The sequence below is a fragment of the Lontra canadensis genome, unplaced genomic scaffold (assembly GCF_010015895.1).
Source record: "Lontra canadensis isolate GAN:19392208 unplaced genomic scaffold, GSC_riverotter_1.0 scaffold216, whole genome shotgun sequence".
Lineage (NCBI taxonomy): Eukaryota > Metazoa > Chordata > Mammalia > Carnivora > Mustelidae > Lontra > Lontra canadensis.
In genome coordinates, this window is record NW_022631210.1 from 22,942 (window position 1) to 95,030 (window position 72,089).

At 36.9% G+C, this 72,089-nt stretch overlaps 1 protein-coding gene across 3 annotated transcripts; it reads right to left on the bottom strand.

Annotated features, from left to right (window-relative positions):
• Window positions 1-14,288: 14,288 nt before the first annotated feature.
• On the bottom strand, window positions 14,289-58,316 carry NBDY (negative regulator of P-body association). Of its 3 annotated transcripts, none has more exons than XM_032848964.1 (3): window positions 57,929-58,316; window positions 56,088-56,207; window positions 14,289-14,390 (listed from the first exon to the last, which is right to left on the bottom strand). In XM_032848964.1, the coding sequence occupies exon 1, from the start codon at window positions 58,162-58,164 to the stop codon at window positions 57,958-57,960; it is 207 nt and encodes a 68-aa protein (XP_032704855.1). In that variant the 5' UTR covers window positions 58,165-58,316; the 3' UTR covers window positions 14,289-14,390; window positions 56,088-56,207; window positions 57,929-57,957. The 3 variants fall into 3 exon arrangements, with proteins under 3 accessions (XP_032704855.1, XP_032704857.1, XP_032704856.1); XM_032848966.1 differs by lacking the exon at window positions 14,289-14,390 and adding an exon at window positions 38,745-38,763; XM_032848965.1 differs by lacking the exon at window positions 14,289-14,390 and adding an exon at window positions 55,089-55,448.
• Between the last annotated feature and the right edge of the window lie 13,773 nt (window positions 58,317-72,089).

The window sequence follows — 72,089 nt, forward strand, 5'->3', positions numbered from 1 at the left end:
TGGGGCAACCTGGGTGGGATAACTGAAGATTGGGTAGGTGGTGGGAGCTGTCTTGGAGGGATGACTGTGGCTACTATGAGCTAAGGCTTCAGGCCTCACCAAGGCAGCCAGCTGGTTAGATTGCCTGTTCCTGTCTGCATTATCAAGGTGGAGGGGGTGCATAAACAATGGCACTCACCAGCCCCTCCAATACAGCATTGTTCCCACAGTGTTTCTAGGGTTGTTTTCTTTATATGTTAGTTGTTCTTTTATCTGTCTATCTATATATTTATTTTTAAAGATTTTATTTATTTGACAGAGAGAGACATAGCAAGAGAGGGGAACATAAGCAGGGCAAGTGTGAGAGGGAGAAGCAGACTTCCCACCAAGCAGGGAGCCCGATACCCTGGGATCATGACCTGAGCCGAAGGCAGATGCTTAATGACTGACCCACCCAGGCGCCCCACTTGTTCTTTTAAATCACAGTTTTTTGGTGAAAGATGGTTTGGTCAAGGAATCTGGGGAATCATTATTAAAACATCAGGCCAGTGAGGGTGCCCAGATTCTGTTTTTATCTTTGCTATCAAGGTGGAGGAGGAGCATTTTCAGTAGTACTCATCAGCCACTCTCATTCCAGAGAGCATTCTGCAGGTCCCCCAGCATTTTGCAGGTACTGAAGGGCTTCAACTTTTAAATTCTAGTTGCTCTTTTAAACCACAGTTTGTTTGTTTGTTCTTCCCCTGTGACCTAGGGTAGAGAATCTGCTCCAAGCTTGTCAGTGTTATACCTCCAAGGTATAACTGCTGTTCACAGAATTGGGGACAGGGTTCTCATAGTTTCCTTGTGTCTGTCTCTCCTGTCATCATCTATGTAGTCCCTCTATCCTTTGTTGTGGAGAAGCTGTTCAGTTAGCCTGCAATTCTTCTGGAGGAATTGATCTATATGTAGGTGATTTGGTCTATCTGTGGAGATGAATGAGTTCAGGGTCTTCTTATGTTGTATTCTTGGATCCTGCCCTAAATTTTATCTTCTTATAAAGACTAACGTATTTTAACACTTCTTTTAAAGTTTTTATTTAAATTCAAGTTAGTTAACTAATAGTGTAGTATTAGTTTCCGGTAATACAATACAGTGATTCAATACTTCCATACAACACCTGGTGTTCATCACAAGTACAATCCTTTATCCTCAACACCTTTCTATCTAACCCATCCCGACTTGAAACCATCAGTTTGTAATCTATAGTCAAGGGTCTATTTCTTCATTTGCCTATCTCCTTTTTTCCCCTTTGTTTCTTGAATTCCGCATATGAGTGGAATCATATGGTATATGTCTTTATCTGACTCACTTATGTCACTTGCCATAATACTCTAGGTCTCCATAGCATTGCAAATAGCAAGATTCCATTCATTTTTATGGCTGAATAATATTCTACTCTATATACATATATACCATTTCTTTTATTATGATGATGATGATATTATGTTAGTCACCATAAAATACATCATTGGTTTTGATGTAATGTTTCATGATTCATTATTTGCATATAACACCCAGTGCCCTCCTTGGCACCCATCACTGGGCCAATCCATCCTCCCACCCTCACCCCTTCTAAAGTCCCCAGTTTGTTTCCTGGAGTCCACAGTCTCTCATGGTTTGTCTCCTCCTCTGATTCCTCACTCCTTCATTTTTCCCTTCCTTCCCCTAATGTCCTCCATGCTATTCCTTATGTTCCACAAATAAATGAAACCATATAATTGACTCTCTCTGCTTGATTTATTTCCCTTAGAATAATCTCCTCCAGTTCCATCCATGTTAATACAAAAGTTGGGTATTCATCCTTTCTGATGGCTGAGTAATATTCCATTGTATATATATGGACCATATCTTTATCCATTCATCTGTTGAAGATAAGTTTGTTTATTGTGGCCATTGCTGCTATGAACATTGGGGTGCATGTGGCCCTTCTTTTCACTGTATCTGTATCTTTGGGGTAAATACCCAGTAGTGTATTTGCTAGGTCATAGGGTAGCTCTATTTTTAACTTTTTGAGGAATCTCCACACTGTTTTCCAAAATAGTTGCACCAACTTGCATTCCCACCAATAGTGTAAGAGTGTTCCCCTTTCTCCACAACCTCTCCAACATTTGTTGTCTCTTGCTTGTCAATTTTTGCCATTCTAACTGGTGTAAGGTGGTATCTCAATGTGGTTTGGATTTGAATTTCCCTGATGGCTAATGATGATGAACTTTTTTCATGTGTCTGTTAGCCATTTGTATGTCTTCATTGGTGAAGTGTCTGTTCACGTCTTCTGGCCAGTTTTTGACTTGATTATTTGCTTTTTTGGGTGTTGAGTTTGAGGAGTTCTTTATAGATCTTGGATATCAGCCCTTTGTAGTGTCATTTGCAAATATTTTCTCCCATTCTGTGGGTTGCCTCTTTGTTTTGTTGACTGCTTCCTTTGCTGTGCAGAAGCTTTTGATCTTGATGACGTCCCAAAAGTTCATTTTTGCTTTGTTTCTCTTGCCTTTGGAGATGTGTTTTGAAAGAATTTGCTCTGGCTAATGTCAAAGAGATTACTGCCCATGTTCTCTAGGAAATTATTGCATTCCTGTCTCACATTGAGGTCTTTCCTCAATTTTGAGTTTATCTTTGTGTGTGGTGTAAGAGAAGGGTCAAGTTTCATTCTTCTGTATATACCACATCTTTATCTATCCATAAGTCAATGGACACTTGAGATATTTCCATAATTTGGCTATTGTAGATAATGCTTCTATAAACATCATGGTACATGTATCCATTTGAATTAGTATTTTTGTGTTTTGTTTTGGTTTTTTTGGGGGGTAAATACCAAGTAATGCCATTGCTGGAACATAGGGCATTGATATTTGTAACTCTCTGAGGAAATGCCATACTATTTTCCACAGTGGCTGCACCAGCTTGAATTCCCAACAAGAGTGCAAGATGGTTGCCCTTTCTCCACATCCTTTCCAAAACCTGTTGTTTCTTGTGTTGCTAATTTTAGCCATTCTGACTGGTGTGAGGTGATATCTCATTGTAGCTTTGATTTGTATTTCTCTGATGATGAGTAATGTTAAGCATCTTTTCATGTGTCTGTTGGTTATCTCTATGTCTTCTTTGGAAAAAAGTACTGCTGAGGTCTTCTGCCAATATTTTAATATGGATTATGCATTTTTTGGGATGTTGACTTGTATAATTCCTTTACATATTTTGGATACTAATGTTTTATCAGCTATGTCATTTGCAAATATCTTCTCCCATTCTGAATGTTGCCTTTAGTTTTGTTGATTGTCTACTTCGCTATACAGAAGCTTCCTATTTTAATGAAATCCCAATAGTTTATTTTTGTTTTTGTTTCCCTTACTTCAGGACACAATTTAAGATGTTTCTATTGCCAATGACAAAGAGGTTACTGCCTGTTTTCTTCTCTAAGATTTTAAGTTTTTTTGGTCTCACACTTAGGTATTTCATCCAGTTTGAATTTACGTTTGTGTATAATGTAACAAAGTGGTCCACTTTCATTATTTTGCATGTTGTGGTCCAGTTTTCCCAAAACCAATTTTTGAAGAGACTGTCTTTTGTCCATTGGATAGTCTTTTCTGCTTTGTCAAAGATTAACTGACCATATACTTATAGGTTCAATTCTTGGACTTCTGTACTGTTCCACTGATCTACATGTCTGTATTTGTGCAAGTACCATACTGTTTTGATCAGTATACCTTCGTAAGAGAACTTGTAGTCTGGAACTGTGATGCCTCCATGTTTGCCTTTTTTGTTGTTGTTTCTGTTGTTTGTTTGTTTTTTCTTTTTTCTTTTTCAAGGTTGCTTTGGCTATTGAGGGTTTCTTGGTGGTTCCATACAATTTTTGATTTTTTTCTAACTCTGTGAAAAATTCTGTTGGTATTTTGATAAAGCTTGCATTAAATATGTAGATTGCTTTGTGTAAACGTTTTAAAAATATTTGTTCTTCTAATCCATGAGAATGAATGACTTTCTTCTTCTTCGTGTCATCTTCAATTTTTTTTTCATCAGTTTTAGTTTTCAGAATAAAGGCCCTTCACCTATTTGGTTATGTATATGCCTACATGTCTCATTGTTTTCGGTGATTTTTAAGTGGGATTGATCCTTGATTTCTTTTTCTGCTGCTTCATTAGTGGTGTATAAAAATGAAAAAGATTTTTGTATGTTGATTTTATGTCCTGCAACTTCAATAAATTAATTTATCACTTCTAGCAGTTTTTTGGTAGAGTGTTGGGTCTTCTATATAGTGTATCATGTCATCTACAAATAGTGAAAGTTTTACTTCCTTATCATATTGTATTTTTTTTTTTTGTCTGATTACTGTGGCAAGGACTTCCAATGCTATGTTAAATAACAATGGTGAGGCTGAACATCCCGGTCTTGTTTCTGCACAAAGAGGAAAAACTCTCAGTTTTTCCCTGTAGAGGATATTAGCTATGGGTCTCTTGTATATGGCTTTTATGATGTTGAGCTATATTCCCTCTGTCCCTACTTTATGGACAGCTTTTATCATGAATGGGTGTTGTACTTTGTGAATGAGTTTTCTGTACTTTGTGAATGAATGTTTCTTCTGTTGGAAGGATCGTATGGTTTTTGTTCTTTCTTTTGTTCATATGATGTATCACCATGATTGATTTTTGAACGCTGAAACACTCTTGCAGCCTAGGAATAAATGCCACTAGATCATGATGATGATTCTGTTAATATGCTGTTGGATTCGATCAACTAGTAATTTGTTGAGAATTTTTGCATCCATGTTCATCAAGCGTACCGGCCTATATAGTTCTCTTTTTTAGTTGAGTCTGTCTGGTTTTATTATAAGGGTAATGCTGGCCTCACAGAATTAAATTAGGTTATACTTCCATTTCTATTTTTTTTGCAATAGTTTTAGAAATATAGATATTAACTCCTCTTTTAATGTTTTCTTGAATTCACCTGTGAAGCCATCTGGTCCTTGACTTTGTTTCTCGGGAGATTTTCTTTGCTGGTTATCAGTCGGTTCAAGTTTTCTATTTCCTCCTGTTTCAGTTCTAGTAGCTTACATGTTTCTAAGAATTTATCCATTTCTTCCATGTTGTCCAATTTGTTGGCATATAGTTTTTCATCATATTATCTTATAACTGTATATATTTCTGTAATGTTGCTTGTTATTTCTCCTCTCTCATTTATGATTTTATTTTGGGTCCTTTATCTTTTCTTTTTGATAAGTCTGGCTGGAGGGTTATCAATTTTATTTATTTTTTCAAAGGATCACATTCTGAATCTATTGATCTGTTCTGAGGGTTTTTTTGTTTATTTGTTTGCTTGGTTTCTGTATCATTTTTTTCTCCCTTAATCTTTATTATTTCTATTCTTCTGCTGGCTTTAGGCTTCATTTGTTGTTCTTTTTCTAACTCCTTTAGGTATAAAGTTAGGTAGTTTATTTGAGATTTTTCGTGCTTCTTGATGTAGGCCTGTATTACAATATACTTTCCTCTTATGACTGCTTTAGCTACATTCCAATTATTTTGGACCATTGTGTTTCATTTTCATTTATTTCCTTGTATTTATTTACTGGTTGACCCATTCACTGTTTCATAGAATGCTGTTTAACTCCATGCATTTTTGGTATTTCTAAATTTTTTTTTTCTTGTGGTTGACTTCAAGTTTCATAGCATTATGGTCAGAAGATATGCACGGTTTGATCTCAATCTTTTTGTACTTTTTGAGGTGTGATCTGTGACCTAATATGAGATTGAGTGTGGAGCATATCCCATGTGCACTTGACAAGAATGCATATTTTGCAGTTTTGGGATAGAATGATCTGAATATATCTGTTAAGTCCCTCTGGTCCAGTGCATCATTCAAAGCCACTGTTTCCATGTTGATTTTCTGTTTAGATGATCCACTCACTGATTAATGTGGACTTTTATTGTTGCTTAATATTAGTACATTATTATTAATGAGTTCCATCATGTTTATTATTAACTATATTATATATTTGGATGTTCCTATGTTGGGTACATAAATATTTACAATTGTTATATCTTGTTAGATAGTTTCCTTTATTATGATATAGTAGTCTTCTTCATGTATTACAGTTTTTGGTTTAAAATATAAGTACTGTTAACCCCACCTTCTTTTTTTTTTTAAAGATTTTATTTATTTGTTTGACAGAGAGAGAGAGAACACAAGTAAGTAGAGCAGCAGGCAGAGGGAGAGAGAGAAGCAGGCTCTGCTGAGCAGGGTGCCCAATGCGGGGCTCGATCCCAGGACCCTGGAATCATGACCTGAGCTGAAGGCAGCCGCTTAACCAACTGAGCCACCCAGGTGCCCCTTAACCCCACTTTCTTTTGAGGTCTATGATAAATGTTTCTCTATCTCACTTTCTTTCTTTCCTTTTTTTTTTTAAGATTTATTTATTTATTTATTTGACAAACAGAGATCACAAGTAGGCAGAAAGGCAGGCAGAGAGAGAGAGAGGGAAGCAGGCTCTCCGCTGAGCAGAGAGTCCGATGTGGGACTCGATCCCAGGACCCTGAGATCATGACCTGAGCCAAAGACAGTGGCTTAACCCACTGAGCCACCCAGGTGCCCCTTAACCCCACTTTCTTTTGAGGTCTATGATAAATGTTTCTCTATCTCACTTTCAATCTGTGAGTAAATCTGCTATTTCTTTATTGATCTGTCTACATATTCTACCCATAATTAAAAGTGGAGTATTTCTCCCCTTAGTTTTCTCCTCTCCTAAGGCATATCCTTCCATCTCTGCACTTGATCTCACCTCCCTCAAACCATTAATTATAACCACTTTTTCCTGTCCCTTCAGCTTCCTATTTGACATTCCCATAAATATTTTAATATTCTTAAGTCTTTTCCTTCAAAATAAAGTTTGATTTAACCTTATATTCCCTTCATTATAAATCTCTCTCCTTCTTCCTATGTAACATAGCTCAGTTTCTTAAAAACAGTCTGTACTCTCTTTGACCACCTCCCCACTCTCCTTCCAGCACTCAAACCACTACATTTTTTTTTAATTTCTTACATGCCAAATCAAGGACCTTCTCTGACAGATTCAATGACTGTTCTCTCCCTTCCATTCCCAACACCAATGGACACTTTAAAGTCTTTTACAAAAACAAAAACCTGCTGACACTGTTCATTACCTCCTCTTGAGATACTCTTTTCCCTTAGTAACCTAGGGCACTTTTTTTTTTTTTTTTAAGGACGCTTCATGTCCTGTACTCCTTACTTACATCTTTGGTTATACAGTTTCATTTTCAGGATCCTCTACAGTTTTTTCAAAATTCTTGGGATTTCATTTTCTCCAGGTCTTGTTAATATATATGTGCTACATTTTATTTTGCAGTGAGGGCAAATGTTCATGGACTTTCTAACCTTTGTGACTCAGGAGTTGTTGAAGCCTTCAGAATTCCATTTTCATTGTCTTGTCTCACAGAATACACTCCTCATGACTTCAGCTCCTATTTATGTAATCTGAATTCCCATCTATATGCTGGTAATATCCAAATCTGCATCCCTTATCTATAATTTTGACATTCTAAAGAACATCTACACTTAAATGTTCCACAGGAATCTCAGATTAATCATGGCTGAAAATGAAATGTACCTCTTCAACTTTCTTGAGTGTCTCCCACTTATAATGTATGTTTAATTCAAATCTTCCTTAGAAGATGATTCTGTCTCTAGCACTAGAGTGTGTAGTCTTCAATGGCAGGTGCATAGTTTAGTACTCTGTGTGCCTGATACACAGACGTTCTCAGTAAGTGCTGGTTGAATAGAACTGACTTAGTTTCAAATTAACATCTTTTTTTTTCCTAGAAATTTTTAAGGATCTCTTCCCTCTACAGTTTCTTCAAAATTCTTGAGATTTCATTTTTTCTTGTTCTTGTTAATATATATGTGTAACAACATTTTATTTTGCAATGAGGGCACCCATCCAAATGTTCATAGACTTTTCTAATTTTTGTGACTCAGGAGTGGTTGACGCCTTGCCTCATTCTTGGAACATCCTCTCATAGGCTTTCAGAATCTCTTTCCTCATAGACAACATTAGAATGCACCAAAGTTCTAAGGTTTTTATAAAAACCTGCCTGACCAAAGAACACATACTCTGTGATTCCATGTATATAAAGTTGAAGCACAGGGAAAACTAATAGATGGCGAGAGAAGTCAGAATAATGGTTACTTCTTCTTTTTTTCTTTTTTAAGATTTTATGTATTTATTTGACAGAGATCACAAGTAGGCAGAGAGGCAGGCAGACAGTGAGAGGGAAGCAGGCTCCCTGCTGAGCAGAGAGCCCCATGCGGGGCTCAATCCCAGGACCCTGGGATCATGACCTGAACTGAAGGCAGAGGCGTTAACACATTGAGCCACCCAGGTGCCCCATAATGGTTACTTCTTAAGGGTACTGACTTGGAAATGGTACAAATGAACCTTCTGGGTTACTGAAATGTTCTATATTTTGATCTAGGTGGTGGTTACATGAACATATAAATATGGGTATAAAATTACCAGAGCTATATACTTAAGAATTATATGCTTTACTATGTGTTATATATCAATTAATAAGCAATACAAAAGAAACAAACCTATGAACTTCTGTTGCATATTTTATTTTTTACATTCCTAATCAACAAGATAGAAAGATGCTATACTGAGATTTCAATATGTATCAATGTGCATCTACCAAGCCTGTATATGATATGTACAATAATATATAAATACCAGGCAGAGAAATAGCAAAGAGGAAGTAATTGCCTCTAGGAACAAAGAACAGGAAATAAAAGAAAATTTTGTTAAGGTTAAGACAACTGAGCAGGACTTTGAAAAATGAAGTTCATGAGGTAAAGGGTATAAAGATATTAGAGGAAAACAAATGTGCAAACAAATGGGAGACAAACATAGTAGGTACAAGGAAACCCTGGTGAAACATAAAATATAAGAAAAGGATTATATAAATTCGGGGTAGGGTATAGGGATTAGCAGTAAGAGACAAGTTTGAGTAAGAGACATGCCACAGAGAATGTTTTAGGTCACACTAAGACTTTATAATTGGAAATAGAAAGTCATTAAAGGGTTTTAAGTAGAAAAAAATATGGTTAGATATTTATTCTAGAAACTGTACCAAAAGTCAGCACGCAGTAGTGGAGGTAGCAGATTTAGTTAGATTATTATCGTTATCAGGAGAAATGGTAAGGGTCTAAACTAGGGTATTGGAATGGAGTTTAAGAAATGGAAAAGAAGACAAATTCATGAGATATTCTGAAGGAATGATCATTACGATTTTGCATATTAAAAAGTGGAGGTAAAAAAGGAGAAATATGACATTATGCCCTAGTCATTTACCTTGGGAATATTAGTACCAAAAAGAATAAGAAAGAGGTTTATGGTGTTGCGGTGGAGTAATGAAGAGTTCAGTTTTGGCTGTATTCAGTTTGAGGTGCTGATAAGGCATCCACAAAGAAAAAAATCAGCAGGCAGTTGGCTTCATGAGTCTGAAGCCTGGCATAAGGACTTGTGTTGGCAGTACAGATTTGGGAATCATCTGCATATGTATGTTTAATTAGATCCAAGGCATGAGTGAGACTGCCAAGCAGAATTGAGAATTCAAACAGGGAGCTTTAGGAATCACCAAATCTAAAGATCCAGGCAGAGGAGTACTCAGAAAAAGAGTCAGAAATGAAGCCCAGATATGTAAGAGAACTGAAGAAGAAGGATGTCATAGAAAGGAAAAGAGGAGAGAATTTTAAATATTACAGAGTCATGATAAAAGCTAAAAACTATTCACTAAATCTGGCAATCAGAGCTATGGTAACCTCTACCATAAAGCATAATGCATAGCCATTCTAACAAGTTCCTGCATCTCTACATGAAAATGTTCAGCATTTTTGCCCATTCCTATCTTCTTTTCTCTAAGCTAGTGTTTCTCAAGTCTATCTGGCCCTGTCTCTTAAATATTTTAAAACCTATTTTACTATGCTGAAATAAAATACACATAATGCCAAAAATATGATACATATAACATGAAAGAGAAATAAAGGAAGTAGTTTATGATGAATCAAAATGCATTTCAACATGGAAATGCTGGGGCATGACAAAACTAAAAGATATGTAGACAAGTATACAGAGAATGCTTGTAAATGTGATAGCTACGAATGCTGACTGGTACAGGTCTGTTATTACTATTATTTCAAATAACCAAGAGCAGTATTTTTGTAGATAAAATGATTTTCCAAAATGATGAACATTCTTGGTAACATTCTGAACAAAACAAAGTAAGGTTGTATGTTGATTTACATGGTAGATGCATTCCTGGAGAAGTCTGTGTACTAAAACTTTCTTCTTTGTATATAAAATGAAGTTTGATTCAAGGCTTAGATCAATACAAGCAGGTTTTCTATCTATATAGACAACCAATGGGATAATCAAAAGCTATAGGAGACATAGAAAAATTATTTTTTTTCTGTGAAGCCTATCCTGACACAAAACCCTGTTCATAATAGGCAAGGAAGTTCTCCAGTCATTAAGATGGAGAACCTCTCACAAACTTTCAAACCATCTCCTTGGGTTTATACTACCATCATTGACAGCCACTACTTTATTCTCATGCAAAAAGAAGACAAGACTTTCCTTAGTATTGCATCCCTGTTTAATAACTGGGTTATTTATTTTCTTTCTCAGTTATTAGGAATTTTCTTTTCTCCTAGAACATCAATCTCTCTCTCCTTTCTTGTTAGTGTTTTCCAATAAACTTTCTCAAGTTTCTGCCATTTTTAATATCCTCCCTTGGTACTTAATCCTCTTACAATTATTATCCATTTTCTTATATCATTCAATTTGTATATTTCCTCCTTATCTACACATCTCTGGGTGATCTATATTGGCTTCAATTTGACACCTTCTAGTCATTCTTTTTTTTAAAGATTTTAAAAATTTATTTGTTTGACAGAGAAAGACACAGCGAAAGAGGGGACATAAGCAGGAGGAGTGGAAGAGAGAGAAGCAGGCTACCTTGATCCTAGGACCCTGGGATCATGACCCGAGCCAAAGGCAGATACTTAACGACTGAGCCACCCAGACAACCCCCTTCTAGTCATTTTTCAACCCACTGCAGTCTTGCTTCTGTTCTAACACTGAAACTATTCATGCTAAATTCACTAATGAACTTAATTCACAAATTAATGGATGTTTTTCTCATTGAACTAAACTTATTGAACCCTCTAGTATCTATAATGCTGCTGTTCACTACATTTTTCTTAAAACTGGGCATCAAACACTTCTGGGTTCTCTCTTCATCCTATTTTTCTAAATTTTTTTTTTCTAGATAATTCTTAAATGTTGGTGGTCCTCAGAATTTCCTCCTCATAACTTTTCCCTATATATGTCTTCTTGTAGATTATTTAATTTAGTCCCCTGGTTCAACTATCACTTTTACATGATGGCTTCTAAACGTATTTATCTGGTTGAAACCTTTCTTGCAATCTCAAAACTTTACTAAAAGTTTTTCTAGTAAACTTTACTAAAACTTTACTAAAAGTGTTGAAAACCTGCTCCTTCTCTTGTATTCTATATCTATATTAGTGATCTCACTTAATACTCATGCCAGATACTTGAGTCATTCTCTATTATTCTGTTCCCATTGGCCTCCATCCCATCTGTGACAGTCTTTTATAAGTAAACTTGGCTAGACTAGATACCCCAGTTATTCAATCAAGCACTCATCTAGCTGCTGCTGTAAAGCCATTTGGTAGATGTAATTAATGTCTGTGATATCACTTAAGTAAAGGAAATTATCCCATATATTGTGGCAGAACTAATTCAATCAGCTGATAGGTCTTAAGAGCAGAATGAGGCTTCCCTGAAGAAACTTTATCTCTGAACACTAGCTTCAGGCCATGCTGAAAAGTTTCAGTCTGCATTCCTGAGAGACTGCTCTATGTATTTCAGACTCGCCTAGTCAGTCCCTGCAATCACATAAGGCAATTCCTTGAAACATTTTTTTTTATTAATAAATTTTATTTTTTTTAAACATATAATATATTTTTATCCCCAGGGGTACAGGTCTGTGAATCGCCAGGTTTACACATTTCACAGCACTCACCATAGCACATACCCTCCCCAATGTCCATAACCCCACCCCCCCTCCCAACCCCCCTCCCCCCATCAACCCTCAGTTTGTTTTGTGAGATTAAGAGTCACTTATGGTTTGTCTCCCTCCCAATCCCATCTTGTTTCATTTATTCTTCTCCTACCCCCTTAACCCCCCATGTTGCATCTCCTCTCCCTCATATCAGGGAGATCATATGATAATTGTCTTTCTCCGATTACTTCGCTAAGCATGATACCCTCTAGTTCCATCCACGTCGTCGCAAATGGCAAGATTTCATTTCTTTTGATGGCTGCATAGTATTCCATTGTGTATATATACCACATCTTCTTTATCCATTCGTCTGTTGAAACATTTTTAATATCTATCTCTTACTCGTTCTGTTTCTCTAGTTGATCCCTGGTTGATTATATCAACTAATCAGTAATATTTCCTTAAACTTTCTCAAATCCATTCCTTTGTGATCCATCCCAACTATGACTGACTGACTTCAGGCTTTCATCATTACTTGTCAAGATTATTACAAAAACATCTTAAATGGTCTTCTTACCCCAAACACCTTCTACACCATTTTCCATAGGCTCACTAGTATAATCTATATAAAACATGAATGTGAATATACTACCCACCTTAAAAAAAATCTTCAATGACTTTCCATTTCCTAGATTTATTTCAAACCTACCTAGCATGGCACACAAGGTTCAAGCTCCAACTTGCTGATCTAGCTTCATCTCTCTGATCTAGGAAAATCATATGATGTGTAGATCTGCCCACCAACCATCTTCATCCTTCAACAAGAAGAGGCTGAATGATGACTACCCAAAGGTAAGCAGAATGATGACTACCCAAAAATGGCCACACCCTAATTCCCAGAACCTACAACTACTATGTTCCTTACATAAAAAAAAAAAGAACTTTGATGATGTGACTAAGAAAAGGGACTTGAGGGGCACCTGGGTGGCTCAGTGGGTTAAACCTCTGCCTTTGGCTCAGGTCATGATCCCAGGGTCCTGGGATCATGCCCCACATCAGGCTCTCTCCTCAGCGGGGAGCCTGCTTCTCCCTCTCTCTCTCTGCCTCTCTGCCTACTTGTGATTTCTCTCTGTCAAATAAATAAATAAAATGTTAAAAAAGAAAAGAAAAGGGACTTGAGATGGGGGAGATTATTCTGGATTACCTGGCTGCACACACAGTAACAGCATAATTCCTTAAAAGCAGAGGATTTTTTTCCCCAGCTGAGTCAGAGAGAGATGTAAAGACAAAAAGAAAAGAGAAAAGAAAATGAAATGAAAACTCACAGGTACATATCCAAAGGTAGTGAAAACAGAATACTGAAGGGACAGCTGCACTCCAGTGTTCACTGCAGCATTATTCATCATAGCCAAGATACAGAAATAACAAGTGTCAATCAATAGTCAAAAGGCTAAAGAAGATATAATACATACATTCACACATAAATACACATACATATAAATATTTAGTCATGAGAAAGAAGGAAACTTTGCTATTTTGACAATGTGGATGAACCTTGAGGCATTATGCTAAGTGAAATAAGCCAGACAAAGACAAATACTGCATGATGTGTCATTTATATATGGAATCTAAAAAAAAAAAAAAAGTCAAACTCCTAGAAACAAAAATTATAAAAGTAGTTGCCAGGGATTGGGAACTGGGGGAAATAGGAAGAGGTGGGTCAAAGGGTACAACCTTTGAACTATAAGATGAACAAGGTCTGAAGATTTAATGTAAAACATGATGATTATAGTTGATAACAATGTACTGTATAATTGAAATTTGCTAAGAGAGTAGAACTTAAATGTTCTCACCAAAAAGACCCAATAAATATATGGGAGGTGATGGGTGTCTTAATTAACAAGATGATGGAAATCTTTTCAAAATGTATATGTATACCAAATCACCATAAAGTACAATTTAAATATCTTATAATTTTATTTGTCAATTAAACACCAATAAAGATGAAAAAAATTGTGAGATGAGGATTAAAAACCCCATCAATACCCATCCTTATTAGAGGGTGTAGGGTACATACATTCCATATGTAGAAAAATCTTTGCATCTATTATCCATGAGGACACTACTTATTTATTTCATTTATTTATTTTCATGAGAATAATTTTATATACTTTGCAGTTGAGGATAATAGAAAAATTTTTTCTTTCACCTTTTTGCAGGTCAAGTGTGATGGTGTCATGGCTGACTTTGGTAGCTTAGAGGAGATGACGCATCAATTTGGGACCTCTGTCAAAATTAAAATTGTAATGGGTTCATTTTAATATATCATTACATGCACATAGCTTTTTAAAAAATTTATTTCTGTCACTTAATAGTCATAACCTATAAATCAACTGTGACAGGTATTCATTACCCTCATTTATAGAAGTGAAAACTGGACTCAAAAGTTCAATGACTTGCCTCAGGTATTATAATCAGAAAATGAAGAAATCATATTTGAACCCAGATTCTGTGATTTCCGAAAAAATTGTCTTTTAACAACATAAAAATGCCTTTGTTCCCTATTTTTTCTCTCAAAACTGAGTCATATAACCATCATTTTTAAAAGAAAAATAACTTCACATTCTTTTAGTGTGTATATATATATATACATAGTGTATATATAGTGTGTGTATACATATAGTGCAAATATATATATACATATGTGTATATATATATATATATATTTGTGCAATGTTTTTCAAACATATACATACATCCTAGGTGATATACATTTCCAAAATATCTCTCAGCAATAAGAAAAAAGAAAGTAGAAAAATTCTATGGTAAAAGGAAATCTGTTGTTCGCTCTGATGATGGAAAAATGATGCAATGAACCAAAGAATGAAGGTGAACTCTTGAAACTGAGAACAGCCCTCAGTTGATGGCTAGCAAGGAAACAGAAATTCTAGACTTACAGTAATAAGAAATTGAGTTCTGCCAACAACCAAATGAATAAGTCATGAATTTTCCCCTAGACCCTCTAGAAAGGAATGCAGCTTGCCAATACCTTGATTTTCATCCAATGAGACCTGTACCAGATTTCTGACATACACAATGGTAAAAAAGTGCAGGTATTGTTTTAAGCCCCTACATTTGTGATAAATTTGTTAAGGCAATAGTAGAAAACTTACATGAAATCAATGCAAGAAAAGTTGGTGCACTTCCAAGAAAAACAAAACACTGAAATGAAGTGATAACACATCAGGAAGGAAGATTACCAAGAAAAGAACTTGAGTATATCATATTTTCCTTTTAAAAATGATCAATCTAAAGTAGTATAGGAAGGACTTCTGGGGAGGATGGCAGAGTAGGAGGATCCTAAACTTAACTCACCCCACAGACCCACCTATATAACACCCACATCAGTTTAAGTAACTCAGAACACAACCTGAAGTCTGCAAGAACAGATTCTCCACAGCTAATTGTAGAGAAGCCACATCAAAAATAGTAGGAAGGGCACAGAACTGGTCATGAAACAAAGTGACCTGTGAGACTGACCAGGGGAAGTAGGGGCACTACAAGTACAGAGAAGGGAAAGGAGAAGACCCCACACCAGGCACCCCCAGCCGGGAAGACAAATCAGTATAACATTTGGCTTTGAAAACCAGAGGGGCTTAACTTTGAGTTTTTATAGTCAATTAAGCTTAACACCAGGAATTTTACAGAAACTTTAAAAATCAGTAGGGTCAGCTCTGGGAGAACATGAGGAGAATAAGAAACTGAGTCCCCACCCTTAAAGAAATAATATAACAAACAATCCCACTAACATAAAGTATAGGAGCATTAGTTTGGAAAAATACCTGCATAGTATATGGGAAGGAGATTTGTTTACTAATCTCAGAACATGCATAGGAGAGGCAGGAGTCTTTAGAGACTTCTCCAAAAGGAAAGCACTGGCAGGAGCCATTTTTTTTCCATCAACACCCAGCCTAGATGCACAGACACCTGGAGGAACCAGCACAAACACTCTCCAACTTGCCTGCTAGTAATGTACTATGCTTCCATGTTCTCATACTGACCTGCTTCATCCAACTTGCTCTCCACAGTTCTCCAAACCAGCACCAGGTCACCACCCATAAGCAGACGAGGGCAAAATTTCCTAAGAGTGCAACATACCCTAGCATTCTCCTTTGGATATACCTCACTCAACCCACTCTACTCAGCATAATAAATTTAGGGTTTATCCAAAGCCACAAAAGTGTTGCATTCTGCAACCAGCCCCAAAGGTGCCAAACAACACTCTAAGGTGACTTGTCCTAAGGAGAGAAGCCCCAGCAGTGGACTGGGGGTAGTCACCTGGATTGACTGCAGTCCTCACCCATCAGTGAAAGCCTCTCAGGGAACAACACAGGAAGAGCACCCTGTAGTTTGCTGCAACCACAACTCTGGCAAACATCTGGCTGGAACAAATTCAAGCCCAAGGGGTCCCTAGGCTGGCTCCATACAATATACCAGGGAATAAATCTGGTCCACAGCAGGCAAACAGAGCCCCTGCGAAACATGGGCCTGAAGGCAAACACAGCTAATCTACAAAAGTAGAGTGCAGCAACACACATAGGAGATACTCCTAAATCACCACATCCTAGTGAACAGTGGATATTGTGCTATAGGGTACTACAGGACTTCTTCATAAAGCCACTATTTTGAAAAGCAGGGAACACAAGCACGTAAGAAGACTTTCCTAAAACAAAGAAACAGATGCAGAGAGTTACATAAAAAGAGGAGGCAGAGGAATGTGTCCCAAATGAAAGAACAAGAAAAAAAACACACAAAGAGAGCAAAATGAAATCTAGATAGGCAATATGATGGAGAATTTGAAGTAATGGTCATAAAGATATTCACTGGACTTAAGAAGAGTGGATGATCTCAGTGAGAGCCTAAAAAAGAGATAGAAAAGATAAAAAAGAATCAATCAACAGTGAAAAACTTAGTAACTGAAATTAAAAATATACTATAATAAGCTTGGAGAGATAGATGGTGGCACAGTAGGAGAACCCTAGGCTTCCTTCGTCCCATGAACACAATTAGATAACTATCAAATCATTCTAAATACTCCAGAAGTTGATCTAAATTCTGACAGAACAAACTCCAAAACTAAAGAGAGATAAGAGGCCACATCAAAGCAGGTAGAAAGTGTGGAGATATGGTTTAAGGGAGAAACAGATCATGGGGGATGTAGAAGGGAAGCATCTACAGTCACAGAGAAGGTTGATATGGCGGAGGGGGGGGAACACAGGGGAACTCACAATGAGAATTTTTCCCTAAAGCCACTGGCTTGGAAAAAGAAAGGGGCTGAATTTGGTGAGTTCTTGCAACCAGATGGGCTTAAAGCCTGAAGTTTAAATGTTAGTGGGCTTGGATGGGATAAAGCCCAGAGGGCAGTAGGCTGCACTTGAAGAGAAGGCAAGCAAACAACACAGGGGCAGAGAGCATGGACACAACAATCTGAAGAGCACCTGAGGCACACAGTGGGGACATTATTTCTTCTTCTTGGAGCATGTCTGTAAGAGGCAGTGTTCACAAGGACACCTCTTCAGGAACACAGGAGCTGACCAGCACCATTTCCCAACCCCACCCCTCAGCATAAACACAGAGCCACTTGGGAATAGCAGAGCAGTGCCCAAACTGGCTGCATAGCTTGCATACACCAGTCTCCACCACCCTCCACTCTGGTGTGACTGCACTTCTCAAACTTGCCTCAGTCCCAGCATGGTTGGCCCATCCCCCAGAAGACAGCATAACCCCTGCCCATGCCATGTCTCCTGAACAGAGAGTTCTGCAGGGCCTCAGCTATGGTGGAGGTGATGGCAGAACTCATTTGATTAGCAGAACACAACACACCTAGTTAAAACAAACCATGTTCAGGCCAGAGTCCAAACACTGCTCACAGCAGGCACAGAGAACCTCTGCCAACTGCCCTAAAGGATAAAGCAGCCAAAACACAAAAGCAGTACACATGTGGCACACATCAGAGAAACTCCCTGAAGCACCATGCTCTGGGCACTACGTGGCTTTTTCTTCACAAGGCCTTACTTTAAGAAGCAGGAAGCATATCTGCCTTAACATAGCTCACAGAAAAATACAGAGACTTTGATAAAACACAAAGAAAGAATTTATCCCAAATGAAAAAAACAAGGCCATAGCCAGAGATATAAGCAAAAGAGAAAAAAGTAACATACCTGATGGAGAATTTTTATTCCTTCAAGTTCTTACCTAATTCCAGTCAGTTAACATACAGTGTAATATTAGCTTCATGTATAGAATTTGGTGATTCATCACTTACATAAACTAAAGAGTGCTCATCACAAATGTCCTCCTTAATATCCATCACCTATTTAACACATCCCCCATGAATGTCCTTCCCAGTAATCCTCAGTGTGTTCTCTGTAGTTAAGCATTTGTTTCATAATTTGCCTTTCTTTCATCCAACTATATTCATCTCTTTTGTTTCTGAAATTCCACATATGAGTGAAGTCATGGTATTTATCTCTCTAACTTATTTCACTTAGCATAATACTCTCTAGATCCACCCACAATGTCAGCAGTGGCAAAGTTTCATTCTTTTTGAAGGCTGAGTAATATTCCAATGTATATAACACACACACATATGTGTATATACACACAAAATACACACATATACGTATACCACATCATCTTTATCAATTCATAAGTCATTTGGGCTCTTTCATAATTTGGCTATTGTTGATAATGCTGATATAAACAACTGATGGAGAATTTAAAATGACAACCATAAGGATACTCAGTGGGCTTGAGAAAAGAATAGAAGACATTAGTTAGACACTTAACACAGAAAATAGATAAAAGAATTGATTAGATGTGAAGAGTTCAATAAACAAGATTTGTAACAGGTTTCATGCAATGAACACCAGGCTGGAAGAAGCAAATGAATGAATTAGTGACCAAGAAGACAGACAAAGGAAAGTAATGACACTAAAGAGGAAAGAGAGAAGAATTATGCAGTGTGAGAACAGACACATGGAAGTCACTGACCATCAAATGTAATAACATTTGTATAATAAGAGTCCCAGAAGAAGAGAAAGAAAAAGGGACAGAGAATTTATTTGAAGAAATAACAACTGAAAATTTCCCTGATCTGGAGAGGGAAACAAGTATCTAGATCTGGAAGGCACAGACAACTCCTATGATAATCAACAAAAGCAGGCCAACACCAAGACATATTGCAATTAGATTTGAAAATTTAGTGACAAAGAAAAAAAATCTTAAAAGCAACAAGGCATAGAAGCCCTTAACTTACAAGGAAAAACTCATAAATTTAGTTGGAGATTTCCCAAAGAAACTTTCCAAATAAGAATGGAGTAAAATATATTCAAAGCACTGAATGGGAAAGATCCACAGCCAAGGATACTCTATCCAACAAGGTTGTCATTCAGAATAGAAGGAGAGAGAAACAGTTTACCAGACAAACAAAATCTAAATCTAAAGGAAATTGTGACCACTAAGCCCGTCCTGCAAGAAATATTAAAGGGGACACTTTGGGTGCAAAGGTAACAATTTGTCACCAATGTGACAAAGACAAGATCAGAGAAAACCTCCAGAAATGAGAAAACAGGTAATAGAATGGCAATAAATATATATCCATCAATAATTACACTGAATTAGAAGGGAGGCAAGATGGCAGAGGAGTAAGGGACCTGGTTTCTTTCATCTGGTCCCTCAAATTTAGCTGGATATCTAGCAAACCATTCCGAACACCCATGAATTCAGCCTGAAATGGCAAGAAAATTTATCTGGAACTCTACAAGCAGAAAAACAATAGCTTTTTGCAAGGTTGGTGGTGCAGAGTCATGAATCTGTGGGGTAATATCAGAAGATAAACACAAGGGGGCAGGGAGGTTATATAAGCTGGCTACCAGAAAGTGATATAACACCAGAGTGCAAAATTGGAACCCTAAGAAATATGCTCCAGTGAGAGACATCCCTTTCTGAAAGGGGGTCAGGGGATGAAAAGGGCAGAAATCTAGGTGAATCATTGTGGTCTCAGGATCCCAGGAGATGCAGAAAGAATGGGAGGGCTGGAACTGATACAGTGCCCAAGCAGCGGAGAGGAAAAAATGATTATGGTCACTGAGCCTAGGAGGGACTTTCAGCTCAGTCTGCCACAAATCGTGAGGCAGACAGTAGGGAGACTGCTGTTTGCCTGAGCACCCTGAAAAGGACTGGAACGTGCAGGCCATTTACCATCCCCTGGGAGGGACAAAATGGCTGCACCCAGGACTGGACAACAGCTCTCAGGGCACTGGTGGCCCTGAAAGCACCATAGAGCAGCACCCAGCCATGACCTTGAAGAGCAGGGTGTGTGTGTGAGCCCACAACCACTCAAAGTCGCAAAGACGCAAAGCACAGTAACAACAGTAGGTCCCTGCTCCCCTCCCCCCACCACGAGGATTGCAGTGGCATGAACCCCAAGAGTCTGAGGAGTCTGTGCCACACAGAAGTGGAGACCCTTTGACCTGGAGGGTTTATTGAAGAGGAGGCACTGCTATCTTATGGCTCTGGGCTGGAGATCTGGGCATGGCCATGTTTGCTCTGATTCTGAAGAGGCATGGAAAGCCTCCAGGGGAAAAAAGCCTTACAAATGACCAGCTTAAATTGAGCACAACCCTCTGACAAAGGGTGGGACAAATATGCCCAGGCAAAGATTCTGAGAGCCAGCACAGCAAGCTCCTTCCCCAGAAGACTGACTGGAAGAACAGGTGAATGAAAAGCTTATGGATGCCACAATACGGTAAAACTCCAGCGCCATGGTAAAATAGTATATTGAGCTCCAGGGGTTTCTTCATGACTGGTTTAACCTTCAGGATAAAATTTTTCATTTCTTTCTCTCTCTTTCTCTCTTTCCCTTTTTTTCTGGTTTCAACTACATTCTTAAATTTACCAACTTATATTTTTGTGTTTGTCTGTTTTTTGTTTTTTGTTTTGTTTTGTTGTGTTTTTTGTTTTGTTTTTTTTGTTTGTTTGTTTGTTTGTTTTTTTGGTGTCCACAAATGAGGGTGTTTATTCTTTGAGGTGGAAGAATGCTTATTGCCATCTGTTCTTGTTCTTGTTCTTATTCCTTTTTGGCTTTGTTTTCTATTGTTTTTTATTATGTTCAGTTAGCCAACATTTACTACAACATTAGTTTTTGATGGTGTGTTCAATGATTCATTAGTTATGTATAACATCCTCTGGTCTTCACAACACAAGACGACCTCAATAGTCACCACCTAGTTACCCCAACCCTGCATCCTACTCCATTCTGTACCCCTCAGTTTGATTCCAGGAGTCCAGAGTCTCTCATGGTTTGTCTCCCTCTCTGATTTCTTCCCATTCAGTTTCTCCTCCCTTCCCCTGTGGTCCTCCACACTCTTCCTTCTGTTCCACCTAAGAGTGAAACCATATGACAATATGTCTTTCTCTGCTTGACTTATTTCATTTAGCATAATCCCCTTCAGTTACATCCATGTAGATGTAAATGGTAGGTATTCATCTTTTCTGATGGCTGAGCAATATTTCACATGAATCACGTCTTCTTACTCCATTCATCTGTTGAATGACATCTAGGCTCCTTCCACAGTTTGGCTATAGTGGACATTGCTGCTATGAACTCTGGGGTTCAGGTGCCCCTTCTTTTCACTACATCTATATCTTTGGCTAAATATCTAGTACTGCAATTGCTGGGTCATAACGTCTTGAGGAACCTTCTTACTCTTTTCCAGAGTGGCTGCACCAGCTTGCATTTCCACCAACAGTGTAAGAGGGTCCCTCTTTCTCCTCATTCTCATCAACATTTGTTGTTAACAGTCTTGCAAATTTTAGCTATTCTAACTGGTGACAGATGGTATCTCACTGTGGTTTTGATTTGAATTTCGCTGATGGCTAGTGATATGTAACATTTTTTCATGAGCCTATTAGCCATTTTTATGTCTTCTTTGTCAGGCAAACATGATAACCACTACACTACGGATACTGTCTTCTTTGGAGAAGTGTCTATTCATGTCTTCTGACCATTTTTGACTGGATTATTTGTTTTTTGGGTGTTGAGTTTGAGAAAATTATAGATTTTAAATACCAGTCTTTTGTCTGTAATGTCATTTGCAAATATCTTCTCCCATTCTGTGGGTTGCCTCTTTGTTCTGTTGACTGTTTCCATTGCTGTGAAGAAGCTTTTTATCTTGATGTGGTCCTAATAGTTCATATTTGTTTTTGCTTCCCTTGCCTTTGGAGACATGTCTTGAAAGAAGTGAATGCAGTCAATGTCAAATAGGTTACTGCCTATGTTTTCCTCTAGGAGTTTGATGGATTCCTGTCTTACATTGAGGTCTTTCAACCATTTTGAATTTATCTCTATGTATGATGTAAGAAAATGGTCCAGTTTCATTCTTCTGCGTGTGGCTGCCCAGGCTTCCTAGCACCATTTATTGAAGAGACTGTCTTTTATCAATGGGATGTTCATTCCTGATTTGTTGAAGAGAGTTTGACCATAGAGTTAAGGGTCCATATCTGGGATCTCTATTCTCATACACTAATAAATAAGTCTGTTATTTTTTTTTTTTTTGCCAATACCATGCTGTCTTAATGATCACAAATTTGTAATATAGCTTGAAATCAGGCATCATAATGCCCTAAGCTTTGGTTTTCTTATTCAACATGCTCCTGGTGATTTGGGGTCTTTTCTGGTTCCATACTAATTTTAGGATTATTTGTTCTAGCTCTGTGAAAAATGTTGATGGTATTTTGATGAGGATTGCACTGGGTGTGTAGATTACTCTGGGTAACATAGACATTTTAACAGTGTTTACTGTTCCAAGCCATGAGCATGGAAAGTCTTTCTGTCTCTTTTTGTCTTCTCAATTTCTTTCATAGGTGTTCTGCAATTTACAGAGTATAGATCCTGGACCTCTTTGGTTAGGTTTATTCCTAGGTATTTTATGGTTTTTGGTGCTATTGTAAAAGGAGCTGATTCCTTAATTTCTTTTTCCTCAATTACATTGTTAGTGTATTGAAATACCACTGACTTCTGTGCATTGATTTTGCCACATTACTGATTGATGTAGGAGTTGTAGTAATTTGGGGGTGGAGTCTTTTGGGTTTTCCACATAAAGTATCATATCATCTGTGAGAAGAGAGATTTTGACTTCTTCTTTACCAATTTGAATGCCTTTGATTTGTCTTTGTTGTCTGATTGCTGAGGTTAGGACTTCTAGTACTATGTTGAACAATAATGGTGAAGAATGGGTATCCCTGTTGTGTTCCTGACCTTAAAGGAAAGGCTCTAAGTTTTTCCCCATTGAGAATGATATTCACTATGGCCTTTTCATAGATGGGTTTTATAATATTGAGGTATGTTCCCTCTATCCCTACACCCTGAGGAATTTTAATCAGGAAAAGATGATATATTTTGTCAAATGCATTTTTTACAACAACTGAGAGGATCATATAATTCTTATCTTTTATCAATGTGCTCTATCACAATGATTGATTTGTGAATGTTGAACCACTACAGTTGCATCCCAAAATTAACATCCTCCTAGTCGTGGTGAATAATCCTTTCAATGCACTGTTGAGTCCTCTTGGCTAAGAACTTCATGAGTATTTTGGAATCCAAATTCACAGGAAGATTGGTCTTTAATTCTCCTATTTAATGGGGTCTTTGTCCGGTTTGGGTATCATAAGAAAGAGTTTGGAAGTTGTCCTTCTATTTTCTATTTTTTTGAAACAGCTTCAGTATAATAGGTATGATTTCTTCTCTAAGTGTTTGGTAGAATTCCCCTGGGAAGCTGACCTGGACCATTGTCTTTTTTGTTTTGTTTTGTTTTGTTTTATTTTTTATTATTTTTTTTTATTACTGTTTCAGTTTCCTTGCTGGTTACTGGTCTATCCAGATTGTTTTAAGTCTTGGCAGTTTATATGTTTCCAGGAATACATCCATTTCTTCCAGATTGCTTAATTCGTTAGCATACAGTTGCTGGTAATAATTTCTAAAAATTATTTTTATTTTCTTGGTGTTAGTTGGGATCTTTCCCCTTTCATTCATGGTTTTATTGATTTAGGTCCTTTCTCTTTTCTTTTGGATAAGTCTGGTGAGAGGTTTACTGACCAAGGGCTGATATCCAAGATTTACAAAGAGCTTCTCAAATTCAACACCCAAAAAACAGATAATCAAGTAAAAAAAAATGGGCACAAGAAATGAACAGACACTTCTCCAATGAACACATATAAATGGCTAGCAGACATAACAAAAATGATCTTCATCGTTAGCCATCAGGGAAATTCAAATCAAAACCACATTGAGATACCATGTTATACCAGTTAGAATGGAAAAAAAAAATTAACAAGGCAAGAAACAACAAATGTCAAAGATGATGTGGAAAAAGGTTGGGAACCCTCTTATACTGTTGGTGGGAATGCAAGCTGGTGCAGCCACTTTGGAAAACTGTGGAGATTCATCAAAACGAACCATGAGAAACTGTGGACTCTGAAAAACAGTCTGAGGGTTTTGAAGAGGCGGGGGGTGGGAGGTTGGGTGAGCCTGGTGGTGGGTATTATGGAGGGCACGTATTGCATGGAACATTGGGTGTGGTACATAAACAATGAACTTTGTAACACTGAAAAGAAATTTTAAAAATAAATAAAAAATAAGTTAAAATTTAAAAAAAAATAGAGCTACCTTATGACCTGGCAATTGCACTATTGGGTATTTACCCCAAAGAGACAGATGTCATGAAAACAAGGTTCATATGCACCCCCATGTCCATAGCAGCAATGTCCACAATAGCCAAACTGAGAAGGAGACAAGATTCCCTTCAACAGATGAATGGATAAAGAAGATGTGGGCCATATACACAATAGTATATTACTCACCCATCAGAAACGATGAATACCCAACATTTGCATCAACATAGATGGGACTATTGGAGATTATACTGAGTGAAATAAATCAAGCAGAGAGAGTAAATTATCATATGGTTTCACTTATTGTGGAACATAAGGAATAGCATGGAAGACATTAGGAGAAGGAAAGGAAAAATGAAAGGGGGATAATTGGAGTAGGAGATGAACCATGAGAAACTATGGACTCTGGGAAACCAACTGAGGATTAAGAAGAGAGGGCAGTGGGGGGATGAATGAGCCTGGTGGTGGGTATTAAGAAAGGCATGGATTGCATGGCACTCTGGGTTTTATATGCAAACAATGAATCATGGAGCACTATATCAAGAACTAATGGTGTACCTGCATGGTGTCTAACATAACATAATAAAAATTAAAAAAAAAATAAATAAAATTTTTTAAAAAAGTTTAGTAGAATTCCCCTGGGAAGCCAAGTGGTCCTGGACTCTTGTGTTTTGGGAGTTTTATGGTTACTGCCTCATTTTCCTTCCTGGTTATGAGTCTGTTCAGATTGTTTCTTCCTGTTCCATTCTTGGTAGTTTTTAAGTTTCTGGGAATGCATCCATTTCTTCTAGATAGCTTAATTTGTTGGCATATAGTTGCTGGTAATAATTTCTAATACTAGTTTCTATTTCCTTGGTGTCAGTCCTGATCTCTCCCCTTTCATTCAAGAGTTAACTAATTTGGGTCCTTTCCCTTTTCTTTTAAATAAGTCTGGTGAGAAGTTTATAGAGCTTATTAATTCTTCTAGTTTTGTTGTTCTGTTCTACTATTTTTCTGGTTTCTATTTAATTGATTTCTGCTCTAATCTTTATTATTCATGTGCTACTGCTTGCTTTTGGCATGATTTGACATTGTTTCTCCAGGTCCATTAGGTGTAAGGTTAGCTTGTGCACTTGAGATTTTTCTAGTTTTTTTGAGAGACTTGAATGGCTATGTATTTCCCTCTTAGGAATTCCTTTGCAGTATCCCATTGGTTTTGGCCCAATATGTTTTCATTCTCATTAGTTTCGATGACTTTTTTTTTTTCTTTAATTTCCTGGATAATACAATCAGTCTTTAGCAGGATGCTCTTTAACTTCCAAGTGATTGAGTTCCTTCCAAACTTCTTCCTGTGATTGATTTCCAGTTCAGGGCATTTTGGTCTGAAAATATTCAGGGAATAATCCCAATCTTTTGATATCACTTGAGACCTGATTTGTGACCTAGTTATGTGATCTATTCCATGTGTACTTGAGAAGAATGAATATTCTGTTGTTTTGGGATGTAATGTTCTGTATATTTTTGCGAAGTCCATCTGGCCCAATGTTTCACTCAAAGTGGTTGTTTCTTTGTTGATCTTCTGCTTAGTTATCCATCCATTGTTGTGAATGGAGTGTTGAGGTCTTCTGCTATTAATGTACTATTACTGATGTATCTTTATGTTGGTCATTAATTGGTTTATACAATTGGGTTCTCCCATGTTAGGTGCATAGATATATACAACTCTTAGATCTTCTTGTTGAATAGAACCTTTAAGTATCTACATCTCTTACTACAGTTTTAGTTTAAAAAGTGATCTGTCTGATAAAAGGATTTCTACTCCAGCTTTCTTTTGAGGTCCATTAGCATGGTAATGGTTCCTCATCCCCTCACTTTCAATCTGGCGGTGTCTTTAAGTTCAAAATGCATCTCTTGTAGACAGCATATAAATGGGTCCTACTTTTTTTTTTTTAATCCAATCTGAAACCCTGTGTCTTTTCATGGCTCCATTTAACTTGTTTACATTCAGAGTAACTACAGAAAGATATGAATTTAGTGCCATTGTATTCCCTATAAAGTCCCTGTTCTTGTAGTTTCTGTTAATATCTGGTCTACGTGACTCTTTAGATTTCTCTTCACTTAAATAACCCTGCGTTATAATTCTTGCAGGGTTAGCTTGGGGTCACATATTCTTGCAGCTTTTGTTTTTCCTGAAAGTACTTTCTCTCTCTAACTGTTCTGAGTCACAGCTTTGATGGGCAAAGTATTCTTGGTTGCATGTTCTTTTCATCTGGTACCCTGAATATGTCTTGACAGTCCTTTCTGGCTTACCAGGTCTCTCTGGACAGGTCTGATGTTATTCTGATGTCCCTCCCTCTGTACATAAGAATTTTTTTTCCTTCTTGCTGCTCTTAGGTAGCATCCTTAGCTCTATGATTTGCAAGCTTCACTATTATATATTGGGGTATTGATCAATTTTTATTGATTTTGGGAGGGTCCTCTCTATCTCTTGGACATGAATGCTTATTCCTTCCCCAGATTAAGGAAGTTCTCAACTATGAACAGATGGAGAGAGAAAGTGCCTCAGTTGGTTAAGCATCTGCCTTTGGTTCAGGTCACCATCCCAGTGTCCTGGGATCAAGTCCCATATCGGGGTCCCTCCTCAGTTGGGAGCCTGCTTCTCTCTCCTTCTGCTCCTTCCCTCTATTCATGCTTTCTTTCTTTCTCTCAAATAAATGTCTTTTAAAAGATATTTAGGTCACATATTAAACAGGTTTTAACAAATATAAAAAATTGAAATAATACCATGAAGCTTTTCTGAACACAATGTTATGAAAATAGAAGTCAAACGCAAGAAAAAAATTTGGAAGCAAATACATGGAGTTTAAACAACATGCTACAAAACAATGAATGTGTAAAACAGAATATCAAGGAAGAAATTTTAAAAATACATGGAAACAAATAAACGTGAACACAAAATGTTCCAAAACCATTGGGAGATAGCAAAAGTTTTCCTAAGTGGGAAGTATGTAGCAAAACAGTCCTACCTCAAGAACCAAGAAAAGTCTCAAATAAACACCCTTAGCCTACACATAAAGAAGCTAGAAACAGAACAATAAAAGTAGCCTCACATCAGCTAAAGGAGGGAAATAATATTAGAGTAGAAATAAAATGATAATGAAATAGAAACTAAAACAAATAAATAAACAAAAATTAATTAGAACAGGTCAATGGAATCAGGAGATGGTTCTCTGAAAAAAATTAATGAAATTAATCACCTAGCCAAACTATTCAAAAAGAAAAGAGAAAGGACCCAAATAAATAAAATCACAAATAAGATAAAAGAAATAACAATCAATATCAGAGAAATAAAATTATAAGAGATTATGAAAACCTATATGGCTACACATTGGACAACCTGGAAGACACGAATTAATTCCTAGAAACATAATCTTCAAAAGTGGAAACAGGAAGAAACAGAAAACTTAAACAGCATGATAACCAGCAAGAAAATTGAATTAGTAATCAACAATCTCTTGACACACAGAAGTTCAGGAACAGATGGCTTCACAAGTACATTTTTGCAAACATTTAAAGAAGAATTAAACTTCTCAAACTGTTCCAATAAAATAAAAAGGGAAGGAAAACTTCCATATTCATTCTATGAAGCCAGCATTACCCTCATATCAAGAATAGATAAAAACTCCACTGAAAAACAGAACTAAGGACCAATATTCCTAATGAACAGAGATGAAAAAATTGTCAATAAATTATTAGCAAATTGAATCCAACAAATCATTAGAAAAATTAATCACCATAATCAAGTGGGATTTATTCCTGCATTACAAGGGTGGTTCAATATTCACAAATCAATCAATGTGTTACTACACCACATTAGTAAATGAAACAAGAACCATATGATCTTCTCAATAGATGCAGAAAAATTGTTTGATAAAGTACAGTATCCATTCATGACAAAAACCATCAATAAAGTATGGATAGAAGGGACATATCTCTACTTGATAAAGGCCATACATGAAAGACCCACAGCTAGTATCATCCTCAGTGGGGAAAAACTGAGAGCATTTTCTCTATGGTCAGGAAGAAGACAGGGATGTCCACTCTTACCATTACTATTTAATATAGTACTGGAAGTCTTAGCCTTGGCAATTGGACAAGAAAAGGAAATAAAAGGTATTCATCCAGCAAGGAAGACGTGAAAAATTTACTATTTACAGATGTCATGGTACTCTATGTAGAAAACCTGACAGACTCTACAAAAAAATTTCTAGAACTGATATATGAATCAGTAAAAATGCAGGATACAAAATCAACCTACAAAAATTTCTTGAATTTCTATGGATCAGTAATTATGCAACACAAAGTCAAAGGATCTATCCCATTTATAACTGCAGCAAAAACAGTAAGATACCTAGTAATAGACCTAACAAAAGAGGTAAAAGATCTGTCCTCTGAAAAGTACATAACACTGAAGACAGAAATTGAAGATGACACACAAAAAAGGAAAGACATTCCATGTGCATGGATCTGAAGTACAAATATTGTTAAAATACCTGTATTACCCAAAGCAATACACATATTTAATTTCATCCCTATCAAAATACCAAAAGCATTCTGCAAAGAGCTAGAACCAATGATCCTAAAATTTGTATGAAACCACAAAAGCCAAATAGCCAAAATAATCTTGAAAAAGAAGATGAAAGCTGGAGACATCACATTTCTGGACTTCAAGGTATATTACAATTGCTCTAGCGATCAAAACGGTATGGTAATGGCACAAAATTGACAAATAAATCAATGGAAGAGAATAGAATACCCAGAAATGAACCCACAATTATATGGTCAATTAATCTTCATAAAAGCAAGAAAGAATAACTAGTGGGAAAAGGACAGTCTCTTCAACAAAGGGGACTGGGAAAACCAGACAGAAACATGCAAAAGAATGAAACTGAACCACTTTCTTACACCAAAGACGAACATAAATTCAAAATGTATTAAAGACCTAAATGTGAGACATAAAACCATAAATACCCTAGAGTAGATACCAGCAGTCATCTCTTTGACATTGACTATCACCAACTTCTTTCTATATATGTTTCCTGAGGCAAGGGAAACAAAAACCAATATAAACCACTGGGACTTCATCAAAATAAAAAGCTTCTGCACAATGAAGGAAACTTCCAGAAAAATAAAATGACACATCTGATAAAGTGTTACTATCCAAAATATCTAAAAAAACTTATGAGTACCCAAAAAAGAAATAATCCAAATAAATCATGGACAGAAGAAATGAAAATACATTTCTCCAAAGAAGACATACTGATAGTCAAGAGACAAATGGAAAGATGCTCAACATCCCTCATCGTCAGGGAAGTGCAAATCAAAACCACAATGAAATATTAGACCTGTCAGAATGGCTAAAACAAAAACATTAGAAATAACTGCTGGCAAGTATATGCAGAAAATGGAACACTAATGCACTGTTGGTGGGAATGCACACTGGTGCATAGACTCTGGATACAGTAGAGGTTTCTCCAAAAATTAAAAATAGTATTGTCATATGATTCAATTTCTCCATTGGGTATTTACTGATAGAATATGAAAACATTATTTTGAAAAAGATGCACCCCTATGTTATTGCATTATTTTGAAAAAGATATATTGAACCCCTAGGTTTATTGCAAAATACAGTATTTACAGCAGCACGATATGAAAGCAACCCAAGTGTGTATCAACTGATGAGTGGATAAAGAACATGTGGTTTATTTTTTTAAATTCTTCTTTTTAACTTAACCCACACATAGTACATCATTAGTTTCAGATGTAGTGTTCAACGATTCATCAATTGTGTCTAACACCCAGTGCTCTTCACGTCACATGCCCTCCTTAATGCCCATCACCCAATTACATTCAGTTTATACATATTTATCAAGGATATGACTGAAGTGATGTTTGTTTCTCAGTATAGTGTGTCAGGAGGCACATGGTATCAATTTGTTCTAGAACTTAAACTTCTAATTTCTTGTTACAGAATTTTGTTCAGGAGATTGAAGAATGTAAGGCTTTGTCCTTTGGTGATGTCATGGATAGCTAGGCAGGTACTTTTCTCTTTTCCCAAAAGAAACAATAGTTTTTTTGTTGTTGTTGTTTTGTTTGTTTTGTTTTATTTTAAAAGATTTTATTTATTAACTTGACAGAGATCACGAGTAGGCAGAGAGGCAGGCAGGGACGGGGTGGGGGGAGCAGGCTCCCCGCTGGGCAGAGAGCCCAATGTGGGGCTCGATCCCACTACCCTGGGATCTTGTTTTTTGATCACTGCTTCAATCTTGTTACTAGATATTGGTCTATTCAGGTTGTCAATTTCTTCCTGATTCAATTTTGGAAGTTTATAGTTTTCCAGAAATGCATCCATTTCATCTAGGTTGCTTAATTTATTGGCATAACTGTTGATAATTTCTGATGATTGTTCTTGTTTCTTTGGTGTTAGTTGTAACCTCTCCATTTTCATTCATAATTTTATTAATTTGGGTCCTCTCTCTTTTCTTTCGATTAGTTTGGCCAATGGTTTATTGATCTTATTGGTTTTTTCCAAAAACCAGCTTCTAGTTTCGCTGATCCATTCTACTGTACCTCTAGTTTCTATCTCATTGATCCCTGCTCTAAACTTGATTATTTCCCTTCTTGTGTGTTGAGTTCGCTTACTTTGTTGTTGATTCTCTGGTTTGCTAAGGTGTAAAGACAGCTGTTGTATTCTGGATTTTTCAGGTTTTTTTGAGGGAGGTTTGGATGACTATATATTTCCATCTTAGGACCAACTTTGCTGTATCCCATAGTTTTGGACAGAAGTGTCTTCACTCTCATTGGTTTCCATGAATTGTTTACGTTCTTCTTTGATTTCCTGGTTGATCCAAGCATTCTTAAGGAAGATGGTCTTTAGGTTCCAGGTGTTTGAATTCCTTCTGACCTTTTTCTTGTGGTTGAGCTCCAGTTTCAAAGCATTGTGATCTGAGAATATTCAGGGAATAATCTCAATCCTTTGGTATCAGTTGAGTCCTGATTTTTGTCCCAGTATGTGGTCTATTCTGGAGAAGGTTCCTTGTGCTCTCAAGAAGAATGAGTATTCTGTTGTTTTAGGGTGGAATGTTCTGTATATATCTATGAGGTCCATCTGGTTCAATGTGTCATTCAATGCTCTTGTTTCTTTATTGATTTTCTGCTTGGATGATCCATTACTGAGAGTGTTGTGTTAAGATCCCCTACTATTACTGTATTCATATCAATATGACTCTTTGTTTATTAACAGTTGTATTATGCAGTTAGCTGCTCCCATATTGCAGACATAAGTATTTACAATTGTTAGATCTTCTTGGTGGATAGACCCTTTAAGAATGATGTAGTGTCCTTCTGCATCTCTGACTAGACTTTAGTTTAAAATCTAATTTATCTGATATGAGAATCACTACCCCAGCCTTCTTTTGAGGCCCATTGGCATGAAAGATGCTTCTCCATCCCTTCACTTTCAGTCTGGATGTATCCTTAGGTTCAACATGGGTCTCTTGTAGACATCATATGGATGGGTCCTGTCATTTTATCCAGTCTGCAACCCTGTGCCATTTTATGGGCACATTAATGCCATTCATGTTGAGAGTGATTACTGAGAGATACATTTTTATTGACATCATGTTATCTGTGAAGTCTTTGTTTCTACAGATCGTCTCCATAATTTCTGTTCAATGATATTCTTGGGTTTTTTCCTCTTTTATAGAACCTCCCTTAATATTTCTTGTAGCGCCGGCTTGGTGGTTACATACTCTTTTAAACCTTGCCAGTCTTGGAAGCTCTTTATCTCTCCATCCATTTTGAATGTCAGTCTTGCTGGATAAAGTATTCTTGGCTGCATGTTCTTTTCATTTAGTGCCCTGAATACATCTTGCCAGCCCTTTCTGGCTTGCCAGGATTCTACGGACAGGTCTCACCTTATTCTGATGAGCCTTCCTCTGTATGTAAGGAATCTCTTCCCCCCAGCTGTTCTCAAGAGCTCCTGTCTAAAATTATGATTCATCATTTTCACAATCAGGTGTTTCGAGGTCTTTCTAGATTCTGTGATCTTGGGGAGAGACCTTTCTGCCTCTAGGACACAAATGCTCATTCCATTCGCCAGACTGGGAAAATTTTCATGGAAAATTTGTTCAACTATATCCTCTAGTCTTCTTTCTTTCTCCACCCCCTCAGGGATTCCCATAATTCTGGCATTGAAACGTTTCATGGAGTCATTTATTTCTTTAATTCTGTTTTCATGCCTTCTAAGCTGTTTGTTCCAGGCCTCCTCCTGATCCTTTTTCTCTATCAGTTTGTCCTCTAGATCACTAATTCTATCTTTTGCCCCAGTTACACTAGCTGTTAGAAAATTTAAATTAGATTGGAACTCATTGAAAGCATTGTTAACATCTTCCCTGGTGACTTTCACTTCTGCCCTAATCAATTACATTTTGTCATTGATGACTTTTCCCAATCTAGCCATTGCCTGGGTAAGTGTTACCTGGAATTCTCTTTCCGACATACTGTTTATGTCCACATCCAATAGCTCTGATGGAGAGGGCACAGTCTCTGAATTTTTTCTCTGTTGGGCATTCCTCCTCCTAGTTGTTTTGGTGAGAGATGGCTAAGGGGATGTGTAGCTGAATGTATAAACCATGATGCAGGGAAGGTGCACCCTGGAACGCTTCTGAGCAATCAGGAGTTCCCACCAAAAAGAAAGAAAAAAGAAAGAGAGAGAGAAAAAAAAATTACATAATAAAAAAGAAGACCCACCCCGAATGGACCCAAATGTAAGATTTATAAAGTATACAAACAAAAACAAACAAAAAGACCAACAGAAGTAAATGACAAGAAAAAAAAATAAAAAGAACCCAGCCAAAATGAACCCCAAGTATAAGATTTAGATACTACTAGAACAAAAACAAATACACAGAAACACTGACAGAAAAAAAAAGATGGGAGAGTGGTTATAAATTCTCATTGTGGGCAAGGAAGGTTATTTTGATTCTTCCTGGGTGTATCTTGATATCTTTGTTAAAAGACTCAACTTCCCTGAGATAAACAGTCATTTATACTGGTTTATACATAGGGGTAGTATTGATTGGGGAAAGAGGATTACCTTGAAGCTTATCTCTATATGAATATTAAAAAAATAGAAAAGAAAAAGAAAAACATAGGTATATGTATCAAAATTTCAAGTTAAAAGGTTATTATGGAATTTGTTGTACTGAACATCTCATTGTGATGGTAACTAGGTTAAAAAATTATAAGAAAATTGCAAAGAATGAGAATAGTGGGCACAAATTAAAAATAAAAGTAGTACCTATGAAGTAGTGGTGGTTGTCCTTTTGTTTTTTTTTGGTTTTGGTTTTTTGTTTGGCTGGCTCTCTGGGAGAGGGGCCTGCTGCGTGGTTTTTCAGGCAGTCTTGCTAGAGTCCTCCTGCCCCTATTACGGGGCTGGGCTCTGAGGAAACCATCTTTTCAAGCTTTTGTTCTCTGGAGCGCCCCCCCTTTTTTCTTCTCTCCCCTTGGCCATTTTTGGTGGTTCTTTGGAGATTTAGAGGAAAGCAAACTGCACCCAGACCTCCGTCTCAGAGAGCAGCCTCAGTCTATTTCCCTCTGGGTGCTCCAGAGCACATAAACACCCGCTCTGCTGCCAGCAAAGCATGTCCCCAGTCATAGTCTCAGGGGTCGCTGTTACCAAAACCATGAGAAGTACTAGTCCAGAGAGCTGGCTTCCAGTGGCTGCCTCCTCTCTGGCTTTCTGGGCAGGTCCATACCGCTGGAGAGGTCCCAACCAGAGAGAGCACAGTGAGATTTTCATGCTGGCCCAGGCTGGGAGTGGTCAGACTCTCCCGGTCCTAGAGAGCACTGGCTAGCACCTGCATGGGTCTCTCTCAGGGGAGCGTGTGGAGCACGACTCAGATCCTGGTAGTGCAGCGCACCTGCAGAGTGCAAAAGGCTGTGCTTCTAGAGAGCGCCGGCGGGCATCCACACCAAACTGTCTCATGCATGCCGCCACCCAGACCCTCTCACAAGCGCCAGCGGCCCGGGCACCAACACCTGACTTCTTCGCCGCACTGTCTCTGGCTCAGCACCAGCGGTGGTAGTCCTGGGTCCGTGGGCTTAAGACCCTCTCCCTAACCGCCTGATTCCTCCAATTTCCCCTTAAGATCTTTTGTTCTTTTTGAGTGCTTTCAACCAGACTCCAAGTTAATGCTGGTCCCCAATCACAGGGAACTCTTGTATTGGGGTATTATTTTCCAATGGGTCGCTTCTGGTGACTCCCTCCCCCTTTTGTTGATCTTCTGATATCAGTCCGATGTTCCCACTCCGCTTTACTGTGCACTGGTGTCATCTGCCCCCGTAGAGATCCAGAAGTGTATAATTCTAATTTCAGGCTGATTTCATGGGTGATCAGAGTTCTTTGGTAGATAATCAGCTCACTTTAGGGGACAGGTTGAAACAGCACCTCCTACTTCTCCGCCATCTTGCATCCTCCGGGTTGTTGTTGTTGTTGTTTTTAAGATTTTATCTATTTCTGCATTTATTTATTTAGATCATGTGAGTGGGACAAGGGGCATTCCGCCCCCACTTCCCCTTCCACAACCCTCAGTTTGTTTCCCAGAGTCAAGAGTCTCCCATGGTTTGTCTCTCTCTCTGATTTAAGAAGATGTGGTTTATATACACATTGTATTATGCAGCCATAAAAGTGAATGAACTCTTGCCATTTGCAATAACAAAGATGGAGAGTATAATGCTAAGTTAAAAAAAAGTCAGTGAAAGATAACTACCATATGATTTCAATCATACGTGCAATTTAAGAAACAAAATAAACTAGGAAAAAAGAGACCAAAATCTAGAGTAACTATATAGAAACAAACACATTGACAGATGGTAGGTGGATGGGGAATGGGTGAAACGGGTTAGGGTGATTAAAAGCACACTCATCCTGATGATCACTGAATAATGTATGGAATCGTTCAATCATTATATTGTACACCTAGAACTATAAAACTGTATGTTAATTATACTGGAACTTAAAAAATAATAAAATAAGGAATATTAGAAATTGGTTTCACAGAATAAAGTCTTTGAAATAATTATAAAATAAGAAAGTAGTACAGGAAGGTAATGGTATGGGAAAAAAAAAACTGGCTAACCTTACAGAAAAATGTGCCTAAGGACAATGTGCATGTGAGGCTGCTGAAAAAACTCTTCTGAGAGAGAGAAACAGACCAATAGGCAGAGTAATAAATACTCTAAGGCAAGAAAATATGATTGCAGAATAGACATGGCAACTCCATTTAATGATAAGAACTTCTATAAACAGGTAAAGTAGAAAAAAAAAAATAGGCTGCCTATTAGGATAACCTAAATCCATCATAATAACATGTCCATAAAAACATGACTGTTTTGGGCCCCTTGGTGGTTCAGGTGGTTTAGCATCCAACTCTTTTTTGGTTGTTTTTTAAAGATTTTATTTATTTAAGACATAGCAAGAGAGGGAACACAAGCAGGAGGAGTGGGGGAGGGAGAAGCAGACTCCTCACTGAGCAGGGAGCCCGATGCGGGGCTCAATCCCAGGATGCTGGAATTATGACCCAAGCCAAAGGCAGACGCTTAACGACTAGGCCACCCAGGTGCCCCAGCATCCACCTCTTGATTTCAGCTCAGGTCACAATCTCAGGGTCATGAGATCAAGCCACATGTTAGGCTCGTGCTGAGCACAGAGTCTTCTTGAGATTCTCTCTCTCCCTCTCTCTCTGCCCCTCGCCCCACTCACATGATCTAAATAAATAAACAAATATATAAAGTCTTAAAAAAAACCTTCTTAAAAAAAAAAAGCTATGTTTCCCATGGGAAAAGAGAAGAGTACCTGCCTAGCTATCCATGACACCACCAATGGACACAGCCTTACATTCTTCAATCTCCTAAACAAAATTCTGTAACAAGAAATTAAAAGTTAAAGTTATAGAACAGAATGATACCATGTGCCTCCTTACACAATATACTGAGAAACAGACATCAATTCAGTCATATCCTTGACAAAAGTGTATAAACTGAATGTAACCATGAAAAACGATCAAACAAACTGAAATTCAAGGACATTCTATAAAATGACTGTTTCTTCAAAACTATTTTTTGTACATAAAGAAAATCTAAGAAACTACTGCAGATTGAAGGAAACTAAACAAACATGATAGTTCAATGTGACATGATTATAGATTGGACCCTGGACCAGATTCTTTTCTTTTTTTAAAATAAATGACATTTAATGGTATAATGGGTGAAAAATGAATACAGTTTTAGGAAATACATACTGAATTACACAGGATTCATGAGGCAACTTATTGTCAAATTGTTTAGAAAAAAATATGTACCTGTATATTCATATACAATATGTACATATAAATATATAAGAATAATTATGAAAAACCAAATATAAACAATTATATTTCCTGATATTTACCCAAAGGAGTTGAAAACATGTCTACACAAAAATCTGCATGTAGATATTTATAGCACTTTATTCATAATTGCCAAATCTTAGATGCAACCAAGTGTCCTTCAGTAGGTGAATGGATAAATAAACTGGTACAAACAATGGAACGTTACTCTGAAATGAAATGTGCTATCAAACCATTAAAAGACATGGAGAAACCCTAAATGCATATTACTAATAGATATAAGTAAATTTGAAAGGCCATATACTATATGATTTCAATTATTAACATTCTGGAAAAGGTAAAACTATGGACACAGTAAAAAGACCAGTGGTTGCCAGAGGCTTGGAGGAAGGGGTGAATAGGCAGAACACAGAGGTCTTTTGAAGCAGTGGAAATACTCTATATGATACTATAATGAGATTACACGTCATTATTCATTTTTCTAAGCTCACAAAATGTTTAACACTAGGAGTGAAATAATGTAACTATGGACTTTGGGTGATTATTGTATGTCAGTATAGTTTCATTAATTGTGAAAAATGTACCACTCTGATAAGGGAATGTTGACAGGAAAGGCTATGCATGTGTAGGGGTGGGGATATATGAGAAATCTCTATATGTTCTTCTCAAATTTGCTGTGAATGTAAACAGCTCTTAAAAAAAATCTTTTAAAAAGGTCAAACTTAGCACCATCAATAATGAGTGGGATAAAACAGGCTTTTGTGCTTTCTGATGTGATGCAAGGACACAGCATCACCTATGTAGTCCTTTGTTAAAAATGCTTAAATTAATCATGGGGAAACAGACAAGCTCAAATTGTGACACACATGTAGGACAACTGCCTGGAACCATCAGAGCTGCCAATATTTTGAAAAATTTTTAAGAAAAGATGAGTTAGTTCTTTTCTAGATTTATATTAATGGCGCAATGGCAACCAAATACAGTACATGATCCTTGACTGGATCCTATACCAAAACAAATAAAAAGCTTTGAAGGACACTCTTAGGACAATTTTAAAATTTTGATCAGGACAGTTATGTTAGATAACAGAATTGTATCAGTGTTAAATTTCTCTGAATGTGATGAAAGTAATGCCCTTGTTCTTGAGAAGTAATGAAGTGAAGTGTTCAATGCTGAAGTGTCATAGTATCTGCACGTTAATTCCAAATGGTTCAGCAATACATATATTATAATTATATATATGTTATAATATTAATATATAACAAAACATGTATACATTTATAAACAAAGAAATTATATGTAGCAAAATAAAAAAATGGATGAATCTACATGAAGGATGTCTTTTGACTTTTCTGAAGAGTTGAAATTTTATAAAAAAAAACAAGAAAAATAATGTTTTCACATATAAAGCTTATCCTTATTGCTCATTATCAAGTCTGTTGATAAATTCACAAATAAATCAATGCATTCACAGTTTTATTTTTATAGAACATATTCTGAAAAATAAAGGAAAAAAAGAAAGTGAGTAATCAAAAGAACTGAAAAAGAAATAACCATCCATAGAAAAGTATATCAACCAAAATAGACTTTAAGTGCAAAAAGAGGTAAAATGGGTCATTGAAATGATAAAAGTTGCATGTATTTTAGACTTGTATGGACATAACAAAGTGTCACGTATAAAAAGCAAAAATTTAGAGAACTACAATAATTTGACAAATCCACCATTATAGTGGGGGATTTTAAATTTACCTCTTTCAGGAACTGATAGATCTAACAAACAAACAAAATTAATAGAGATATAGAAGACAGATAAATGATACAATGATTTTAATGGGCACTTACAGAACACCACATTCAAGAGGTAGAATATACAAAATCTTTTCAGACACATATGAAATACTTAAAAATTGATCATGTTCTCTAGAACATAAATCAAATCTCAATACTAAATAAATAGTATCATAGTGTCTGTACTAAGTATAATTAAATGAGAATAACAAAATGTGAAACTAAAATATATCCATGTACCCATGTCTTGGTTTCTAAATATCACCTCCCACTAAAAGTAATTGCAGCTCCACACAGAAATGATCCATAAGGCAGGGAATAAAAAACAAGCCTGAAAGTAAGGAAGTGAAGGAAATGTTGATGTCAAAATATGTATCAGAATGATGGGAGTAGATTGAATGGACAGAGAAGCCAGCTTGAATTGGTTGCCATGGGTTAAATCTGAGATAATCTGAGCATTAAAATAAATAATGATAGCAATAAGATATTCATGAAAAAATCAAAATGAATGTGTCCAAACAAATGTAAATAAGTAAACAAATAGAGAATAAAGCTGTTCCTTAAAGTAGAATTCAAATTTATACCTGTAGCAAAAATGATGGAGTTTCAAAATTATCATACTGCAGCCATCATACTAATAACTGTTTCAGTCCAGATTTACCAATGGATACGAAAACCAGTGGATTTTGGAGGGAGGAGTGAAGATGATGGAAGAGTAGGGCAACTCTAAGCTTGTGTCCTCCCTCAAAATATAGCTAGATACTTATCAAATCATTATGAACACCCACAACATCAGTCAGAGGTCTGAGAGAACAAAAACTGCAAATCTTCAAGTAGAAAAGTGACCACCTTTTGGTTGACCTGGGGGAGGGTTGACCTGGGGGGAGATATAGCTGTGGATACAGTGGCAGGGAGGGAGCCCTGTTTACAGGGGCAACTGCAAAGTATTACAATCAACAGAGCGCAAAATCTGAACCTTTAGAAGTCCACTTAAAGGTGCTAAGGTGGGGAAGTAGGCCAGAATCCCAGTAGTGACAGTGTGGTCTGAGGATCCCCTGGGTAACAAGAACAGGTGATGCCAACATACTGCACTGTTCCCAGAAATAGGACAGGGGAATCCTGCTTAGCCAGTCATTGTATTGGCTTTCTGCTATTTTGCTATAAACTACAAACCACAGAGTGGTTGTGTGACTACATACTTGGATTGACTGTCAAACAAAAGTGCAGCAAGACCCTCCCCTGGAGGAACAGGATAGGTGCACAACACAGGAGTCCCTAAAATTTGGAGTTCTGAAACTCAGTCGTGCACCTGAGATTAAAAAAAACTTGGACACAGGTGGGGTGAACACAGGGTTCTGATGGAAACTGGAGACACCAGAGGGGTGACTGACTGCTCTTCTTTGAAGGCTCACTGAAGAGTGGGAGGCTTGAACATTCAGCTCCAAGGCTCGACATCAGGACACCACCATTTTCATCTTGCCCATCAGCACTGTAAGCCTTCATGAAGAAAAGCAACACCACATAGTGGAGGCCAGAATCACCTGCACAAAGCCCTGACCCCCAGCTACGCTGGAGGCAAATTTCTGCTAGGTCAAGTCCACCTGAAGATCAGCACAATAGGCACCTTCCCCAAAGGACAAACACAAACACCTTCTTCTCACCAAATCTACTGATCACTGAGTACTGCAAAGGTTTAGCTCTAAGGGAAATAGGATCTTCCTTTTTACTTTTATTCTGTATTAATTCTTCATTTATTTTCTTATTTTTTTCAATATCTTCTCTTTTTATTATTTTTTTATTTTATTTATATATATTATATAAATGTTTCCTTTATTTTTTGTTTACTTTCATTTTATCTTATTATTTTCGGGGGGGAGTATCTTTTAACAATGAGATCAACACACCCAGGATCTAGTTTTTATGTTTTTTTTGGTTTTTGCTTTGGTTTTCTTTCTTTTCTTTTCAGAACAAAATGATGAGATGGAGAAATTCACCAAAGAAAAACAGGAAGTATAACTCACGTCCAGGGATTTAATCAAGAGACATAAGGAAGATGTCTGAACTAGAATTTAAAACATCAATTATAAGGATAGCAACTGGGCTTGAAAAAAGTACAGAAGACAATAAAAACTCTTTTACAGCAGAGATAAAAGAACTAAAATCTAGTCACCCCCCAAATTAAAATGTTATAACTAAGATTCAAACCAGAATGGATACCAAGAAAGTGAGGATGGATGAAGCAGAGGAAGGAGTCAGTGATACAGAAGATAAAATTATAGAAAATAATGACACTGACAAGAAGAGGGAAAGAAAGTAATGGACCATGAAGGTAGGTCAACGAAAGTAGACTTAGGGAACTCAGTGACTTATTAAAAGCTGGTAACATTTTTATCATAGGAGACCCAGATGATGAAGAAAGAGAAAAACAGGGAGAAGGATTGTTCAAATTGTAGCTGAAAACCTCCCTAATCTGAGGAAGGACACAGACATCAAAATCCAAAAAGGACAGAGAACTCCCATTAAATTAAAATACTCAACATCACCCAGGCATATAATACTCACATTCACAAAATACACAGGTAAGGAAAGAACCCTGAAAACAAGGGAAAGAAAACCCTTAACCTACAAGGAAAGACAGCTCAAGTTCACAACAGATCTGCCAGAGAAATCTGGAAGGCTAGAAGATAGTGGCAGGAAACATTCAATATGCTAAATGGGAAAAATATGCAGCCAATAATTCTTTACCCAGCAAGGCTATCACTGAGAATAGAAGTAGAGACAGCCTCCAACACAAAAACTAAAGGAGTTCATGGCCACTAAGCCAGCAGTGCAAGAAATTTTAAGGGGGACTGTTTGAGTGAAGGAAAAAACAACAAAAGCAACAAAGACTAGAAAGGACCAGAGAACATCACCAGAAATATGAACAGTACAGATAACACAATAGCACTAAATTCGTATCTTTCAATAATCACTCTAAATGTAAATGGACTGAATGCTCCAATCAAAACATACAGGGTAACAGAATGGATTAAAAAAAAAAGACCCATCTATATGCTACTTTTAAGAGACTCATTTTAAACTTAATGACACCTGCAGATTGAATTTTAGAAGATGGAGAACATTCTATCATGCTAATGGACATCAAAACAAAGCTGGAGTAACCATATTTATATCAGACACACTGAATTTTAAACCAAAGACTTTAACAAGAGATGAAGGACACCATCTAAAAATTAAGGGGTCTACTGAACAAGAAGATCTAACGATTTTAAATATTTATGCCCACAACTTGGGAACATCCAAATATATACATCAACTAATAATAAACAAAGAAACTCAATGCAATGGCAAAAAAAATTGCAATGGCAGTAAGGGGTTTTAACACCACAATAACAGCAGCAGACAGATCATGTAAGCAAATAATCAACAAGGAAAGAATGGCTTCAAGTGACACACTGGAGTGGATGCACCTAACATATATATTCAAACCCTTTCAACCTCAATCAGCAGAATACAAATTCGTTTCGAGTGCATATGGAACATTCTCCAGAATAGATCACATACTGGGTCACAAATCAGGCCTCAACAAGTACAAATAGATCAATATCATATACTTATTTTCAGTTGACAATTTTATAAAAGTTGAAGTAAACCACAAGAAATACTATAAAAAGATCATCAATACATTGAGGTTAAAGAACATCTTACTAAAGGATGAACAAATCAAACAGGAAATTAAAGAAGACATTGAAGTACACGGAAGCTAATGAAAATGAAAACACAACAGTCCAAAACCTTGGGATGCACCAAAGGCAGCCCTAAGAGGAAAGTATACTGCAAGATAAACCTATCTCAGGAAGTAAGAAACATCTCAAATACATGACCTAACCTAACATCTAAAGCAGCTACAAAAAGAAAAGCAAGTAAGGCCTAAAGACAGGAAAATAAGGGAAATAACAATGATTAGAGCAGAAATAAATCATATAGAAAAAAAAAAAAAAAACAAGACAAAACCCAAGTAAAACAGATGAAGGAAAATAAGAGATGATTCTTTGAAAAAAAAAAAAAACTAATAAAATTGATAAGCCAAGCTTATCAAAAAAAAAAAAAGATAAAAGGATCCAAATAGAAAAAAGTAATGAAAGAAAAAGGAGAGATAGTACCCAACACCACAAAAATACAAATAATCATAGATTATAGTATGAAAAACTGTATGCCAACAAAATGGGCAATCTGGAAGAAATGAACAAATTGCTAGAAACATAGAAACTACCAAAACTGAAACAGGAAGAAATAAAAAATTTATGAAGACCCATAACCAGGAAAGAAATCGAAAGAACACTGAAAATTTTGAAAGTAATCAAAAATCTCCAACAAACAACTCCAGGGACAGATGGCTTCCCAGGGGAACTCCACCAGACATTAAAGAAGAGATAATACCTATACTTCTCAAATTCTTCCAAAAATTAGAAATGAAAGGAAAACTTCTACACTCCTTCTACAAGGCTAGCATTACCTTGATTCCAAAACCAGACAAAGACTCCAGTAAAAAGGAGAATTATAGACCCCTATCCCTGGTGAACAGGGATGCAAAAATTCTCAAGAAGATGCAAAAATTCTTAAGAAGATCACTGGGTGTGGTGCATAAACAATGAATCTTGGAACATGAAAAAAATAAAATAAAATTAAGATGTTAGAAATAAAGAAGTTACTAGCAAATTGAATCTAACAGTACATTATAAGGACTATTTACCACAATTAACTGGAATTTATTCCTGGGTTTCAGGGGTAGTTCATATTCACAAATCAATCAATATGATACAACACCTTAATAAATAAAAAGATAAGAACCAGATAATCCAGTTAATAGAACCAGAAAAAGCAAGACAAAATACAGCAGCCACCATTCTTGATAAAAACCCTCAACAAAGTAGGGATAGAAGGAACATCATAAAGGTCATATGTGAAAGACACAGTTAACATCATCCTCAAAGAGGAAAAACAGAGTGTTTCATCTATGGTCAGGAATAAGATACAGATTTCCACTCTCACCATATTTAACATACTGGAAGACTTAGCCTCAGCAATCAGAGAAGAAAAAGAAATAAGGTATCCAAATCAGTAAGGAAGAAGTCAAACTTTCAGTATTTGCAAACAACATGATATTCTATGTAAAAAACACAAAAGACTCCACCAAAAAATTGCTAGATCTTGTATACAAATTCAGCAAAATCATAGGCTATGAAATAAAAATACAGAAATGTGTTGTATTTCTATACAACAATAATGAAGAAACAGAAAAAGAAATCAGGGAATCAATCCCATTTACAATTGCACCAAAAACCATATGATATGATAAGTAGGATGAAACTTAACCAAAGAGTTCAAGAATTTATACTCTGAAAATTACAGAACACTAATGAAAAAATTGGAGGGTACACAAAGAAATGGGAAAGCATTCCACATTCATGGACTGGAAGAACAAATACTGTTAAAATGTCTATACCAGGGTGCCTGGGAGGCTCAGTTGCTTAAGGGTCTGCCCTTGGCTCAGGTCATGATCCCAGGGTCCTGGGACTTGATTCACGTTCCCTGCTCAGCGGGGAGTCTGCTTCTCCCTCTCCCTCTGCCCCTCCCTCTGCTTGTGCTCTTTGTCTCTCTCTCTCAGCCTCTCTTTCTGACAAATAGTGAAAGAAAGAAAGTCAATCAGTCTCTACTTCCCACAGCAACGTACACATTCAATGCAATCCCTATCAAAATACCCTCAGCATTTTTCACAGAGCCGGAACAAACAATCATAAAATTTGTATGGAACCACAGAAGACCCAGAAGACCCAAAGGAATGTTGAAAAAGAAAGCCAAAGCGAGAGGCATCAATTCCAGACTTCCAGGTGAATTATACAGCCGTAACAATCAGAACAGTGTGGTACTCGCACAAAAACAGACACAGAGATCAACTGAACAGAACAGAAAACCCAGAAATGGACCCTCAACTCTATGGTTATCTAATCTTTGATGATACAGGAAAGAATATTCAATGGAAAAAATACAGTCTCTTTAAAAAATTGTGTTATGAAAATTGGAAAGCCACATGCAGAAGAATAAAACTGGACCACTCTCTCATATCATACATAAAAATAATCGAAATGGATGAAAGACCTAAATGTGAGACAGGAACCCAACAAAATCCTAGAGAACACAGGCAGCACCCTTTGACCTCAGCCATAGCAAATTCTTACTAGTCATGTCACAGGAAGCAAGGAAAATAACAGCAAAAATGAACTAATGGGACTTCTTCAAGAAGGAAAAAAAAATCAAGAAAATTAAATGGCAGCCTACAGAGTGGGAGAATATATTTGCAAATGACAGACAAAAAAGCATTAGTATCCAAAATCTATAAAGAAATTATCAAACTCAATACCCAGAAAACATTTCATGGGCAGAGGACACTAATAGACACTTTTCCAATGAAGACAACCAAATGGCCTACAGACACATCAAAAATGCTCAGCATCTCTCATCATCAGGGAAATACAAATCATCACTATGAGATATCAACTCTCACCTGTCAGAATGGCTAAAATTAACAAAACAAAAAACAACAGGTGTTGGTAATGCTGTGGATAAAGGGGAACCCTCTTTCATTGATGGTGGGAGTGCAAAGTTGTACAGTCATTCAGGAGAACAGTATGGAGGTTCCTTAAATAGTTGAAAATAGAACTCCCCTATAATCCAGCAATTGCACTACTAGGTATTTAACCAACAGACAGAGAAACACAGATTCAAAGGGACACATGTACCCTAATGTTGATAGCAGCATTATCAACAATAGTCAAACTATGGAATGAGTCCAAATGTCCATTGACTAATGAATGGGTTAAGAAGACATAGTGGAATGGAATGTTATTTACATTGGAATGGAATGTTATTCCAATGGAATATTATTTACCCATCAAAAAGCATGAAATCCTGCCATTTGCAATGAAATGGATGGAGGTAGAGTATATTATGCTAAACGAAATAAGCCAGTCAGAGAAAGACCAGTAACATGATTTCACTCATATGTGGAATTTAAGAAACAAAACAGCTGAACATATGGGAGGGGCAATAAAAAAGTAAAAAGAAGGAGAGAAACCAACCATAACAGTCTCTTAAAGATAGAGAACAAACTGAGGGTTGATGGAGGAGGTGGGTGGGGTATGGACACTTACGATGAGCACTGGGTGTTGTATGTAAGTGATGAATCACTGAATTGTATTTCTTTTTTTTTTTAAAGATTTTATTTATTTATTTGACAGACAGAGATCATAAGCAGGCAGAGAGGCAGGCAGAGAGAGAGGGAGGAGGAAGCAGGCTCCCTGCTGAGCAGAGAGCCTGACACGGGGCTCGATCCCAGGACCCTGGGATCATGACCTGAGCCGAAGGCAGATTCTTTAACCCACTGAGCCAGCCAGGCACCCCTGAATTGTATTTCTGAGACCAATACTGCACTGTACATTGACTAACTAGAATTTAAATAAAAATTTGAGAAAAAAAAGTATTATCATATGATTCAGCAAGTCTCTTTAGGTATATATCTGAAAGAAATAAAATCACTAATCTTGAAGAGACGTCTGCACCCCCAGTTCACTGCATCATTATTTACAAAAAGCAAGACATGGAAACAACCTAGGTCTCCATTGACAGATGAAAAGATAAAGAAAATACGATGTAAATATAAAATGATGTGTTATTCAGCCTTAAGAAATCCTGTCATTTCCAACCCAATGTATAAAAAACTTGAGGGCATTATACTAAGGGAAAGACGTTAGATAGAGAAAAACACTGCATGAACTTACACATGGAATCTTACTAAAAAGAAAACAAACTCATCAATACAGAGTACGTTGGTAGTTTCCTAAGGTTGGAGGGTGGGAGAAATTGGTGAAAGTGCTCAAAGGGTATAAATATTCAGTTATTAACATGAGTAAGTTCTGGATATTTACTACATATATAGCATGATATAAGCAGGCTACAGTTAATTACAGTAATAATATAGTTAATAATTACAGTTAATAATATAGCTATTACAGTTAATAATATAGTTAATATAGTTATACTATATTATTACAGTTAATAATATAGTTAATAATTACAGTTAATAATATAGTTATATGTATTTATACAATTATAGTTATAATATAGTTAAAACTATAGTTTGACTATAATTAATGATACTATATTGTATACTTAAAAGTTGTTGAGAGTAGATATTAACAGTTCTCACCACACGTGGGTCACCAGGTTGGCTCAGTCAGTTAAATGTCCAACTCTTGTTTTCGATTCAGGTCATGATCTCAGGGTCAGGAGGTTGAACCCTGCTTTGGGCTCTTTGCAGAGCATGGAGCCTGCTTAAAATTCTCTCCCTCTCTCTCTGCCCCTCCTGCTCATGTGCTCTCTATCTCTAAAAAAATAATTTAAAAAAAAGTCTCACCACAGAGAAAAAAAATAACTGTGTGAGATGACTGTGAAAACTTGTGCTAATTATTTTGTAACATATAAACAGTAGTTTTATTTTTTTATTTTTTTTTAAAGATTTTATTTATTTATTTGACAGACAGAGATCACAAGCAGGCAGGGAGGCAGGCAGAGAGAGGAGGAAGCAGGCTCCCCGCAGAGCAGAGAGCCTGATGCGGGGCTCAATCCCAGGACGCTGGGATCATGACCTGAGCCGAAGGCAGAGGCTTTAACCCACTGAGCCACCCAGGCGCCCCTATTTTGTAACATATAGATATAGCAAATCACCTTGTTGTATACCATAAGCTTGCAACAATGTTATATGCCAAATATATTTCAATAAATCTAGACAAAAAAGGATTATTAATATAGCTTGCATCATCCATTTGAAATATATGTTCTTCCAAACACATCCCTTTTTCAGTGATTGTAAGTGGATAATCTTGAAAATAAAAGTTTAGGAAACAAAAACTGGAACAATATAAAATTTCTATTTTGACACATGTAGTAAGATTATTTAAGAGAAAGTCATCTTTCTGAGGAAGTATGCACTGAAGTACTTACAGGTACTGAAATATTTCTAAGTAAAGGAGCATGATATCTGCTAGGGACTCTTAAACAGCTCAGAGAGAGAGAGGAAGAGTGGAAAGGGCTGAGGAAAAGGGGAAGGTAGAGAAGAGGAGAATGGGTAAGTGAGGAGGAAAGGAAAAACGAGCAGGGAGAGGGAGAAGGGGTATAAGAGGGAGAAAAAGAAATAGAGAATATAAAAGAAAACATGGAAAAATGTTAATTGGTGAATCTGGGTAGAGCATATGGGAGTTCTTTGTAATAGTCTAACAATTTCTTTGAATTGTAAAATTAGATAAAAATAAAGTTTAGAGAAGGATGAGTTAAGATGGTGGAGTAGATGGGGAACCCTATGCCTGCCTTGTCCCTTGAACACAGATAGATTAATATCAAATCATTCTGAACACCCAAGAAATTGATCTGAGGACTAAGAACAAACTGTACATTTAAAGGGAGAAAAGCCACATCATGGAAGGTAGGAGCTGCAGACAGGTGATTTGGGGGAGAAGAGAACTGCAGATGTTTCAGAGGGGAAGGAGACCTTCTCACAGAGAAGAGTGAGAGAGGAAGAAAAAGAGGGAATCTAACATGCAGGGGATTATGAAAGAAAAACACTTCCCCAAAACCACTGACTGAAAAGGAGAGGGGCTGACTATTTTATGTTTTTACAAGCAGTGGAGCTCAAAGTCTGATGTTTAAGAAGTCTGTGCCATCGCTGGGGCTGTGTCAGCTGGGTACAGTTGTGTTCATCTAGGGAAGAGTTCAGAGCCCCAGAAGTGGACAGCATGGTCTGAGGATACCCTTGGTTGCACCGGGAGAGAGAGTTCCCTTCTTTGGAGTGAATTTGGGAGAGATGGCATATCCTGAGAGGAGATGAAACAGAAAATGGGCACTATTGAGCAGCACTGTTAATTAGCAAATCAGCAGAGGGACCTGCTGAAGGCAGGTTACCTGGATGCCAGGTTTTGTCTAAGGTTTATCATAAATGCTGAACCCCTGCACAGTCGTGCAACTGCTTTTCTGGGACAAACTGACATGAGCCACAGTGCAGTGAGACCCTCCCCAGAGAATTAATGTAGGTTTGCACCTCATGAGGTTCCTAAAATTTGGAGTTTTGAAACCCAGCTGCATCCCTGAAATAAACACAGGAACACAGTGCCACCACGCAGATAGATGGTACAGACACAGACAGGGTTCTGATAGAATCCTGGGACACAGAGGGGGAGATTGTTCATTCTTCTGTGAGGGCTTCCTGAATAGGAGCAGGCACAACCTTCCCTCTTTAGGGACATGAGAGTAGAGTGAGGCCATTTCCCTCCCATCCATCAGCACAGACAGACTTCAGGTGAACAACACAGCACCCACAGTGGAGGCTACAGTTGCTTATAATAATCCTCACCCCACCATACCTTGAAGATGCATCTCCACTAGGCCAAGTCGACCTGAGAACCAGGACGGTAGGCCCCTTCCCCAGACGACCAGCATAAACCCCATGCACAAACTAAGTCTACTGATCATAGAGTACTGGAAAACTTCAGCTTTGGGGGAAATGAAATAGAATCTAGCCTTTTCTAACAAGCACACCAAAAGGTACCAAGTTAAAACCCACCACACAATGTCCAATGTCTGAACACTCCCCACTGTGGGCAAGGAGAAACTCCGTAGAGGACTGACCTAAGGGAAGGAGCAGCCAAAACACAGCCACAGAGTACACATAAAATACACCAAAAAAACTTCCTGAAATGCCAAACTCTGGACAGTATATGATCTTTCTTAATTTAGCCATTATTCTCAGGAGCAGGAAATGTAACAGATTTTCTGAAAACGCAGAAGACAGAGATCTAGGCAAAATGCCAAGTTGGAGGAATCTATCCCACAAGAAACACCAAGAGGTAATGGCCAGTGATCTAATCAAAACAGTTTTAAGTAACATGCCTGAACAAGAATTTAAAACAACAATCTTAAGGATGCTAGCTGTACTTGAGAAAAGCACAGAATACACTAGGGAGTACCTTACTGCAGAGATAAAAGTTCTAGAAACTACTCAGGCAGAAATAAAAAGGCTATAATCAAGATGCACAACAGACTGGATGTAGTGACCACAAAGATGGAAGAAGCTGAGGAGCAAATCAGTCATACAGAAGTTAAAATTATGGAAAATAATAAAGTTGAAAAGAAGAAGGAAAGAAAAATATTGGATCACGAATGTAGACTTAGGGAACTCAGTGACTCCATAAAGTGTAATAACATTTGTATCATAGAGTCCCAGAAGAAGAGGAGAGGGGAAAGGGGCAGAAGGTTTATTTGAGGGTATTATAGCTGAAAACTTCCTAATCTGGAGAAGGACACGGACATCGAAATCCAGAAGGCATAAAGAACTCCCATCAAAATCAACAAAAGCAACCCAACACCAAGACACAGCATAGTGAAATTTACAAAATACACAGATAAGGAAAGAATCTTTTAAGCAACATGGGAAAAAAATTCCTTAACCTAGAAGAGAAAACAAATCAGGTTTTCATCAGATAGATCCACAGACCTTAGCAGACCAGAAGAGAGTGGCATGATATATTCAATGTACTGAATGGGAAAAATATGCAGCCAATAATTCTTTACCTGGTAAGGCTGTCATTCAGAATAAAAGGAGAGAAAAAGAGTTTCCAGGACAAACAAAAACTAAAGGAGTTTGTGACCATTAAGCCAGGTGTGAAAGAAATTTTAAGCGGTCCTGAGTAGAGAAAAAAAGACCAAAAGCAACAAAGACTAGAAAGTAACAGAGAAAATATCCAGAAATACCAACTTTACAGTTAATATAATGGCACTAAATTCGTATTTATCAATAACCAGTCTGAATGTAAATGGACTAAATTATCCAATCAAAAGACAAAGGGTAGCAGAATGGATTTAAAAAAACAAGACCTATCTCTATGCTGCTTACAAGAGACTCATTTTAGAACTAAAGACACATACAGATTGAAAGTGAGGGGATGGAGAGCCATTCATTGTCAAAAGAAGGCCACAGTGACAATACTTATATAAGAAACCTAGATTTTAGGGGCATCTGGGTGGTTCAATGGGTTAAGCTGCTGCCTTTGGCTCAGGTCATGGTCTCAGGGTCCTGAGATCAAGCCCCACATCAGGCTCTGTGCTCAGCCGGGAGCTTGCTTCTCCCTCTCCCTCTGCCTGCCTCTCTGCCTACTTGTGATCTCTCTCTCTGTCAAATAAATAAATAAAATCCTTAAAAAAAAAGAAAAGAAAACTAGATTTTAAACCAAAGATTGTAAGAAGAGATGAAGAAGGGCACTATATCATAATTAAGGGACCTATCACACAAGAATTTCTAACAATTGTAAATATTTATGCCCCCAACTTGGGACCCAAATATGTAAATCAAACAACATAAAGAAACTCAGTGACAATAATACAATAATACTAGGGGACTTTAATACTCCTACTCAGAACAATGGACAGATCATCTAGGCAGAAAATCAAAAGTAAACAATGGTTTTGAATGACACATGGACCAGTGGACTTAACAAAGATATTCATAACATTTCATCCACAAGCAGCAGAATACACATTCTTTTTAAGTGCAGACAGAACACTCTCTAGAATAGATCACATGCTGGGTCACAAATTAGGCCTCAACAAGTACAAAAAAGATTGAGATCATACTGTGCATAACAGACCACAATGCTACAAAATTTAGAGTCAACCAAAAGAAAAAATTTGGAAAGACCACAAATTCATGGAGGCGAGAAAACATCCTAATAAGAATGAATGGGTTAACTAGGAAATTAAAGAGGAAATAAAAAAGTACACGGAAGCAAATGAAAACACACAGCAAAGGCAGTCTTAAGAGAAGTATGTTATAATACAGGCCTACCTCACCAAACAAGAAAAGTCTCAAATATACAACCTATTCTTACATCTAAAGGAGCTACAAAAGAAGGAAATAAAGCCTAAATCCAACAGAAGAAAAGAAATAATAAAGATTAGAGCAGAAATAAATGATATAGAAACAGAAAACAACAAAAACAAAACACAGTAGAACAGATCAATGAAACTAAAAGCTGGTTCTTTAAAAGAATTTAGAAAATTGATAACTCCCTAGCCAGACTTATCAAAAAGAGAAAGGAACAAATAAATAAAATCACAAATGAAAGAGGAGAGATCATAACCAACACCACAGAAATACAAACAATTATAAGAGAATATTATAAAAAGTTATATGCAATAAATGGGCAATCTGGAAAATATGGAAAAATTCCTAGAAACATACAAACTACCAAAATTAAAATAGGAAGAATTAAAAAATTTGAATAGACCCATAATCAGCAAAAAAATTATATCAGTAATAAAAAATGTACCAGGGGCGCCTGGGGGGCTCAGTGGGTTTAGCGTCTGCCTTCGGCTCAGGTCATGATCTCAGGGTCCTTGGATTGAGTCCTGCATCGGGCTCTCTGCTCAGCGGGGGGCCTGCATCCTCCTCTCTCTCTCTCTGCCTGCCTCTCTGCCTACTTGTGATCTTTCTCTGTCAAATAAACAAATAAAATATTTTTAAAAAATGTACCAACATCAAGGCATTAATCCCATTTGCAACTGCACCAAAAACCATAAGATACCTAGGAATAAACCTAACCAAAGAGGTAAATGTTCTGTACTCTGAAAATTATAGAACACCTATGTAAGAAATTGAAGAGGACATAAATAAATGGAAAAACATTCCATGCTCATAGAGCGAAAGAAACATTGTTAAAATGTCTATACTACCCAAAACAACCTACAATTTTAATGCAATCCCTATCAGAACACCACCAGCATTTTTCACAGAGCCAGAACAAGTATGGAACCACAAAAGACCTGGCATACCCACAACGACCCTGAAAAAGAAAAGCAGAGCTGGAAACATCACAATTCTGCACTTCAAGCTTTATGAAGCTGTAGTCAAGACAGTATGGTACTGGCACAAAAACAGACATCTACATCAATGGAACAGAATAGAAACCCTAGAAATGGACCCTCAATTCTATAGTCCACTAATCTTAGAAAAAGCAGGAAAGAATATCCAATGGAAAAAAAGACAGTCTCTTCAATAAATGCTGCTGGGGAAATGGGACAGCCACATTGCAGAAGAATGAAACTGGACCATTTTCTCACACCATACACAAAGATACACTCAAAATGCATGAAAGACCTCAATGTGAGACAGGAATCCATCAAAATCCTAGAGAAGAACACAGGCAGCAACCTCCATGACCTTGGCCATGGCAACTTCTTGCTAGATAAATCCCCAAAGGCAAGGAAAACAAAAGCAAAAATGAACTACTGGAACTTCATCGAGATAAAGACAGTAAATGAAACAACCAAAAAAACACTAAAAGGCAATGTATGTTATGGGAGAAGATTTTTGCAAAGGACATATCAGATAAAGCACTATTATAAAAAATCTATAAAGAACTTATCAAACTCAACACCCAAAAACTAAATAATCAGTTAAGAAACAGGCAAAAGACATGAACAGATATTTCTCCAAAGAAGACATACAGGTGGCTAACAGACACATGAAAAGATGCTCAATATCATTCATCATCAGGGAAATACAAACCACAACCATGATGATATGCCACCTCACAACTGTCAGAATGGCTAAAATTAACAACACAGGAAATAAGAGGTATCGGTGAGGATGTGGAGCAAGGGGAACCCTCCTACACTGTAGATGGAAATGCAAAGTGGTGCATTCACTGTGGAAATTAGTATAGAGGTTCCTCAAAAAGTTAAAAATAGATCTACCCTATGATCCAGCAATTGCACTACTAGGTATTTAACCACAGGATACAAAAATACAGATTCGAAGAGGCACACGCTCCTCAATGTTTATAGCAGCATTATCAACAATAGCCAAACTATAGAAAAAGCCCAAATGTCCATGTACTGATGAACGGATAAAGAAGATGTGGTATGTGTATATATATCACATATATTGTATATGTATATATAATATAATGGAATATTACTCACCTATCAAAAAGAGTAAAATATTGCCATATGCAATGATACAGATGGAGCTACAGTATATTATGCTTAGTGAAGTAAGTCAGGGAAAGACAAATACCATTTGCGATTTGATTTCACTCACATGTAGAATTTAAGAAAGAAAACAGATGAACATATAGAAAGGGGAAAAAAAAAGAGAGGGAAGCAAACCATAAGAGATTCTTACCTATAGAGAATAATCTGAGGGTTGATGGAGGGAGGTGGTTGGGGTATGGGCTAAATAGCTGATGGGTATTAATGAGGGCACTTGTGATGAGCACTGGGTATTATTATATGTAAGTGATGAATCACTAAATTCTTTTCCTAAAACTAATGTTTTACTATATGTTAACTAACAGATATTTAAATAAAAATTTAAATAAATTTAAATAAAACTTAAATAATTTTTTTGAGATTAAAAAAAAGAACAACAACAACAAAATATACAAAATGTTTAAAAACTCAAATATAAATATCAGGAATAATTCTATCATTCAATAGCATGCACATACATTTCCATGTAGTTAATGAAAAAAATATCTTATATGGCCAAAATCTTTTAGAATGAGAAGCTCATATATAATTTTGCTTCTTCTTATCAGAAATATTAAAAATATATTTTAAAGCAGAAAATAAGATGAAGTTTTGTGGGATTTTTTTGGAAAATAAGATGAAGTTAATTGTAATTGGACTAATGATTTCATGATCTGATTTTTACAAAAGAGCCCCATGTGTCTACAAATTAAATTTATGAGTCAAATAAGAAGTCATAAGAGAAATTACAATTGAATGACAATAAAGTACTACATATAAAAATCTGTGAAATCCTTTTAACATGATATGTAGTGGAAGATTTATAGTCATAAATTCTTATTTTAGAAGAGCTTGATGGTTACTGGGTTAAAAGTCCAGAAGACAAATTTGAAAAAGAGCAAATATAATGCAAGTAAAGAAAATAATAAAGATTAAAGCAAAAATTTTAAAAACAAAATATTCAACGGTGAGGGTGATGAAACCAATATCAGAAAATACATTAGAAAATTGATTACTGTATTTTATCACATTGTCACACTCTCAAATTAATGGAGAAAAACTCCATATTCCTTCATAATTAAAAAGTCTCAGCATACTAAGGCTACAAATGAACTTCCTTATCTTGAAGAAACAAATCTAAAAATGGTGAAACATTTGTGTAATTCTGTTGAAAATTCAAAAGCAAGAGAAGAAAATCCGCTATCACTGTTACTCTTTCTCATTGTAGTGAAGATCCTAGCTGGCATAGTGAGACAAGCTAAAAAATAAATATTGACGAGAAACTGCCATTATTCACAATATAATTAATAGATAATCTCAGAAAATTGGTAAATTATCAGAAAAAAACAGAATTCAGAAAGATTGTGGCATATAAAATCAATATGCAAAAATATCAATTGTTCCCATTTACCAGCCAAAAATCAGAAAATGTGGGGTTTTAAAATTTTTTTTTAAAGATTTTACTTATTTATTTGACAGAGATCACAAGTAGGCAGAGAGGTGGGGGGTGGGGGGAGTAGACTCCCTGCTGAGCAGACAGCCCGATTGGGGGGGGACTCGAACCCAGGACCCTGAGATCATGACCTCAGCAGAAGGCAGAGACAACCCACTGAGCCACCCAGGCACCTCAGAAAATGTGGTTTTAAACACATTTATACATTTCCCAGTAACAACAAAAACTATAAGGTAATTAGGAGTGAATCTAACAAAGGAGCTTATAAGTTACATTATTATTATATGGTATATATGGTTTCATATAATGTAGAAAGTAAGTTTCTATTTTACCATTTGGTGCTAGCTTTGTTTTTTGTTTGGCTATTTCTTTTTATAACTCTTATTCCTCTTCCTCCCTTACTAAGTTTTTTTATAAACAAATAACCTTAAAAAACACAATTACCTGGTGCAGGACATCAGAAAAAAGCAGGGCAGCAGTGTCAATAATCTTCATTGTCTTCACTAGACGAAGCATTTTATGAATGCACCAAGGAAATGGAGTCATTCTGTAATCCCTCAGAGACTGAAAAATAATAAAGTAAGGCAAAATGGTTTCTTCTGGTATGGTCCATCTCTTTCCCCTGGCCTCAAGTCCTTATGATCCACCATGCTCTCATTTCTATATAATAGAAATATTATTCTATATTTCTGTATAATAATATTCCTGTATAACAGTTAAATGGATATTATTAAGAGAGGTCTATTGTAAATTAAGAGCATAAATATTGGAAGCATTTTAGAACAGGGTGTAGCACATAAAATGTTCAGTAAATATGTGCTATTATTACTATTTTCAAGGATTTGAGTCACTAGAGGAAATTATGTAGCTCTTGAACTTTTTGCCTTGCACAACCTCCTTTGTTTTGTATCTGAGCACTGCTATTCCTATGTCCTATCCCCTACAACCATTATCCTTTTGGACACTGAAGTAGAGTTGAGGCAAATCAGAGTGTAAAGGAATGAATGACTGGATGATGCTTTCAAGCAAAACCAGAGCTCATTCTTTTTCTATGCACTATCTCTAAGTCCTAAGTCCAGAGCCTCCTTAGTTTTCACTGTTATCCTAGCATTTATTGACCTTTTTATTCAAATATCTGTTTCGCTCCTACTATTTACCAGGCATTATGCCTTGTCATCCATTCCCTACAGTTTCCGGCACAATGCCTAGTCCTTTTCAAGGGCTCCATAAAGGTTTATTGCATGAATGAAGAAAGGATGCCCTGTTTCCTTGGATTACAAGAATCTGTAAGGCTTGGGTCAGATTTGGTTTTCTTTTTTGCATTCTAGGTCATCTAAATAAAAGGTTGTTTCTCTGATAGTAAAAACTGGACTCCTAAAATACATCGTTTGATTGAAAATCTTCAACGGTTACCACCACTTTTGGATTAAACTACATACTCTTTAGCATAACATCTCTGTTGCACCTCCAAGTCTTTCTCCTTGCTTCTTGCTTCTCCAAGCTTTTCACAGAAGGCTGCTTTGGGGCTTTTGTCCTGGAAACACCAGGCCTGAAAAGCATTCTCTCGCTTTCCACAAGACAGATGTCACTCATCCTTTAAGTCCCACCCAAAGTTCCCCTTTCCTTTTTGATGGGTCATGATTACCACCAGGCAGAATGGCTTTGTCCATCCTGAGTGATCCCTGCATACCCCAAACAAGCACTTGGGTTTACACTCACCACAGTGTAACTTTTTTTTTTTTTTAACTTGGTAAATTTTCCTGCCACACACAGAGAAACATACATTCCTGAAGACTTACTTTAAGAATACTCTCTGTCACCACAGGAATTAGGCCTGTTAGCATAGGAATGAGGCCTTCCATATGTTATTGATCTTGAACCAATGACATTTTAAAATGGGAAAGTTTCAGATATACATAAAAGTAGTGGGAACAGCATAATGAATCACCCAGTTATGATCAAGTCATGAACATTTTGTTTGAAAACCCCCACTTCGGCCCCACTGAATTACTTTTAAGCATATCAAAAGATTTAAATCTAGTTCTTAAAAAATATAATAATTATCACAGTTAATATATTAAAAATAACTACTTAATGTCAATAAATATCCATAATTTCACCCAAACATATTTCGTGAAAGAGCTATTTAATGCCCCCTTTTTTGTTGTTATTTTGTTTTTCCATTTTGAAATCGTGGAAAGAAAAGAGAAAGAGGGAAGAGATCTGGGAAATTGCATAATTAAGTTGCAGAGAGCCTGGATGTTCAAGATGAGAAAGACTCTGACCTGGTTTGGGGTGGGAGAAGTATATTCCACTACTTCTCCGGAGGAGGAGGGTGCGATTTCAGGCCGGGTGATGCAGGAGAGGGTGCGGAGGGGAGAGGGTTACTACCTCCGTTGGGGGTTCCTTCAGGATAATCCCACCGTGGAGCTAGGAGACAGCGCTTTTTTGGAGGCCTGGTTTCCCGCGTATTTCCAGGTGGGAGCGTGGATGTCCTGGAGGCGCAAGGTTGGTCCCCCATAAGGATTATAAGACTGGGCGTCAGCTCTCTTTGGTGGGCCCAGCGAGGCCGAGACTTGAGATGGCGGCCGGTCCCTTCCAGGCACAGAGCTTCCTCCCGGTTTCGCGCTTACCGTATTTCCTGTATCCTGAAACGCATATCCCCTCTCCGCCTCCGTCCTCCCCTCCCTACTCCACCCTATTTTAATGTTTCTACAGGGGAGGGTCTTAAGACGAGGCGTATATTTAATATTTAATGTTTTTCCTCTGCTCGTCCCCCACCAAGTGTAACTAAATCTATGTTCTGTTTTATACAATCTATGCCATTTTAAGATTAAAAGAAATTTAGATTTACTCCTAAACGGTAAACTCTGCATAGATTGTGGAAAAGCGAAGAGCAGGGAGGGAAGGTACGCAGGTGTGGGGGAAGGGGGAGAACAAAAGCTAAGGGCTTTAGTATAGAGTTGCCTATGCGCAACACAGAGCCATGAAACTATTTAGGACCGTTTAAAAAGCAATATGCGAACCTGATAGTTGACTGAAGTGCAAAATAGCTCACCAGCATTGACCATGGTAATTGAATGTGTAAAATAAATTCACCGTATGTCATAGAGTGTAATGTCACTTATTTCTTTGTATTTTAACAATTTAGAAATCTCTGAAGGCTTACTTTTTAAAATGTCTAATATTTTTTAATATTTCAACATCTACAAAATTTCAGTTGATGAATCTGTCTCAATTGGTGGAATGTCATACTTTAATTGGCAATATTTTTGTTCTGTTTCCCAGAGTTATGGAAAATTATAATTCACCTTACTATATGGTGTATTATATTCTATGATAATATGGTAATTAATCAGAAAAGGGTGCGCTGTGGTTTAGAAGAAAAGGCTACTGGGCCTTCTTAAACCTTTCTCATTCACGTCCATTCCCCTTTGGCTATGCACAAACTAGACCACAATTTTACACCACTGTCCTTAGTGTTTTATAATAGAGAAGAGTTCAATCCTTAATGTCAAGATAGAACTGACTTTTAAAATACCCTGTTAGGGACGCCTGGGTAGCCCAGTGGTCTAAGCCTCTGGCTTCGTTTAGGCCCTGGTCTCAGGGTCCTGGGATCCAGCTCTGCATCAGGCTCTCTGCTCAGCGGGGAGCCTGCTTCCCCCTCTCTCTCTGCCTGCCTTTCTGCCTACTTGTGATCTCTCTCTGTCAAATAAATGAAATCTTTAAAAAAATAAAAATAAGTAAAATACTCTGTTATTTATAAGCTCTGTGATATTTAAGTAGTCGATTAAACACTAAGAGCTATAGTTTCCAGGAGATAATAATTTCTTCCTTTTAAAACTGTTGCCATAATCAGGCTTCATGTATTTAAAATACTTGTTAACCATGATTGCCTCTCATCTTCACTATCACTGCCTTCCTCTAAGTACCAGTGCAGCCCTTTACACAAACTAGATACTAAATAAAAGTTTGGGAAATAAATGACCCTGTGGTTTTCTATCAAATGTTACCAATAAAGAAAAATACTGTAGCAGTGGGTTAATGAAAACATGTGAAGGGAGATCAAGGGAAGCAATTCTTTATTTAGATTTAGAAAAGCTGTTGGGACTAAACATAGCATGTGGGAATCACCAACATAAATCTGGTAGTTGCACAGAGATGCATGTTATCCTCAAGAGAAAATATAAAGAAAAAGGAAGCGGGCTAAAGACAGAATATTGAGTAATTATAGACAGAGGAAGAGTAGTCTACTGCAAAGACTGAGAATGAGTAGCCAAAGTCAAAGGAGAGGACTCTAACCTAGTGTTTCTCACTTTTGGCACTACTGACATTTGAGGCCAGATTCCTATCTGTGGGAGGGGCCTGCCCTGTGCTTTGTAGAATGTTTAGCAGTATACCAACATAGGGCAGTAGCACATCCTCACCACCTGTAAAACCAAAAATGTCTCCAGACACTGCCAAATGTCCTCTGGGAGACAAAGTCATCCCCACTAAGAACCATTGGTCTATTCCTAATCTACCAAGCTGGCTCCTTTTCTAGTCTTCTTTATTTCAGTGAATGTCATCCCTTCTACCCAGTTGTACAAGTCAAACCTTATTACTATGCTTTATACTGCAGACTATTTCATTATTTTCCAAAGTAAGTGAAGTAACATTTTTGCAATCTTTTTAGATCTGCTTCTCAATCTGTAAAACTAGAGACTTTAAGAGCAAAAGTTGAAATTAAGTTGTTTTATAGCCACCGCTTTAGTAAATTAAGATAAATGTTGCCTATTTTAGTAAAATAATAGAAATTAAAAATTATATCAAATCCAGATGTGTTATATTTATGGTAAACATTTGACTTGTGAAAACAGTCCCAATGTAAAGCTGCTGCCATCAACCTGGACTATTTATATCTCAACTGGATTTATTTATTTTTATTTTTAATTGTGGTAAAATAAACATAAAATTTTCTATCTTAATCATTTTTAAGTGTACAGTTCAGTAGTTGAGTATATTCACAATGTTGTACAACTAATCTCCAGAATTTTGTCGTACTCATTAAACAATGCCTTCCCTTTTCCCCTCTCCCAGTCCTTGGTAACTACCATTATACTCCCAACTGGATTTTGTTTGTTTATTTTTGTTATACTAAAATGGAGAACTAAAACATTTTACAGCTAGGTCTCAAAAGGATTTTTCCCCATCAGCTTTTCCAAGTTAAACTTTTTTTTTAAACATTGTTGAAATAGGTGAATGTGAATCATGAAACCAAAAGAGGACACCTTTAGGCTGAAGGGCCAGCATACCAGATTTGAAAAGTGTTAGAGATCTGAATTTCTTTCATAATTTAAAGTGCTCAAAAGATGACAACAGATGTGCAAGAGGGGAGTGTTTTCTATAAATGGTGATGGAAAACTGGATAGCCACATGAAAAAGAATGAAACTGGATCACTGTTTTACACCATACACAAAAATTTCCTCAAAACAGAGTAAAGTCTTGAATGCAAGACCATAAACCATAAAACTCCTAGAAGAAATCATAGGCTGTAAGCTCCTTGACATCAGTCTTGGCTATACTTTTTTTTTTTTTTAATCTGGCTCCAAAGGCAATGAGAACAAAGGCAAAAATAAACAAATGGGACTACATCAAACTAAAAGGCTTCTGCATAGTGAAGGAAACCATCAACAAAATAAAAAGGTAATGTACTCAATGGAAGAAAATATTTGCAAATTGTATATCTGATAAGGGGCCAATATCCATAGCGTATAAAGAACTCATACGACTCAATAGCAAAAACAAAAATCTGGTTAAAAAATGGACAGAGGATCCTAATAGACATTTTCTGATTTCTTTTGGAAATTAACTTTCATCTCAAGGCCAAGAAGTTTTCTCTTACATGTGCAATTATAAAGGACTTCTTTCTTAATTGTTTTTAAGTACCAATCTCAGGAAAAAACCATGGAGTTTTTGTAAGATTTTCATAAAATGGAAAATAAGAATGATTTGGAGTGAGACTAGACATATGATTTATTTTGTTTTATTTTACGTTTTTAATATAATGTTATACTAGAATTTTTAAAATAATTCTATAAAATAAAAATAAGGAAGGAAAAAGATCTATTAGCTCTTTGCCTAGAAAACCTCCTTAAATGCTTGGGGGAGATGAGCAGAGTGTAAATTTGTATATGTTGACATATGCAGATGCATGTGTGTGAGATGTATGTACCTGTATATGTGTTGTTTTTTATTTCAAAAAGATGATCATATAATCACAGTTTTTGAACATAGGTTTTTGGTGTTTTTAACTTCACCATATAGCTTGCTGCTTTTTCCATATAATCTTGCTTCTCATTGTGAAATTTTTTTAATGGCTGCACACAATCCCATTATATGCACTTACATTGATTTTTTATCCATATTCCATAAAATTCACCTTATTATAGTATGTAATTTGACATGTTTAAGTATATTCACAAAATTGTGCATCTATCTCCACTATTTAATTCAAGAACATTTTCATCAATCCAAAAAGAAACCAGGTACACTTTAATGGTCACTTCCAATCCTCCCCACCCCAGCCCCTGGAAACTAGTAATTTATTTTCTCTCTCTATGGATTTGTCTATACTGGACATTTCATAAATGGAATCATATGATAAATGGTCTTATGCATTTGGATTCTTTCACTAAGCATATTTTTCAGGTTCATGATTTTGTACAATGAATCAGTGTTTCATTTTTAAAATTAAAAAAATTGTTATGGTACATATACATAACAAAGTTTATTTTATTATTTTGAAAAATCTTAATCATCTTAATAATTTTGAAGCGTACAGCTCCAAAGTGTTAGGTGTTATGCAATGATCTCCAGAAGTCTTCATCTTGCTAAATGGAAATGCTATAACCATTAAGCAACAACTCCTCACTCATCACTGCCCCTAACCCCTAGCAACCACCTTTCTACTTTCCGTCTTTATGAGCTTGATTACTCTATACCTCATTAAAATAGAATCATACAATATTAGTCTTCTTATGAATGATTCATTTTGCTTTGTATAATGCCCTCAAGGTTCATTCATGTTGTAGCATGTGTCAGAATTTTCTTCCCTTTAAAAGGTGAATATGTGCCAGGATTTCCTTCCTTTGAAAAGCTGAATAATATTCCATTGAAAGTATATACTACAGTTTATTCATTCATTCCCCTGTTATTGTACATTAGGGTTGCTTCCACGTTTGGACTATTGAGAATAATGCCTCCAAGAACATGGGTATACACATATCTCTCGAAGGTCCTGCTTTCAAGTTTTATGGATATGACCCAGAAGTGGAATTAATGGATCATGCAGTAATAATTCAATATGTAATTTTTTGAGAAAACACCAAAATATTTTCCATAGTGGCTGCAACTTTTGACATTTTTACCAAGAGTGCACAAGGGTTTCAATATCACCAGGGCAATATCACCTTGCCAAGGATTTATTATTATTATTATTATATTTTATTATTATTTGATATGCATCATTTTTTTGCTGTTTCTTCACAGTCATTTATGAAAAATGAAGTACGATTAGGGTGCCTGTGTAATTCGGCCAGTTAAACATCAGCCGTCAGCTCAGGTCATGATCCCACAGTCCTGGGATTAATTGCCACATTGGGCTCCTTGCTCAGCGGAGATCCTGGTTCTCCCTCTCCCTGGGCCTGGTTCTCCCTCTCCCTCTGCTTGCTTCTCCCTCTGCCTGCCGCTCCCCCCTGTATATGTACATACGTACACATATGCTCTCTCTCTGTCAAATAAATAAATAAATCTTAAGAAATTTAAAAATATCCCCATACATAGAGAATTATTTTTTTTTGTCATGAGAACTTCTGAGATTTACTCCATTTAACTCCATTTAACAACATTCAAATTGGTACTACAGCATTAAAGTATAGTCGACAAGTAACACATTAGGTACCCAGGACTGACTGAGTGACTGACTGACTTTAGTTAGTTAGTTAGTTTCAAGTTCTTTAAATTTATTTAAGTTGCTTTTTTAAAATTTAAAATCAATTAATTAAAATACACTGTACTACTAGCTTCAGAGGTAAAGTTAAGTGATTCACCAGTTGCATGTAATGCCCAATGTTTACTGCATCAAGTGTCCTCCGTAATGCCCATTACCCATGTACCCCATCTGCCTACCCACTTTCCCTCCAGAAATCTTCAGTTTGTTTCCTAAAGTTAAGAGTTTTTTTTAATGGTTTTTAATCCTACTCCAATTTCATCTATATTTTATTTTTCCTTCCCATCCCCTATGTTCATGTTTTGTTTCTTAAATTCCTCATACGACTGAAATTACATGGCACTTTTCTTTCTCTGACTAACATACTTCTCTTAGCCTATTACCCTCTAGTTCCACCCGTGTTGTTGCAAATGGTAAGATTTCATTATTTTGATGGCTGAGTAATATCCCATTGTATACACCACATCTTCTTTATCCGTTCATCTGTCTAGGGACTTCTGGGCTCTTTCCATATTTTGGCTATTGTGTATATTGTTAGTATAAACATTGGGGTGCATGTGTACCTTTGAATCACTATGTTGTATCTTTTGGATAAATAGCTAGTAGTAAAATTGTTAGGTTGTATGGTAACTCTATTTCATATTGTTTTCCAGAGTGGTGATAGCAGTTTGCATTCCCACCAACAGTATAAAAGGGTTCCTCTGTGTCCACACCCTCACCAACATCTGTTGTTTCCTGACTTGTTAATTTTAGCCATTCTGACTCACGTAGCCTTGGTGTGTCATTGTGGTTTTGATTTCTATTTCCGTGATACAAAGGGATGTAGAACATTTTCTCATGTGTCTGTTGGTCATTTGCCTGTCTTCATTGGAAAAATGTCTGTTCATGTGTTCTGCCTATTTCTTGACTGGTTCATTTGTTTTTGGGGTGTTGAGTTTGATAAGTTCTTTATAGACATTGGATACTAGCCCTTTATCTGATAAGACATTTGTAAATATCTTCTCCCAGTGTGTAGGTAGCCTCTTAGTTTTATTCACTGTTTCCTTTTCTGTGCAAAAGCTTTTTATCTTGATGCAGCTCCAATGATTCACTTTTGCTTTCATTTCTTTTGCCTATGAGATCTGTCTAGCAAGAAGTTGCTGCAGCCAATGTCAAAGAAGTTGCTGCCTATGTTCTCCTCTAGGATTTTGTTGGATTCCTGTCTCTCATTTAAGTCTTTCACTCATCTTGACTTTATTTTTGTGTATAGTGTAACAAAAATAGTTCAGTTTCATTCTTCTGCATGTGGCTGTCCAATTTCCTCAACACCATTTCTTGAAGACACTATTTTCCATTGGATGTTCTTTCTTGCTTTGCCAAAGATTAGTTGACCGTAAAGTTGAGGGTCCTTTTCTGAGTTCTTTATTGTGTTTAATTGATCTATGTCTCTTTTTTTGTGCCAATACCATGCTGCCTTTATCACTACAGTTTATAATATAACTTGAAGTCTGGAATTATGATGTTCCCAGTTTTTTTTTTCTTTTTCAACATTCCTTTGGCTATTCGGGGTCTTTTCTGGTTCCATACGATTTATTTTTTTAAAGATTTTATTTATTTATTTGACAGAGAGAGAGAGAGAGATCACAAGTAGGCAGAGAGGCAGGCAGAGAGAGGAGGAAGCCGGCTCACTGCTGAGCAGAGAGCCTGATGTGGGGCTCGATCCCAGGACCCTGAGACAATGACCCGAGCTGAAGGCAGAGGCCTAACCCACTGAGCCACCCAGGCGCCCCTCCATACGAATTTTAAGATTATTTGTTTCAGCACTGTGAAAAATATTTATGGTATTTTGATAGGGATTGCATTGAATGTGGAGATTGCTCTGGGAAGCATACAGATTTTAACATTTGTTCTTCCATTCCATGAGCATAGAATGTTTTTCAATTTCTTTGTGTCTTCCTCCATTTCTTTTTTAAAAAGATTTTATTTATTTATCTGAGAGAGACAGTGAGAGTGGGGAGAGGTAGAGGGAGAAGCAGGCTCCCCGCTGAGCAGAGAACCTAACAAAGATCTTGATCCCAGGACCCTGGGATCATGACCTGAGTCAAAGGCAGATGCTTAATGACTGAGCCACCCAGGCATCCCTCTTCCTCCATTTCTTTCATAAGTATTCTATAGTTTTCAGAGTACATATCTTTTAACTTGGTTAGGTTTATTTGTAGGCATAGTAAGGTTTTGGGTGCAATTATAAATGGGATAAATTCATTTCTTTCTTCTGTCTCATTGTTAGTGTATAGAAATACAACTGACTTCTCTGCATTGATCATATATCCTGCCACTTTGCAAATTCCTGTATGAATTCTAACAGTTTTGGAGTGGACTCTTTTGATCTTTTGGTGGACTCTTTGACTTCTTGCTTGCTGATTTGGATGCCATTTATTTCTTTTTGTTGCCTGATTGCTGAGGCTAGGACTTCCAGTAGTATGTTGAACGATAGTGGTGAGAGTGGACATCCCTGCTGTGTTCCTGACCTTAGGGGAAAAGCTCTGTTTTATTCTGTTGAGGATGATATTTGCTGTAGGTTTTTTGTTTATGGCTTTTATGATATCAAGCTATGTTCCCTCGATCTCTACATTGCACAGAATTTTAATCTATTTTTTTAAAGATTTTATTTATTTATTTATTTATTTGACAGACAGAAATCACAAGTAGGCAGAGAGGCAGAGAGAGAGGGGGGGAAGCAGGCTCCCCACCGAGCAGAGAGCCCAATGCAGGCCTTATCCCAGGACCCTGAGATCATGACCTGAGCCGAAGGCAGAGGCTTTAACCCACTGAGCCACCCAGGTGCCCGCACACAGTTTTAATCTAGAAAGGATGCTATAATTTATCAAATGCATTTTCTGCATCAATTGAGAGGATCATATGATTCATATCTTTTCTTTTCTTAATGTGGTGTATCATATTAATTGATTTGCAGATGTTGAACCACTCTTGCATCCCAGGGATAAATCCCACCTGGTCGTGGTGGATAATCCTTTTAATGCACTGTTGGATCCTATTAGCTAGGATCTTGTTGAGAATTTTGGCAACCATATTCATCGGGGATATTGGTCTGAAATTCTCCTTTTTGATGGAGTCTTTGCCTGGTTTGGGGATCAAGGTAATGCTGGCCTCATAGAATGAGTTTGGAGTTTTCCTTCCATTTCTCTCTTTTAAAAACAGCTTCAGAGAGATAGGTATTAATTCTTCTTTAAATGTTTGGTTGAATTCTGCTGGGAGGCCATCTGGCCCCAGACTCCTTTTTTTGGGATATTTTTGATAACTGCTACAATTTCTTTGCTGGTTATTAGCCTGTTCAGTTTCCTATTTCTTCCTGTTTCAGTTTCGGTAGTTTATATATTTCTAAGAATGCACCCATTTCTTTGAGATTGCTAATTTGTTGGCATATAGTTGCTCATTATATGTTCTTAAAATTATCTGTATTTCCTTGGTGTTTGTTGTTATTTATCCTGTTTCATTTATGATTTTATTTATCTGGACCCTTTCTCTTTTCTTTTTGAAAATCTTCCTAGGGGTTTATCAATCTTAATCTTTCAAAGAACTATCTCCTAGTTTTATTGATCTGTTCTAATTTAATTTGTATTTCATTGATTTCTACTCTAATCATTATCATTTCTCTTCTTCTGCAGGATTTAGGCTTTATTTGCTGTTTTTGTTCCAGCTCCATTAGGTGTAAGATTAGGTTGTGTATTTGAGACTTTTCTTGTTTCTTGAGAAAGACCTGTAGTGCTGTATACTTCCCTCTTTGGACTGCCTTTGCTGCATTCCAAAGGTTCTGAACTCTTGTGTTTTCATTTTCTTTCCATGAATTTTTCAAATTCTTCTTTAATTTCCTGGTTGTCCCATTCATTGTTTAGTAGGATGCTCTTTAACCTTTATATATTGGTGTTCCTTCCAATATTCTCCTGTAATTGAGTTCAAGTTTTAAAGCATTGTGGTCTGAAAATGTGCAGGGAATGATCCCAATCATTTAGTATTGGTTAGACCTTATTTGTGACCTAGTATGTGATCTATTATGGAGAATGTTCCATCTGCACTCAAGAAGAATGTGTATTTTGTTGCTTTAGGATGAAACACTCTGAATATATCTGTTAAGTCCATCTGGTCAAGTGTGTCATTCAAAGCCCTTGTTTCCCTGTTGATTTTCTGCTTACATGATCTGTCCCTTGTTGTGAGTGGGGTTTTAAAGTCCCTATTATGATTGGATTATTTTCAATGTGTCTCTTTAATTTTCTTATTAATTAGTTTATCTAATTGGCTGCTCCAAAGGTAGGGGCTTAAATATTCACAAGTGTTAGATCTTCCTGTTGGACAGGCCCCCTTTTTTGATACAGAGTTCTTCCTCATCTCTTATTAAAGGACTGGTTTAAAAATCTAACTTGTCTGATATGGATATGGCTACCCTAGATTTCTTTTGATGTCCATTAGCATGATAAATGTCTCTCTACCCACTCACTGTCAATCTGGAGGTGTCTTTGGGTCTAAAATGAGTCCCTTGTAATCAGCATATCAATGGGTTCTTTTTTTTTCTTTTTTCTTTCTTTCTTTAATTTAATTTAATTTTTTTTCAGTGTAACAGAATTCATTGTTTACGCACCACACCCAGTGCTCCATGCAATACATGCCCTCCATAATACCCACCACCAGGATTCCCCAACCTCCCACCCCCCGCCCCTTCAAAATCCTCAGATTGTTTTTCAGAGTCTATAGTCTCTCATGGTTCGTCTCCCCCTCCAATTTCCCTCAACTCCCTTCTCCTCTCCATCTCCCCATGTCCTCTGTGTTATTTCTTAAGGTCTACAAATAAGTGAAGCCATATGATAATTGACTCTCTCTGCTTGACTTATTTCACTCAGCATAATCTCTTCCAGTCCCATCCATGTGGATACAAAAGTTGGGTATTCATCCTTTCTGATGGAGGCATAATACTCCATAGTGTATATGGACCACATCTTCCTTATCCATTCATCCGTTGAAGGGCATCTTGGTTCTTTCCACAGTTTGGCAACCATGGCCAATGCTGCTATGAGCATTGGGGTACAGATGGCCCTTCTTTTCACTACATCTGTATCTTTGGGGTAAATACCCAGTAGTGCAATTGCAGGGTTATAGGGAAGCTCTATTTTTAATTTCTTGAGGAATCTCCACACTGTTTTCCAAAGTGGCTCCACCAACTTGCATTCCCACCAACAGCATAAGAGGGTTCCCCTTTCTCCACATCCTCTCCAACACACATTGTTTCCTGTCTTGCTAATTTTGGCCATTCTAAGTGGTGTAAGGTGGTATCTCAACTTGGTTTTAATTTGAATCTCCCTGGTGGCTAGTGATGATGAACATTTTTTCATGTGTCTGATAGCCATTTGTATGTCTTCATTGGAGAAGTGTCTGTTCATATCTTCTGCCCATTTTTTGATATGATTATCTGTTTTGTGTGTGTTGAGTCTGAGAAATTCTTTATAGATCCTGGATATCAGCCTTTTGTCTGTACTGTCATTTGCAAATATCTTCTCCCAATCGGTAGGTTCCCTCTTTGCTTTGTTGACTGTTTCCTCTGCGTTGCAGAAGTTTTTGATCTTGATGAAGTCCCAAAAATTCATTTTCGTTTTTGTTTCCTTTGCCTTTGGAGACATATCTTGAAAGAAGTTGCTGTGGCTGATATCAAAAAGGTTACTGCCCATGTTCTCCTCTAGGATTCTAATGGATTCCTGCTTCATGTTGAGGTCATTCATACATTTCGAGTTTATGTTTGTGTATGGTGTAAGGGAATGGTCAAGTTTCATTCTTCTACACATAGCTGTCCAGTTTTCCCAGCACCATTTATTGAAGAGACTGTCTTTTTTCCATGGGATATTTTTTCCTGCTTTGTGGAAGATTATTTGACCATAAAGTTGAGGGTCCATATCTGGGTGCTCTACTCTGTTCCACTGGTCTATGTGTCTGTTTTTATGCCAGTACCATGCTGTCTTGGTGATCACAGCTTTGTAGTAAAGCTTGAAATAAGGTAACGTGATGCTGCCAGTTTTGCTTGTGTTTTTCAACATTTTCTTAGCATTTCAGGGTCTCTTCTGATTCCATACAAATTTTAGGATTATTTGGTCCAACTCCTTGAAAAATAGTGGTGGAATTTTAATTGGAATGGCATTAAAAGTACAGATTGCTCTAGGCAGTGTAGACATCTTAACAATGTTTATTCTTCCGATTCAAGAGCATAAAATGGTCTTCCATCTTTTTGTGTCTTCTTTGATTTCTTTTATTAATGTTCTGTAGTTCCTAGAACACAGATACTTTACCTCTTTGGTTAGGTTTATTCCCAGGTATCTTATGGTTCTTGGTGCTATTGTAAATGGAATTGATTCTCTAATTTCTCCTCCTGTGTTTTCATTGTTAGTGTATAAGAAAGCAACTGATTTCTGTGCATTGACTTTGTATCCTACCACAATACTGATTTGCTATATGAGTTCTAGTAGTTTGGGGGTGGAGTCTTTTGGGTTTTCCATATAAAGTATCATGTCATCTGTGAAGAGAGAGAGTTTGACTTCTTCATTGCCAATTTGAATACCTTTTATTTCACTTTGCTATCTGATTGCTGTTGCTAGGAGTTCTAATACTACGTTGAACAGGAGAGGAGAGAGTAGGCATCCTTGCCGTGTTCCTGATCTCAATGGGAAGGCTGTGAGCTTTTTCCATTGAGGATGATATTTGCTGTGGGTTTTTCATAGGTAGGTTTTATGAAGTTCAGGAATGTTCCCTCTATCGCTATACTTTGAAGCGTTTTAATCAGGAACGGATGCTAGATTTTGTCAAATGCTTTTTCTGCATCAATTGAGAGGACCATATGGTTCTTCTCTCTTCTCTTATGAATTTGTTCTATCACATTGATTGATTTGCAAATGTTGAACCATCCTTGTAGCCCAAGAAGGAATCCCACCTGGTCATGGTGGATAATCTTTTTAATGTGCTGTTGGATCCTATTAGCTAGGATCTTGTTGAATATCTTAGCATCTATATTCATCAGTGATATGGTCTGAAATTCTCCTTTTTTGGTGGGGTCTTTGCTGGTTTGGGGATCAAGGTAATGCTGGCTTCATAGAAAGAGTCTGGAAGTTTTCCTTCTGCTTCAATTTTTTGAAACAGCTTCAGGAGAATAGGTGTTATTTCTTTTTTGAAAGTTTGGTAGATTTCCCCAGGAAATCCATCAGATCTTGGGCTCTTTTTTTTTGGGAGGTTTTTGATCACTGCTTTAATCTCATTACTAGATATCAGTCTATTTGGGTTATCGTTTTCTTCCTGGTTCAATTTTGGAAGTTTATAGTTTTCTAGGAATGCATCCATTTAATCTAGGTTGCTTAACTTATTGTCATATAACTGTTGATAATAACTTCTGATGATTGTTTCTATCTCCTTGGTGTTAGTTGTGCTCTCTCCCTTTTCATTCATGATTTTATTAATTTGGGGCTTCTCTCTTTTCTTTTGGATTAATTTGGCCAATGGTTTATCGATCTTATTCTTTCAAAAAACCAGCTTCTAGTTTTATTGATTGGTTCTACTGTATCTCTAGTTTCTATTTCATTGATCTCTGCTCTAATCTTGTTATTTCCCTTCTTTTGTGCGTAGATGGCTTAATTTTTTGCTGATTCTCCCGTTCTTTAAGGTGTAGAGATAGTTGGTATATTCTGGATTTTTCAATTTTTTTGAAGGAGGCTTGGATGGCTATGTATTTCCCCCTTAGGACCGCCTTTGCTGTATCCCATAGGTTTTGGACCGAAGTGTCTTCATTTTCATTGGTTTCCATGAACTGTTTAAGTTTTTCTTTGATCTCCTGTTTGATCTAAGCATTCTTAAGCAAAGTGTTCTTTAGCTTCTAGGTGTTTGCATTTCCTCCAAATTTTTCCTTGTGGTTGAGCTCCAGTTTCAAAGCATTATGATCTGAGAATATGCAGGGAATAATCTCAATCCTTTGGTATCAGTTGAGCCCTCATTTTTGTCCCAGTATGTGGTCTATTCTGGAGAATGTTCCTTGTGCTCTCGAGAAGAATGAGTATTCTGTTGTTTTAGGGTGGAATGTTCTGTATATATCTATGAGGTCCATCTGGTCCAATGTGTCATTCAATGCTCATGTTTCTTTATTGATTTTCTGCTTGGATGATCTGTATATTGCTGAGAGTGGCGTGTTAAGATCTCCTACTATTAATGTATTCATATCGATATGACTCTTTATCTTGATTCACAGTTTTCTTATGTAATTGACTGCTCCCTTATTGGGGGCATAAATATTTACAATTGTTAGATCTTCTTGGTGGTTAGTCCCTTTAAGAATGATGTAGTGTCCTTCTGTATCTCTGACTACAGTCTTTAGTTTAAAATCTAATTTGTCTGATATGAGAATCGCTACCCCGGCCTTCTTTTGAGGCCCATTGGC

Bases quoted from the DNA above. Each gene is read 5' to 3' on its own strand.
- NBDY (XM_032848964.1), bottom strand. From the start codon at position 58,164: ATGGGGGACCAACCTTGCGCCTCCAGGACATCCACGCTCCCACCTGGA.